Below are 72089 nucleotides of genomic sequence, written 5' to 3' on the forward strand. Positions count from 1 at the left end.
CATGTCAAGTGATAAATGTTTCATAATACAACATCATTCCTTATTCATAATGTTTCATAATTGTTCATAGATAGCGTTGGGGCTTCTGTCTGTTCCTTGAGCTTCTTGCCATCACTTTGCTCCTCGTGCACCTTGTGCTCATTGTTTCTTCTCTTCTTCTCTTGGTTGTCGGTACCTTGCGCGTCTTCTTCAAACCTACCATAGAGCTGTGCAAAACATAAAGGGTCCAAACATAAACGGTAATGAGATCGTGTCAAGTGATAGATGTACAGTAGTATTTGACCCTTGCAAGATTTACATACCTAATAGAACTCACAACAACAGAAGGTTGGTCACCATTTGGAGCCTCACTTGGATCACCATGATCACCATTTAGAGCCTCACTTGGATCACCATTTGGAGCCTCACTTGGATCATCATTTGGAGCCTCACTTGGATCACCATGATCACCATTTAGAGCCTCACTTGGATCACCATTTGGAGCCTCACTTGAATCATTATTTGGAGGATATTTTGGATCATCGTCAAAATCATGCGGCTGTTGACCATCACCATTTGGAACCTCGTCAAAATCCTCATCTGATGCAACCGGCTGTTGACCATTATTTTCATCATCTGTTGAGGCAACCGGCTGTTGACCAACATTTTCATCATCTGTTGAGGCAATCGGCTGCTGACCAACATTTTCATCGAAGCCTTCATCGAAACTCTCTCCGAACGCTGGATCTACTGTGTTATCACAATACTTACCGAAATGACCAGACCCACCACATCTTGTGCACTTACGCTTCCTCGCTCCAAGTCCAGCTCCTTCGCTGCGAGGTCTTATTCGACTCTTCCTTGGTCTACCTGCTGCTCTCTTCAGAACTGGAGCGCAAAGCTTGAATCCAGGGTCCACCATGTCCCATTGTTGTTTTCCCTCCATAGCAGGCAAGGCATAAGCATATGTGGCTTTGAACCTTGCAACAGAGTAGTAATCATGCACATACTGCTGTATGTTCCCTGCTGGACCTGGAAGAGAAGTGATGAAAAACAAGGCATGAATGCATGGCAACCCAGTTATCTGCCATTGCCTACAACTGCAAGTTCTAGCTTCTAAATCCACTGGATATCTCCATTCCCTCTTCTCTTTATCCAAATATGATATCTCTGCTGTGGTACCCGAGCAAAGCGTCATGTTCATTTCCAAGCCTATTGTCTACTGCTTCAGTTCATTCATCACGGCAGGGATGATAATGTGGCCCATGAATTTTGCCTCGGCTATTCCTGCATGATAATGAAATTTCTGCATGTATTCCATCCTTATCCTGTCAAGCAAATCCACCACATAATGACCCTTTAGTTTCCGGATCGTTGAGTTGAAAGACTCTGCTAGATTATTGTGCACATAGTCAACTTTGCTCACTTCACTGAATTGGCTTCTGGCCCATAACTTGGAGTGGTGTGTTTCCAAGTATTCTTTCACTTTGGGATTCATGTATAACTGCCTCAAGTGGTAGTCGTGCTTCTTCACACTGCATGTCAAAGATGATGGCCATAAATTGTCGGTATACACCTTTCCTTTGAATTTCTTCATGAAATTTGCAGCAAGGTGACGCATGCATTCCTTATGCTCTACTCCAGGGAACACATTGTCCACGGCCACTTCTAAACCTTTGCAGGCATCTGTATGAATGACCAACCCATTGGGATGTGCAATAGCCCGGCGGAGATTATGCAAAAACCAAGTCCAGCTCTCCTCAGACTCTGTCTCCAGCACACCATAGGCAACTGGAAATACAAAACTATGTGCATCAACTGCACAAGCTGCTACTAACTGTCCTTTAAACCTTCCTGTGAGAAAAGTGGCATCAATAGCCAAATAAGGCCTGCAGCCTGCCAAAAAACCCCGGCGACAAGCCTCAAAGCAGACAAAAACCCTTCTAAAGCATTCCTTGGTCTTTGTCACTCCCCTGAATGTGTACTCCACGGTGTGGTGATCAATATCTACAATACTACCTGGGCTTGTCCTCTCCACTTCACCTTTGAATGAATACAACAATTGAAAACTTTCCTGCCAGTTACCATAAATAGAATCCATAGCGTGTTGTTTACCATTGAACAACCTGATGTATGGTAAATCTATCTTGAACTTATCTTTGATGTTCTTCTGCAATTCCTTTGGACCCACTTGCTGGTTTTCTTTCACCCACTTTTTTACTTCTTCTGCCACCCATCTTGACTTGGCTCTACTGATTGTATCCTTCCTAAGGGTTGATTCCTGGCATGTGTGCTTAAAAGGATTCACTTTGACCTGAACATTAGTGCTATTCCGCATTTTAGCTGCAAGCAGCCTCCATGGACAACCCTCAGTCGGACAGTGCACTCTGTAACGTACTTGATCGCTCTTGTCAACTTTGAAAGTACGTTCTACCTTGATGCAGTATGTCACAAGTGCATTTCTACACTCATTCATGGATGCAAAAACTGTACCTTCTTCCATTTGAGGGTTCAAAGGGTCCCATTCAACAGCTGCAAGGTCTTCGTCCTCACCCATCGCGTCATCATCCACACGGACTGCATTGTGAGCCTCATCTTGGTTTTCAGCCCGAGGTGCCCGTCGTAAATTCTGAATAACATCAGAATATAACTTCTCTTCATCAACCCCAGAATTGTAGCCATCAGGCTCCACTTCAAGGGGGACCCTACTGCTGTTGCCCACACTTGTCGAGCCACCACGTCGCCGTGCACCAACTGAACTGTTCTGGCTAGAGATGCCATTACGACGACTTGATTCTCCCCGAGATGTTGCACCCGCCATCCTAGGTCCAAATGCCTGCTCAAGCACATCAACTTGCAGCCTCACATGAAAATTATCTTTCTCTTTATGCCTAACAAACATGGTAGCTAGCTCTTCATCATTACTAACTGTCACCCAATTCTTTTCCCCATCATAGTATTTGTATACCACTTCATCAAGCAAACCCCAAGGATATTGGCTACAAATTACCTCCCCAAATTGTCTGAAACTCCAATTACTAGCCATTGGCAACCGATAATCAAAACCTCCTTGGTATTTCTTCTTATCCTTTGCATCGAACATGTACCGGTCCCTTCTAATGTGCACCATGAAAGCAAACCGCAACTCCATCCTAACCGGCGAAAAACAGAGACGCAATCAGCACACTAATTGGGCAAACCTACTCGAATCGAGTGTTCAAATGCACAACTAAGCTCAATCTAAACAAGAGGCGAGACTTACCCCTCGGGAACCCAGTCGTGGACGCGGCGGATCTCCGGCCCGATGCCTGCCTCGCCAAATACTCCGGGGTCGCCGCTGCTCACCATTTCGCCCTAGGGTTCTTCCTCCTAGTTCAAATAGCTCCAGCAGCCCCCCACCTTTGAGCGCTCCGGCCGGGCGCACGGAAGGAGGCCGCGCCGCGAATCGAGCAGGTGGCGGGCGCCCCACCCGTGGCGTCGCAGGAAGGTGGTGGGCGTCACAATGAGCCGTGGAGCGTAGGCGCAGGGAGGTAGCTGCGGAGCAGGCCGTGCAACTGGTGGCGGGGCAGGTGCTGGCCGCGGCGCAGGTGGCGGCGGCGGCGGCGCAGGACAGCCGGCCGGGCGGATGGGTGTGAGCTAGAATGATTTGGGGATTTAGTTGCAGGGGCCTACATGTCAGCTCCGGACCCACGTCCACGCGGTCCCACGTGTAAGCTCCGGACCCACAACTACTAACGCCGGCGGACGGAATGGACTCAAATATGGCCGTTTGGCCTCGTCGTAGTTGCTATGCTCGGACTAGGGGCAACTGAGGACAATTCGCATCTGAGGGCAAAACTGAGCACATGGACACCACTGAGGGCAAAAGGATAATTAACCCAAAATTTTTATCCTTATATATACTATACTTCATTCACTTCACGATGTCAATACGTGTCTGCTACTTGTAGCTTCCAGTTAGTTGTGTTCTTGTGTATTCTAAGAATATATGATATTTACTTCTCTTTTTTGTCCAGTTAGTTTTTGAAATAATATACAGAAACATGTACTATTAGGTTATGAAAGTAATTTAAATATTTGCTCAAAGTATTTATTGTACATTTTCTCAATTGTTAATCTCTCTGCACAAGCTATGTGCATCAATAGGCTTACTAGTTTATTGGCACCAAAAAAGCGGAAGGAGATGGGGCAGCCAACAACTAGCCGAGAGAAGGCGCTAATGAGGGGCTCAACAAACGGACAAGGTTCTGCACGATATGTCACCAGCAGGGGCATAAGAGGACAACCTGGCCGGACCGGGGCCATATCCCGAAGCCTGTTCGTAAACCGGCCAGGTGCACAAACTGTGGCACTGAAGGTCACAGGTGAAACAACTGCAAAAGAGTAGGCGATTTGCGGATAAACAACATGTGAGGACCGACCACAATGTCCCTGACTAAGCTATCTGTTTGATCGTTTCTTTACTGTAGACCATTGTGTTGTGTAGCCAAGTGTGTGCGGCGAGAATGTGTTGGATTCCCTGTAAAATCTGTCTTGTTTGCATGCTTGTTGAATGTATTGTTGTGCTGATGGACGTGTTAATGACTCGTTTCTGAATAAAAATGAAACTCCTCTGCGTGTATGTTCAAACTGATACCAGCTTAGAATGGATGGTGTCTGTTTCTGATTTTTTTTGTCAGCATGGGCATGCATTCTGAATTTTTTGACAGTATGCTGATGTATTCTGAATTTTTTGACAGTATGATCACATATTCTGTTTTTTTGTCAGTATGGGCGTGCATACTGAATGTTTGATTGAATGCTTGTGCAAACAGAGTGGCGAGCATATTCTTGTTTGAGCTGACTTATATATTCAAACAACTGTATTGCAAGCATGGTTCCTGTTACCTGAATTTTAAAACTGAGGTAATCCAGCTATGTTTGACTGCTGGAATGGGGCACGGGATTGAAAGCTCGACACGTAGCAGTGTGCAGCTGTGACAAATGCATGCATCTGTGAGGTCGCGCGCCCAGTGCTCTGTGGATCCTATTCGAAATTCAAACTGCATGAGCGTTAGTCCAGAATCTGCAAGCTGACGGCCCACCCCGTTACAGATCGGCTGAGCCGAAGCCCATTTGGTTGACGTCGTAGCAGTTACGACGTTTGGCAGAAGTGGGCCAGTAGAACTGTTCGTCAATGATATACGGGAGAAATACTTGGGCCTGTTCGGGTCAGCTCGTGGATCACGAGGACGACGGACGGGAGGGATACCACGAGCAGGTGTGCTCGTGCTCAGAAGATCACTTTCGTCATCATTGACTGTTTTTCAGTCCGGAGGCGCTCTTGCTCCCTGCTCCATCCACGGCGAGCACGGTGGTTCTTTTCCCCTCCGTTCATGCATCGCCGGCCGGAGGGTTGCAGAGCCCTGGTTTTTTGGTCCGGTGCATAGTTAGGGGTAGGGATTGGTTCGTCGGCACCACTGAGGCGGTGATGGCCCGTCCTGGCAGGAAATAAGCCCTTTCAGCTTTGTTCCTACTCCATCAAGAACGACTTTTGGCACTGGTAGAGAGCTCGAGATTTCGCGCACCGGTCCAGACCTGCTCTTGTGATTTTTACTCATTACACTTTCAGAATGACGAGTCTACATTTGGAAATTGCTAATAGAGCTTGAGCTCCATGGAGCCTTAAATTTGAAAAAGTCAAAATGTTTATGTGTCAAAAAGTTCTGAAAAAACTACAGACATACCTATGGATGTATACTACTTGTCTCCATAGTTTCATTGTGAAATAGAGTTTATGCAAGCTACACAGAACAAAATCATGTATTTCTAGCACACGTACTATCTATCTATTATATTTTATTTTATTATATACTAAAAGGAAAATACGGAGGAGAATTAGAGATATTGACTAGAAAATCTCACATTAATCAGAAAATAACGACACTTCAACTTGTGGACAACGTGTTGTAACCATTCAATCTTCGCAACAAGATTTTATGTCAGCAAATGTATTAGAGACACTAGCTAGAAAATCTCTGGCGACGGCAGGGGAGATCAAGGGTGGAAGGGGAAGATAGAGCGGCCGCGGCACGGGAGTCACCCGTTGGGACAGCGTGGGGCCTGGCGAGTTGGTGTTGATTGAAGTGTTAACTCATTCTTTTCTCTCCAACTAAATTAGGCAGAACAGTGGTGAATCTTCAAGCAAGGAGACTGGCTCAATTTGCATCTTCAAAATAATACTCCAGTCATCTTTAGTTTGGCCAGTCCAATCATGTACTCACAACGCTCCAAGATACACGTGGAGTGAGGTTGGCATATGCATCAAGTTGTTAATATAAAGTCTTTGCTAGAAAGAAGAAAGAAAGAGGACTTCTAGTTGTGTTCTTTCAAAGCAAGTACGTTTGGGGTCAAAACGCCGCAAAAAACAAAACAAACATCATAGAATTCCGTGCAACTGGACACTATATCAGTCGCCGGTAGGTGCGCCGTATGTGCTGGTCGAAACTTACCAAATTTGACTCCAGTCAGTGGGTCACTGGTTGTTATTAGGAGAAACTGAAAGCCAGAACAATACGCTACGTACGTTCAAGTGAGCAGCTAGCTAGCCAGCACAACTAGGTTTCGGCCACCATGCAGTATGCAAGTTGTATGCTTTGGAAGGATCGTCACATCTTCTCCGGCAAACGTGCATCCGACGCCGGTTCTGTTAACTGCCGATCGACGTCCTCCATCGCGGTTAGTTAGTATGCATCAGATGAAACACCGACGACCACTCACAGTCCATTGTCGCAGTGCAGTGAAAGTGAAACAGTAATCCCAGATTGCTTAGGCTGTTCATTTATTTAATATCAGTGATTCCTTCGGCCATCAAACATGAAAATTTGTTAAAATCATCCTGAGCTAGCTCGCCTATGTGCTATCTTGCTGTTTATTCTACGGATGTTGAAGACTCTAGCATCAGCTTTGTTACTATGGTCGATGAATGTATTAAGTGCAGGTCTGATTGTCCTAGGTGTTATTCAGTGGACGCTTCGTTGTTGCTTGCCTGCTCCAGCCAAAACTTGATTATTTGTTAAGCAATTTGGTTTATGAAGGTTCAGCTCCTTGGCTACTTCAGAAACCAGCTCCAAAGCATTAGCTTCAGCCTGTATGACTGAACAAGTCGTTGAGGCCGCTGCAATGGAAATAGCTTGGTGTTTCCGTCCTGCTGACGAAGACGCCCCTACAATGCGTGGTTACTATAATTGGCCATTGAAAAACGAGAGGCAGTTTTGTAACTACAAGTTTGCCTTTCTTTATTCCTTCTCCACCGCATTACAATTTAAAATTGTTGAAACAAAGATTAGTAACATCCGATGTAAAATATTCATAAATTACATTGAAGTTGTATCAGAGTGTTCTGTTATAGCTGCAAGTAGTCTTGGCATTGGGGGCATATCAATCTCCTGTAGGCCCTCAAGAACACGTACCACTTCATCCATTGCCGGCCGATCAAACTCATTATCTTGAATGCACCAACATGCAACTTTGCAGACCCTTTCAACTTGTACCGTATTGAAGTCACCATGTAACTGTGGATCCACCAAACTCCCCACATCGCCTTTATGAAGCCTGTTGACGACTTGTACAGGGAAATATTCAACATGATAACTGTTGCTAGTGTATTCTTCACCTGAATTTCTCCTTCCCGATATGATTTCCAACAATACCATGCCAAAGCTATAAACATCAATTTTTGGTGTAACAGCAACTCCACTAAGCCACTCTGGGGCAAGATAACCTACAGTTCCCCTGAATGTAGTCAGAATTCGACTAAAATTTCTTCCCAGAAACGTTGCCAACCCAAAGTCTGCAACTTTAGGAGCAAATGATGCATCGAGGAGTATGTTTTCTGGCTTAATATCACAGTGTATGATGCACTTGTGGCAACTCTGATGCAAGTAGAACAATCCTCTAGCAACTCCTAGGGCTATTTGATACCTGGTCCTCCAACTTAACACACCAAAATTGCTCTTAAATAGATGACCATCAAGAGATCCATTTAGCATATGTTCATAGACAAGCAACCTATTATGTCCTTCACAGCAGAAACCAATCAATTTGACTAGATTGATATGTTGGATCAGTCCAAGTGAGCTCACCTCAGCCCTAAATTGCTTCTCTCCCTGGCGAGCACCATCAAGCCTTTTCACCGCTATCGGAGTCGATCCACTTAAAACTCCCTTATAAACAGAGCCAAAACCACCTCCTCCCAGCTTTTCAGAGAAGTTTTTTGTAGCATGAACTAAATCGGTGTATCTGAAGGCAATAATCCCACCACAACCTTGGTTATCGTATAATGGAGAACAACACCACTTGAATTTGTTCCTCTGAACCACTAAGAACATCACGAGCATTATTAACACAAAGCTAATAATGCTTGCAGCAATAACAACTCCAACACTTAGTTTTCTTTTGTTTTTGCTCAGACTTGGAAAATCATTGGCCGCAAGGCGAAGGTAAAGAACATCTTCAGCAAAAACTTCAATGCCATCATTCAGATTTACACTAAGCAATTCCCCATGCCAGACAGAGCACATGTTATTGTTATAGGAATAAGCAGTGCAGGAGCAGGAACCTCGACAAGCTTCTTCACATTTGCTCTGAGTGGTAATATTTTGTATGCTTTTTGGATTGTAGGGCAATGTAACATGAGCAATAGGGTGGAACATGTCTGTTGAACTTGTCTTGTTGCTAGGGCAATGTAATGGTGTATTTCTGATGCATCCTCCTGTCCGATCATCAAGGTACCAATCCGTTGGTGACTTCTGAGAGAAGCTCTCCATACAATCACAGAATGGACGTGCAGTACCGCGTGCAGTGCCATTGCAGACCGTGAAAGGTCCGCAGGTTGCCGTCGGAGTGCAGGGATCAATAGGTTTGGATTGTACTGTTTGCCACGACTGTTCGGCTTCCGACCATATATTCAGCTTGATCTGGCCAGAGATGTCTAGTGATAATGTGGAAGCTGATTCATCAGGTGAAGTGTACATGTAGTACTCCTCTTCGTTGTTATCAACGTATGTTACGTTAATCAAACCTTTGGTCCGCGAATCCGAATTTAGAACCATCATAATTACTGGCAAAAGTTTGGACATTTGTGATGTTCCATATTCCCAATTCCAGTACACTACTGAGGGATTTCGGCGTTTCATGATAATCCCACTGGTGGCTAGTTCAAGGGTGTATGAGCCAAGACCTGGATCAATCAGGCTCTTCTTTGAGATGCCCAGTCTAGTCAAACCGGTGAGCTTGTTCCGGCCTCCCTTGGCACCAGGAAGCAGAACATCTGTTGGGTGGTCGAAACTCTGCCACAACGGCAGACTAGATGATGGGCCTTCTGTGAGTACAAGGTTTCCGCTGTTCAAGAGAACGGTGGTACTACTGGTGTTTATGTTGGTTTGTCTTCTATTGCTGATGTGAGTGGACCAGAGTACAGACTCGGTACCGGCATGGTTCACGATGGCAAGATTGCCATCGCTAGAGATTTTGAGCTGTGTTAGGTGGAGCTCAGGGCCGGATATTGGCTTCTCTCTATTAGCAACCCACACTGTAGTGAAAACCGGAATCTTATTGAACCATATGCCAAGGTACCAGTTGGGGGAGGTGGTGGTGTCGGACTTACTGATGGTGGTGCGTGCTGCAGGCTGGAAGAAGCCGAGCGCGAACTTGCCGTTGCTTGAGACGAGCTTGTCGCCAACGGCAAGCGTCTGGGCAGCCGTGAGAGTATCATGTGAAGTTGTAGAGGAACATGGAGGAGCGTGCAAGGAGACGAGGAGAAGTAGGAGTAATGTGTAGAGGGCAGGCATGGATAAGAGTGTCCAAGGACTTGACAAGTGAGGAGATGAGCATGAGTAATGTGTTACGCTGGAGGGATGTTGTGCTGTTCGGAGAAGGCAGAACAAGTGTTTTTATAGAATAAAAATGGCGGAGCGTATCATAAACGTTCATATGATTGAAGGAGAAGAAGGGCCCACTTGGAGAAGAATGGCTACATGTTTATCAAAAAGAGACGAATGGCTACATAGTATATACCCACATGGGCAGCCACTTGGACTAGTTATACGTGTACTCCCACGTCCTATACGTGTCAACAAAAAAGCGGTCAAGAATGTCCAGCTGAAGGAGGACGTACGGTCCACTTGGAGTCAAGTAGATTAGCATGTTCAGCTGAGTGAGGGAAGCTTCCATGGCCCTTTCCCTTGCTCCAGCCAACTCACGAGTCATCCACGAACCTGCTGCTGGAACGCTTCGGTATAACCCCAATCCCCCCCCCCCCCCCCACCCCCTCCCCAGTACTCCGGAAAAAACATTGCGCTCGCCCAGCCATCACCCCCAGGCAAAACCCTATTGCCCATTGTCATTCCTGCTACCGCCTTCATCAGAGACTGGCGGGGAATTTTGTTTCGCCGGCATCACCGCCCTTACGCCCTGACCGCCGCCAACCCCGAATCTTCACGCCGTCACAAGCGCCGTCGTCGTCGTCGCCCCGATGCCGTCATCACTACCCTCACGTCCTGGTCGCCCTCACACCTTTGTCACCGGCCAACTGTCCTCTCCGACGGCGGCTACGAGGTAGGCGAGCCTTGGTCACCATGAACGTTCTGTAGGAATTTTGTTTGCATTTTTTTTGAACTTTACATTATATCATCATTGAAATGAGCTGAAAACAATTAGGTATTATAGTTTAGTGCATCAATTCGTGTGACCTACTGTTAAGCAATTGATTGAGAAACTGATTATATTTGCGATGATGTTATGTGCTGTTCGGATTGATCTAAAACTTTATTTAAACGTGTATAGATGGAGCAAGAGGCCGGTTATGATGGCGACGATGGAGGTAGCGAGGATGGATCATTGTCATTAAATGTAGACCAACATGTCGAGGAGAACTATATGAGTTTGGATGAATCTTACAGTGGCAACGTAAGTGTCGTGAACGTTGACAAAAACATGAAATGAAAACAACCTCATTGACACTTACATGTATTTCTTTGATTTTGTACAGGTAGATGGGGATGATGGCAATGAGGATATGGATATAGATGATTCATACACTAGTAGAAAAGGGGGCAATGGTCCTGGCCGGTCCAGCCCATTAGTCCTGGTTCAATCCAGAACCGGGACCAATGGGGGCATTGGACCCGGTTCTTGAGCCTCGGGGGCCGGCCGGGCCACGTTGGCCATTGGTCCCGGTTCGTCTGGACCTTTTGGTCCCGGTTGGTGGGTCGAACCGGGACCAATGGGCCTCGCTCCTGGCCCACCACCATTGGTCCCGGTTGGTGGCACGAACCGGGACCAAAGGTGGTGCCTATATATACCCCCTGCTCACGAGCAGAGCACTCCCAGTGCTCTGTTTTTTGTGGCCGGCGAGGGGAGAGCTTTATGGTGCTCTAGCTCACCTCCTATGCACACGAGGTGTTCGATGGAATGCCCGAGCCACACTACTTAAGCTTTCTCCCCTCCACACGATGTACAGGTAGATGAGGATGATGGCAATGAGGATATGGATATAGATGATTCATATGCTGAAAGCGCTGGCCAAGTAAGTTTAAAATTAAGCAGGGCAGGGAATGACATAACAACCGCATTAACACTCACATGTCTTATTTCAAATGTGGGCAGATGGATGTGGATGGGTACTATGAGCGGAATATAGTCAATGATGACAATGACCAAAGCAATGTCGATGCATCTTATGATGAGAGCTCGAGCAAATTAAGTTTTGAAAAGAGGTTATATATGAGAGTTGCCATATAACAACTGGCTGACATGCATGGTTCTATGCCTTTTTCCAGGGACGCATTGGTGGCCCTAGCGGGAACGATGAGCATGCCGATGGTGATGAATGTAATTTTGTCATTGGCTACGATGAATATCAGCAAGACTCACTGGACATGCATTGGAAGGTGATGGCCACGACGTTCAGGTCAGAAGAGGATGCATACAATTTCTATAACCAGTACGCGAAGGAACGTGGGTTCAACATTAGGAGGGACTTGCTGAAACGGGGGATGGGTGCTGAGGAAACTATGCTCTTGAGGAGGTATCTGTATTTGAGGGCTGGAAAATGATAGGCCAAGTTTTTTTCCATGGAAGGGTGGACTCGCAGGCTCAGACCGGAGAGTCGATGCTTGTGCGAACCCCACTTAACAGTGAAGCTTGATAAAGAGCGTGCAATTTGGTACGTCAGCAATTTCAGCGGTGATCATAGTCACGTTCTTGCTAGACCGGACGAAGTTACATTTCTCTGGTCTCATAATCAGATCAAGGAATACAGAAGGCTTGAGATCTTAACTATGGCAGGAGCTAGGAGCTGGGATCGGAAAACACATTATTTTTGACAACTTTGTCAGCAGGTACGGGTCGTATGCTAAGACTGATTTCGGGAGGGAAAGCTTTATAATATGTGCTACAGAGAGAAGATGAAACTACTTGCAAAGGGTGATGCTAACACTGCCATTGGGATCATGATGACCAGAAAGGACAGGGATCCAGATTTTTTTTTCTTATAGCACATTGTTGACTCTAAAGGCAGGCTCAAAAACCTGCTTTGGTGTGATTCCCAATCACGTCGGGATTATCTTGACTTTGGTGACGTAACCATATTTAACAACACATATAAGGGGGTGTTTGTTTACAGGGACTTATTGGTGTAGGGACTTAAAAAGTCTCTTTTAGTCCCATCTAAACCAAACAGGAGGGACTTATAGGGACTTAAAATGGACATTTGGGACTTATGAAAGAAGACCCCGAGGGAGAGTCTTTTTAGGACTTTTAGTTGTAACATGGTCTTTTAGTCCATGTTTAGTCCGAGGAACCAAACAAGTAGGGATTTTTTAGGGACTAGCGACTTTTTAGTTGGGACTAAAAAAAGTTCTAGGACCTATGAACCAAAGAGGGCCTAAGATAAATAGGTATGGAATACCATTCATACCTTTCGTCGGTCTGAACAATCATTGTTGCACCACAGTGTTCGGTCGTGCTATTGTGTTCGACGAGACCGAAGGTACGCATGTTTGGCTGAATGAAATATATGGTTTTGATCAACCCTAGCATTTTTTCCTCTGAATGTACAGATTAAAGTAAAAAATATATACAAATAACATCAATATTTTTTCCTGAATAAAACACTCATCGCAAACATTTCAGATTGAACATCCATATGCAAAGCGAGAGCTAGATTCCTTCGCTGCTAAGCCAAGGGAAAATGTGGCACGCTAATTTTGTGCATCTCTTCATCACAAACGATTTGGCACGCATGTGGCCTTATCATTTGTTGTTATTGAGCGCTTGTCTAAATAGAAGATGTTAGTAGATGACTTGTTGATGCTAACCTCGTTGAAGCCTGCATTGTCTTGGAGGGCACAATACCTCAAATTGTCCAATACATGGTATCCTCGGTACATGGCCTCTAAGAGCATCTTGAGGTGCATCATCATCCCGGAGTAGATTGTGTATCACGTGTCCGCCTCCTCAACGATGGTTCCAGCTCTCATCCGGAGATGCTGGAGTAAATTGCAGGAAACCACCATTTTGAAGGCTGGGTTAGCAGAAAACACTATGTTAAATTTTTTGGTACAAAACACCACGTCTTGTGTAATCTTTTTGTAAATAACATTGATAGGCGGATCTGGCTCATTTAAGTGTGTTTATGACAGATGAGTCCCACTTTTCATTGACATGGCATAATGTTTTATCGAAGACAGCGCTAGATGGGTAAAAAAGCAAAAACATCCCCAACACTTTTCCCCTATGCCGCCCAGGCCCTTCCCCAGTCCAGCCAACACAGTCAGCCGCCGTCGCGCTCCTGCCTCTGCTAGCCCGCGCCCACCGCCATGCCAGCCACGCCACCGCCGCCATGCTCCGCCCGCACCGGCCGCTCTGCCAACCGCGCCACCACCTCCCTACTCCACCCGCGCCATCGCCGCATTGCTTCCCCTGTGCCGCCCAGGCCCTTCCCCTTCCCCCGTCTCCCTGGATCAATCTCGAGCTTGGGAGGTCGACGACCGTTGCAGGAATACGGGGGGGGGGGGGGGTGCAGGAGCTCCGCCGCAGCTCCTTACTCCAGTGCGCACCCCACCTTCCTCCCTACTCGCGCCCGTGCGTGGTGGCCGTTGTGCTCGCGCCTGTGCACCTCATGTTGCTCTAGTGCGCGCGCACCTCCCTGCTCGCGCCTGTGTGTGGCAGCCGCCAGCGGTGCTCGCGCCCGTGCACATGTGCGGCACAAGCTGATCGGGAGGGAGGTTCAAGGGTGAGGTAGGCGGCTGCAGGCCCTCGCCGGCCGGGGAAAGAGAGAGGAGGGAGGAAGGAGATGGGAGGAAGGGGGCAATGTGGAGCTGATTTTTTTCTTTTTGATTCGGGGTGTCTGTGTAAAATCTATTGACTAGTTTGTTAATTTAGATTAAAATTCATCTGGCACAAAATGTTACGGCACGTAGGTAAAAAGGGGCCCATCTGCCATAATCTCACTTAACAGAGCCAGATCTGCAAATCAGTGGTTTTTGCAAAATGATTAAACAAGGCGTGATGTTTTCTGCAAAAGAATTATAACGTAGTATTTTCTACAAACCTAGCATTTAAAGTGGTAGTTTTCTATAATTTACTCGGAGGTGTTGCAACCTCTGCACCACCTTCTCGTCTGATCGGGCACGGTTCAAGGAGTTGTACTTGTTCTTCAGGAAGGAGATGAAATGGTTCACAAGTTCACCTGCAACTGCAGATATGGCAGTCGTAGGCTACTGGTTGGTCTCTGGACAAATTTAACTTGGCTGGCTCTGCCAGGTCTTGTAGAGATTCTTGGCAAAATAGAAAAGTCTCCGTGGATGACTGACTTAACTACAGATGGGGGATACATGGATGCTTGTCTAAATGTCCAAACATGTGACCAGGAAAACATTTTCTTAACCAGTATTTCTAATATTCACACTAGGTTCAAATTGATTATTGTCAAAGAGCGAAATGTATATTTTATTTCTTCGCATTTGTTTTCCATTGGATTCCTTTTACATTTTACATACGAGGCAACGTGATCCCTCATGTGCAGCCTGCTATTGCAACGTTTCACCATGGAAATTGTTCGGGTTTTCCTAGATGAACTTCAGTGGAGAAGCAGCGCTACAGCTTGTTGACACTGAAATGGTACGCGCCCTTTTATCTCTGTCAATGATGAGAATCACAACACTATACATTGGTTTCAGAGCACATGTAATTAGTTTGTCGGAATACTATCAATCTCTCTGTGCCTTATTTGTGTTAGTTCAGTTTTAATTGAGAATTGCTATACCCTGTGCATTCTTTAGAGTTCAGGCTTGATGCGTGTCCCTCGCTGAGCTCCCCTATGGGATCAACGATTCATTTGAGCATCTCAGCCACCGAGCATGAGGGCCGTCGAAAAATGATGAGGGTAGGCCTATCGCTCTCCATATCCGCCTACGCCAGAGCAGGTAGCTCTGTTAGAATGTATATATATACGTAGCCTCTGTATATCTGTATTGTAACATTGTATTGTATTCCTTGGATACCTTTATATAATGAGATAGCCACACCCCGGGTTAGGGGTGTCGAGCAGTTTTCAAATCATATGTCTTACATGGTATCAAATTAGGTTATGACGTCTTCCGCTGCCGCCGCCACCGCCGCCGTCGCGCCGACCTCGGTTCCTCCCGCCGCCGCCGCGGTGCCGGCCCTCGCCACTGCCTCACAGCCCCTCGCGATGGCCTACGGTGCCTTGTCGTCGCCTCGCTCCCCGATCGGATTGGGAGACTGCGGCGCCACCCCGACTGGTGCTCCCTCTGGTGCTACTCCTTCTGCGGGCAGCTTCCCATGATCCATGGTGGGCCGCCGCTGCCGTTGTCTTGGCCAGCGCCGCCCCAACCCTATGGCGCGCCGCCCCTACAGCAGCCCTATGGCGCCCCGCCACCTCATCACTACTACGGCGCGCCGCCGCCGCTGCCCTACTCGGCGCCCGCACCGCCTCAACCCTACCCGGCGTCCTCCCCGCACCCGCATGGAGCTGCGGCTGCCTCGCCGCACGTGGCTTCGACCGTGGCAAACCACGGTGCCCCCGCGGCACCCTACCACGATGCCCCCGCGGCACCCTACGGCGCCCCCGCGACACACTATGGTGCCCCAGGGGCGGTTTCCCCCGGATCCTACCCGCCCTACTCGGTGTATCCCGTAATCCTGGGGCGGCCTCGTCGATGGGCATGTATGCATCGCCGCATGCCCATGTTAATTCGGCCACGGTGCCTGCGCCGTTCTACTTCTCGCATCTGCTACCGGTGAAGCTTGCGCCGGACAACTACCTGTCCTGGCGTGCCCAGGTGTTCCCTCTTCTACGGAGTCGCTATCTGGAGGGCTACGTTGACGGATCCATCCCGTGTCCGCCCCCTCACCACCTGGCGTTCCACACCTGGGTGGCTTAGGATCAGGCCATCCTCTCCGCCATCCAGTCCTCGCTCACCCCGAGCGTCTCATCACTGGTCATCTTCGCCGCTACGTCCCGGGAGGCGTGGGCGGCGCTTCACACCAGTTTTGCCTCTCAGTCCCAGGCGCGTGCTCACTCTATACACACCGAGCTGGGTGAGACGAAGCTTGGTGACCTCAGCATCACCGACTACTTCAACAAGATGCGGGGTCTTGCCGATACGTTGGCCTCAGTTGGTCAGTCGCTGCAGGATGAGGAGTTCACCACCTTCGTGCTTAATGGGCTTGATGATGATTATGACAATCTCATTGAGAATGTTCATGGCCGCGATGACCCGCTTCCACATCGTGAGCTCTATGCACGTCTGCTTGGCCGTGAGCAGCGCATTAAGGCGCGCCGGGTCTCCCCCAGTTTCGCCTCCGCCAATGCCGCAACTCGTGGCAAGCCCCAGCAGTCATCATCTTCAGGAGGCAGACCGGCGCCGCCTTCACAACCGGCCTCGCGGGGCAGTGCTCCGACCATCACGGGTGGTAACCGGCCGGTGGCGTGTTGTTCTTCTTGTGGTGCCCAACAGGCCTGCCAGTTGTGTGGCCTTGAGCGCCACATTGCCTCTTGCTGCCATCGTCGCTACAAGCAAGATTTTCTGGGCCTCGGCAACAATGGCAAAGGGAACGACAAGCAGGTCGCCACCGCCGTGACGAGTCATGATCATGACCGTACTCCGTCTTACTCCGTTGATCCTGCATGGTACATGGACACTGGAGCTACCAACCACCTCACCGGTGAGATGGGTAAGCTCTCTACTCAGGAGCCATATCATGGTCATGATCAGGTGCACACCGCCAGTGGAGCAGGTATGCGCATCTCCCATGTTGGTCAGGCCTCTCTCCTTGCTCACAATTTTCACACATTGCATCTATCTAATGTCCTTCGTGTTTCTTATGCTACGCGTAGTTTGTTGTCCATTCCTCAACTTATTCGTGATAATAATGTCCTTACTGAGTTTCACCCTTTTCGTTTCTTTATCAAGGATCGGGACACGAGGGCCGTTCTACTTAGCGGTCGTCTTCGCCATGGACTGTATGCACTTGATGCGCCGCGCCCACCTTCCATGCCGTCCTCTCCTTAGGTGTTCAGTGGTGTTCGTGTGTCGCCTACACACTGGCATGCGTGCCTTGGTCACCCGGCGGCTCCCATAGTTCGACATGTTTTGCATCGTCATGATCTACCAGTTGTGTCGAATAAAACTGCTGAAACTATTTGTGATGCCTGTCAGCAGGGCAAGAGTCATCAACTTGCTTTTTCAGAGTCTAGTCGTGTTGTGAAACATCCTCTTGAGCTTGTGTTTTCTGATGTATGGGGTCATGCCCAGACATCTCTTAGCGGTCACAATTATTATGTCAGTTTGATTGATGCTTACAGCCGTTTTACTTGGTTATATCTTATTAAGCATAAGTCTGATGTGTTCGATGTCTTCATTCAGTTTCAAGCACATGTTGAGCGTCTTCTTAAGCAGAAAATCATCCATGTCCAATCCGACTGGGGGGGGGGGGTGAATACCACAACCTCAACTCGTTTTTTTAACAAACTTGGGATTTCACACCACGTGTCATGTCCTCATACACATCAGCAGAATGGTACTGCCGAGCGTAAGCATCGTCACCTTGTTGAAGCTGGCCTAACCTTGCTAGCTCATGCCTCCATCCCGTTTTGGTTCTGGAGTGATGCTTTCTCTACAGCTTGTTTTCTCATAAATAGGCTTCCCTCGAGACTTCTGAAAATGCAAACCCCTCTTGAACTTCTGCTTAATGAGAATCCAGACTACACATTCTTCAAAGTGTTCGGGTGTGCATGTTGGCCTCACTTACGTCCATACAACAAGCGCAAGCTAGAGTTTCGGTCTAAGAAGTGCGTTTTTCTCGGGTATAGTTCTCTTCGCAAAGGGTACAAGTGCTTGCATGTTCCTACCAACCGCGTCTACATCTCTCGTGACGTTGTGTTTGATGAAAATGTTTTCCCTTTTCGTGCACTTCCGACTAACTTTACCACTTCTACACCACCGGTGCCTGTGTCCACACCTACGCCTGATCAATTTGTGGATGTTGCATATGCCCCTGCATTGCTTCCTAATCATGCTGCAGGTATTGGACGTGGTGCCCGGCTCGAGCTACTTGATGAACAGGTCACTGATGAGCGTCCTGATCGGGACATGCATGCGCCATGCATGACGGGCGGCACCCACCAACCCATCCCCGTCTCGCCTGTGGAGGCTTCCTTGACTGCCTCGCGGGCGCCGGGCCAGCCTGGCTCCACGCTTGCCCTGTCCGGCCTCACGCTGGCCCCGCGGGCGCTGGGCTAGCCAGCGCCAGCCTCACCTAGCTTGCTGGCCTCGTCAGCACCAGCGGCCTCGCCAGCGCCAGCTTCGCCCGGCTCGCAGGCCTCACCAGCGCCTGCCTTGCGTGGCTCGCCCGAGCCACTGGCGGGTCTCTCGCCCGGGCTGGCTGCTGCTGCCACTGGCCCGGAGGCCCCGTCACCTGCTCCGGCCGGGTCTGCCTTGGCGCTAGGGTCGCCAACCAGACCTGCTCGGTCACCGGTGAGCCCGACTCACCTGACTCGGTGCCGGCCTCGTCAACATCCTCTGCTACACCGACTTTGCCAGTAGAACCTGCTGTCACTCTTCGTCCTCGCACACGGAGCCAGTCCGGTGTCTTCTGTCCGAACGAGCGTACGGATGGGACGGTTGCGTGGCTTGATGCGTGCAAGGCTCACACTGCTGTCGATCCCACTGCAGAGCCTCATCACTTTCAGGCTGCACTGAGTATTCCTCATTGGCGTGATGCAATGGAACAAGAGTTTCAGGCCCTCCAAAAGAATGATACTTGGCGTCTTGTTCCTCCAGTGTGTGGCGTCAACGTCATTGATTCCAAGTGGGTTTTCAAAGTCAAGAGACATGCTGATGGCTCCATTGAACGCTACAAGGCACGGTTAGTTGCCAAGGGCTTCAAACAGAGGTATGGTCTTGATTATGAAGACACTTTCACTCCAGTCATCAAGCCTACTACCATTCGATTACTACTGTCTCTTGCGGTTACTGGCGGATGGTTCCTTCGTCAGCTTGATCTGCAGAACGCTTTTCTACATGGCATTCTGGAGGAGGAGGTTTATATGCGTCAGCCACCTGGTTTTGTTGATCCGACACGACCTCATCATCTCTGTCGTCTGGTTAAGGCACTGTATGGACTCAAACAGGCTCCTTGTGCATGGCATGCTCACCTTGGATCTGTTCTTCGGGCTCTTGGGTTTACTCCATCCACTGCTGATACGTCACTGTTTCTCCTCCAGCGCCCTGAGGTTACGATGTATCTCTTGGTTTATGTTGATGATATCATCCTCATCAGTTCCTCTGCTGCTGCTGCTGATCGCCTTGTGATTGCTCTCTGTGATGATTTTGCTGTCAAGGATTTGGGTGCTCTTCATTTTTTTCCTTGGTCTTGAGGTTTCACGGTCCTCTGCTGGTTTGACTCTCACTCAGAAAAAGTACTCCTTGGACTTGTTGCATCGTACTGGAATGCTCAAATGCAAACATGTTAACACTCCGATGTCTGCCACTGATCGGTTGTCTGCTCTTGATGGTGACTCTCTCTTGTCTGATGATGCTACTGAGTATCGCAGTCTCGTTGGTGGTCTGCAATACCTTACTATTACCAGGCCTGATATCTCCTATGCATTCAACCGTGTCTGTCAGTTTCTGCATGCACCCAGGACGTCTCACTGGTCAGCTGTGAAACGTATTTTGCTCTATGTCAGTCTTACTGCCTCCTATGGTTTGCTTCTTCAGTCTGCACCATCGTATGAGCTCTCGACTTTCTCTGATGCAGATTGGGCTGGTAGTCCGGATGACAGGCGATCCACGGGGGGTTATGCGGTATTTCTGGGTCCTAACTTGATCGCCTGGAATGCTCGCAAGCAAGCAACAGTGTCTCACACTAGTACTGAGGCTGAGTACAAAGTTGTTGCTGATGCGACTACTGAGATCATATGGGTATAGTCTCTGTTGAGAGAGCTGTGTATTCCTCAAGCTCATCCTCCAGTCCCGTGGTGTGACAATATTGGTGCTACATATCTTTCTTCTAACCCGGTGTTTCATGCTAGGACAAAACACATTGAGGTGGATTATCACTTTGTTCGGGACGTGTTGCACAGAAGCTACTCTGTATCAAGTTCATCTCGTCAAAGGATCAACTTGCTGACATCTTCACGAAGGCTCTTCCACAACCACAGTTTGTAGGCTGTAGGCGCAATCTTATCTTGCTTTGTACTTCAGGACATAGTTAAGATTGAGAGAGGGTGTTAGACTGTATATATGTAGCCTCGTTATATCTGTATTGTAACATTGTATTGTACCCCTTGGGTACCTCTATATAATGAGGTAGCCACACCCCGGGTTAGGGGTGTCGAGCAGTTCCCAAATCATATGTCTTACAAGCTCGTCTCCATCAGAAGCACACACAACTGTACAGTAATAATACAAATGAAAACAAGAGCAGCCATCAAACATAACCTTTTGTTACGTCCACACGTACTATATAGTCAAACCAACGTAAATGCAATGAAAAAATACTGTTTACATTGTGTATCGTAACTGTTTATTACATTTGCACGTATAGCCAAACCAACATGAAAGCAAACAAAGACCAACTAGATGCAAACTGCAATAGCAAGATAGTATTAACCATGAGATGTATAAGAAGGGTGCACGCCCCGTCCGATTGAGCTAGGAACCTTGAGAGCCAGCTATATGCATGCATGCATATATATAAGAAACAGCCTGTGTCGACCGATGTAACCATCCCAAAAGTCATGCATGCGGCTCACTGAAAGATCTAGCTTTCATCTGACATAAATGCCTGCTGGTCAGAGCTACTGGTGTCGATGTGTTGATGTCCTGAGGCTGAGGGTACCGAAGTGTTCACCCGGTAGTTAAGGTCAGGCAACGACTCATCACGTTCCAGGACCTCCATTGCTTTCCGAACGGTAGGCCTCTTGGCACCATCAGGAAGAGAACACCAGAGTCCGAGGACAGCCACGCTCTTCATTTGCCTCCTGTCCAAATCGTCGCCGCCATGAAGCCTTCCATCTGTAGCCTCCATGACCTTGCCTCTAATGTACAACTCCCAGACTCGCTCCCTGGACTTCCCTGTGCATACAATGTCTAGCAGAACGATTCCAAAGCTGTAGACATCGGATTTAGGGTAGAACTTGACTTTCCCATCTTTCCTACATTCTGGATCAATATACCCTTCCGTCCCTATCGCGGTTGTCATCAAAGTCATGTTATCCTGGTTGCCGATCCTCGACAACCCGAAGTCAGCAAGCTTGGCATTGAATTTGTTGTCTAGGAGTATGTTGCCTGGTTTGATATCTCTGTGCAGAATGTAAGGTTCGCACTCGTGGTGGAGGTAAACAAGGGCCGAGCCTATGTCTTTCACAATTTGGTACCTAAAAAATAGGCAGACCAACAAATTATTGAATGAGTGGAATGTTAATAACGGTATGTTCCGTAATTTTGTCTACAATATATTTATTTGATTCGCCGCCACATCAGTTTTTTTTATAAGAAAATATAGCCAAAATGTGTATCTTCAGAAAAACATGGTTAACATTTCATAGAAATATTTCCGTCATTTGTATAAAAAAATAGGTATAAGTTTGGATGCCTGACCATGAAAGACCAAAAAGTCTAGTGTCTTTGTCCCTACATGCCTACCAGTATGGTTTGGTACTAATTTTTAGCCTCTATTAACCTGCATCCAAAACTTAGGAAGGAGACATGGACCGTCATTGCATTGGTTGCTTGGATGTTGTGCAAGCACAGGAACGATGTAGTGTTCAATGGAGCGGCAACTTCCACAAGTGATCTCCTCAAGAAGATTGATCTAGAAGGGCAAGACTGGAGGGCGGCAGGGCTGCTATGAGAGGTTGGATCGCTCCCGATTAGAGTAGACCAGTGGGCTAGTACTGAGTCATCAGCATGCCGAACATTGGCTTTCATAGAAGTGGCTAAGTTGTAAAACTGTCTGCCTTTCTAGGCATTTTCTATCTATGATCTTGATACGTCAATCTCTGATGTATCTTGAAAAAAAATTAGCTTCCACTATTCCACATTTTCTCACCCCCGCCACCACCCCCTCAACATTTATATTTGCACCCAATATACTTTTAGGATTTCCCCTAGTATTCCAACATCCAGCCAAATGTTATTGAACTTATTCTTGTCACTGCATTATCATTTATATAACATACAAATGATACAAAAAGATGACGGTGATAAGATTGGCAAGAATTCTACGTTCATTGTTTGGTTGTTTGGTGAAAACATTGGCGAGAATTGTACTTTCATTATTTCATTGTTTGCGAACACATCTATGTGCTAAAGATCAACATTCTAGAAACACAACAGGACTGGAAATACGGGTTTTCTGAATATCTCTCTTCCGGAGAAGTAAGTTTGTTCGAGATCAAAAGAGTGCACATTATTACCTAGAAAGACAACATGTCTGGACATTAGCAACAGCCTGGAAAAGAGATATTCGGACGATTCCATCGGGCCATGCTATGCGCTACTACAGTACCATCACGTGCTACCTCCGTCTTAAAATATAAGGTGCGCTACTCTTTGTTTAACTTGAACTTCTCTAAATTTGATCAAGTTTATAGAGATAACTATTAATATCTACAATATCAAATCAATATCATTAGCTTCATCAAGAAATTATTATCATAGTTTATTTATTTGGTATAGTACTTTGCTATAAACTTGGTCAAAAATAAAATAATTTGACTTTTGAAAAAAATACACCTTATATTTCAAAACCGAGTGAGTACATATGTAACATCTTTTCTTTACGTTAATGTGTCATACTTCTCAGGATAACAGTTGCTCGCATTATTATTATTGTATGTAACTTCTATACATTTATTTGATCTTTTTTTAGGGGAAACACATTTATTTAATCTTAACCATATTATCTAAATCGACAGATTATATATTTTAAGTTTATGTGGTGTGGTTTCTCAGTCTCTTGTTTTAATAATAACTAGCACATATGCCCGTGCATTGCAACGGGAGATAAAATAGTATGCATTTAAAGTTAGAGAGAATTATATGTGCAAGCAAAATCCTGTGTGCACACGAAAAACGAATATTTAGCTTCTTGGTTTCGCCGTGTGTGAAGGATTCAGTCAGCTATTTTTCCATTAATTGATCGAGGGCATCTAAGAGTTTTGTTACGTCACCGTATGCCAGAGAAGTCCCATGAGTTATTCAATCTCCTCTTCCCTTCAATCCTTTCAATCAGGGGATTTTATGGTCTGAAGTTTCTGAATATTCTTGAAAACATGACATTTTTTTAAATCTTGAACTGTTATTAAAAAATTATGTACACTTTCGAAAAATGCGAACAAATATGAAAGGGGACATCTTTTAAAATTTACAAATATTTTCTGAAAACATCAAATTTTTTTATAAAAATATGAACATTTGAATTTGTGACCATTTTTTTAAAACAGGAACATGTGTTGAAAATTCATAAGATTTTTAGAAAATCTGTATCTTTTATACACTAACAATATTTTAAATTTTTAACATTTTACTAAAACATAAATGTTTTTCAAATTTGGAGCATCTTTTGAAATGCCTTTTTTTCTTTTTAGAAATCTTGAACAATTTTTAAAAACAATATTTAGAAAAAATGGCAATTTTTGCAAGTTCCGAATATTTTTCTAAATAGCAACATAATTTTTGAATTCTAAACATTTTTTGAGAATTTCTACTTCACAAAATAAATTCTAAAACAAAAATAAACTTGGATGGGAAAAAAGAGATAGGGAAAGGAGAGTAAATACAGAAGTAAAATAAAGAAAAAAAAGAAAAATGGGCCAGCTCATTATTGGTTGTTCTATGTGAAACTCTGACTATTTGTCGCCCTGTGAGGAAAATAGAAATTTCCCACCTACATGGGCAGAAAAATAAATGGGCTGGCTTCGCTGAGCCATAGCGCGCGGCCCATGTATGAAAATTCTTTTTCTAGTAGACAAGCGCATAATAATTTAGTTCCACCTTGAGTAGAATAAAATAATTTTGGACCATGAACGGATGAATTTTTTTTCGAAACGCACTTTGCTTTATTAGTATAAAAAAAGTAAGTATAGAAAAGATCCTTGCGAAAATATATAATACCAAGACAAAAAAATGCATGATAGATGGTACCTTGTTGGCCATGCTATTACTTGCTCACTCTCGCTTAGGTGGTAGTACAGATTACCGTTCGGCACGAGTTCATAGACCAGGAAGAGCTCGGCATCCTTCTTCTCCCTGCAGCACCAACACATGAAATCGAGCAAGTTCCGATTGTTTTCCCTGCAGCACCAACCTTTCAGTTTCACGAGATTCTTGTGCTTGGCTTCACTAATGGTGTTCATCTCGGCCAAGAAGTCTCCTCCCTTTGTCCCATTCTTGATCTTCTTTACAGCCACCTCGATGTCATCTGCGGATTCCTTCGAGCTCGAGTTTGAAGACGCACAAGATTCCGTGGAGGACGGACCATCGGATTCTCTCGAGGGCGCACCTGATGATGGTACCTTGAAGAAGGTGCCCCTGTAGACTACTCCAAAGGCACCTTGCCCAATAACCCGCTCCTCAGAGAAGTCATCCGTTGCAGCAGCCAGAACACGGTACTCGAGCTGTCTGGCTCCTCCACTTGGAGCCAGAAAGTTTTGACTTGTGCTCCTTGTCCACTTGAAATACGAGATGATGCACCACAACACAAGCAACGCCATAGCTCCTCCAATCAACCATCCAACAACCGCTGCCTTCTTGTCATGATCTGCATGCATGCACCAAAATGACACTGGTGATTATAAAACTAATTAATTCATCGTGTCCATGCCATTATCTCAAGAAATAAAGGTACTCATCCATATTACATGTCGCTCAAACAGATGTACCTAGATGTATTTTAATGCTACATACATCGGTTCGAGCGATAAATAATATTGATTGGAGGGAGTATTATGGTTGATAAATCAGAAAGGAGGGAGTAACACCTTTCCGGGGCGGAGCAAGCGTGGAGTTGAATGACCACGAGAGTAACTGATGCAGCTCCATGCCCGAGCCGGTGGCTGCAGAAAACCCTACGGCAACTTGATCCGGGAGCAAGGTGGTGACCGGATGGGGTAACTGCGTGCTAACCTGAACGGGACGATAGTTATCATTGTCATCAAACCGCAGGTCGGCGATCAGCATCCGGCTAGTGTTGTCAAAGGTGACGGTGGCGGTCATGGAACCGTTGAGGCTGAAGTTGGGCAATCTTGTTGTGTTCACCGAATCCATGACAGAGTTGATGTCGATGCCGATGTGGTCGAAGGTGGTGCTGGGGTCGTAGGAGTTGTTGTAGGTGTCGAACTCCACAGCGATGAACTGGTCTTTGCCGAAGGTGGTCCTCTTGCCGTCGACTTGGGACATGAGGCCGAGGTTGCCCCCACCAGAGGTCGCCGGCATGGTTGATGGGTAATAGGCGAGGAAGAAAGCCATGCCATCACCCTTGTAGTTCATGGTATTGTTGTCCAACATGATGACGAAGGTGAAGCGCGTTTGGAAGCTGGCTACCTCGCCGGTGAGGTTGTCGTAGAACGGCACTCGGTGCGCGTACGACACCCGTCCCACGCAATCTTTCGAGTCCTTCCCGAACGAGTTGCAGGTGAGGTCGACCAGGTTGCCGTGCACAGTTGCGTTGCCCTCGAACTTGAGGTCATCTTGGCGGTAGCTGGATGTGTTGGTGAAGTCGAAGCTGAACGAGAATGGCGGCGGAGCAACTGCGGCAGCAAGAGGACAGTGTAAGCAAGCGAGGAGGAGGAGGAGGAGCTGCGCGGTGCCCATAGCCATTTTACTAGCAAGAGGAAAAGAGAATGAAGATAAATAGTACTTCTAGCTCGACGCTACGCCAACTGACGCCATGTTCGGCCGATCAAGTGGGTCGCATCGCTCTTGCTAAGTCAAAGTCTTCGCTTCAAAAAGTTCGATCGAAAAAAAATGAGAAGGTCATCGCTTATGGGGGTCGTCGCCTCACACCCGGTCAGCTGGTCTGGTGCCCTCTCGCTGTCTCTCTCCCTCCGTAGTACTGATCTAAGGGCATTTCTAACCGATTTATCGGGTTGACTAATTTTTTAGTGGAGTATTTGTACGATCACTGAGTTTTGGCCGGACCTAGCTAATCTGTCCTTTAAATATAATTTTGTATACAACAACAACAACAACAAAGCCTTTATTCCCAAACAAGTTGGTGTAGGCTAGAGGTGAAACCCATAAGGTCTCGCAACCAACTCACGGCTCTGGCACATAGATAGCAAGCTTCCACGCACCCCTGTCCACGCACCTCTAAACTTTGTATACTAGTATAAATTGCAACTACATATTAGCACACATGTAGAAACAAAACATGAATTTGAATGTTCAACAAAATCACGAATATAGTTTACAAACCGAATTATTCAAATTCAAACACGCCGAATGGTTGAAATGTAGCAAATAGCATGTGATAGAATAGCTAGGGCTCGCTAAGACATTGCCAGTGATGCTCAACAAGATCTTGTTGGAGTTGAGCACGAACTTGATGGTTCTTGATCTTGCAATGCTCCTCAAGGAATGCCAAGATCATGTTCGTATCATGCTCTGGCTCAACCAGAGTCCTGTTTGTGACGTGCCGAAAGTTCTCAGGCATATCCCTCTCATCTTCAATGATTATTTTATGCAATATGATGCAACAAGTCATGATCCTTCATAGGACCTTGGAGTTGCAGTACTCGGCAAGGCCAGGAACAATTGTAAAGCGCTTCTGAAGCACACCGAAGGCTCTCTCAACATCTTTCCTAGCAGCTTCTTGACATTGGGCAAAGTGAATGTTTTTGTGACCTTTTGTACTCGGTATTGTTTTGACCAGGTGGCCCATGGTGGATAGATTCCATCCGCCAGGTAGTAACCCATCATGTAGATGTGCCCGTTGACCGAGTAGTTGCAAGCAGGAGCATCGCCTATAATAAGCCTAGAAAACAGCGGTGTCTCGCCGACACATTTAAGTCAATGTGAGAGCCAAGCAAACCAAAGAATAAATGCCATATCCAAAGATCCTTCGATGCAACTACCTCAAGAATGATCGTTGAATCATTGTAGTGGCCTTTGTACTGACCCTTGTACCCTGGAGGACAATTCTTCCATGTCCACTGCATACAGTCAATTGATCAAAGCATTCCTTGCCATCCTCTTGCTTCACTCTTAGTCATCAGCCTCTGGGTGTCTTCCTCGGTTGCTCCTCTCAAGTACTCCAGGCCAAAGACAGTGATCACTGCTTTAGTGAACCTTCAAACAGCCTCCAAGATTGTGTCTTCACCAATTCGAACATAGTCATCGATTGTATCAACCGAACACACATATGCCAAGACTCGCACAGCCGCAATGCGCTTCATCAGAGGGCTTGCACTTATCTCTCCACATGCATTTCTCCAGAGCTTGAACTAGTCATCATATCTCTCAACGGCTTTTGCAGTAGTCAGAAAAAGACTTGTGTGCATCCAAAAGCGCCGGCGAAAGTACTTCTCCGGATGGTTGGCTTTGTGTCAAAAGTAGTCTCTCATGATCTTGGCATGACCCTCCCCTCTATCAAGGTTGATGTGTATGCAGCCACACTGTGATCCTCTCCTCGGCCGCCGAACATCATCATTGAAAATCATGCCTAAAACGGTCTCAAAGTCATCGTCTTCTTCTTCCTCTTCGGATGACGACGAGTCCTCCAAGGCCATCTCCCTCAACCTTTTCATCTACATTTCAAATGGCCAGGTTCAACCCAAACGGCTCTGTTCACGAAGAAATGACCAAAAAAATCACCTAGGCAATTCGTCAAACACTTGCGGTGCGGTGGTGGTGCGCCGGTCGGCCGGTGTCATTCAGAGAAAACAGGCCGGCGGCGATGAGAGAAAATGACCTGCAGCGGTGTGCAAGCAAGGTGAGATGCGGCGCCCGACGAAGAAGCAACGAAGCAATCCAGCGAATCAACAATAGCGACAGCGGCGGCTTATCACCTTGATTCCGGTGACGGTGACGGTGGCCGAACAGGCTCGACGTCGGGCAGAAATGCGGCGGGGGGGGGGGGGGGGGGGCAAGGGAGGCAACGAGGTAGCGATGGACCGGCGAGCGGTCACCGGAGTCACGAGATGTAAAATTGAAAACTTCTTGATGCAAATTTACAGGACGAGATAAAACTGATGTAAAAATTGCGCCCGCCCGCCAAACGACCAACCGCCAGTTCATTCCTCTTCGGCCTCGTGACCCGCCCCGACGCCGCCCCGCCGTAGATCCACCCCCGCCGCCAATTCCACCGCGCCTGGGCCGCCGCATGCTGCCGCGCCGCCCCATCACGTCCGCCTCCACCCCGCCCCGACCCCGTCCTCCTCCTCTCTGGCCGCCTCAGCCTCCGGTCCGTCCTCTGCCCAGCCCCGCTCCGGCCGCCTCCGCCTCCGGTCCGTCCGCCGCCCCGCTCCATCCGCCTCCGCCCCGCGCCGCACGCCGCCGCCGCCCGCTCCCTGGTGGCACCGAAGAAAACGCCGAAGGGCAAGTCCGTTTTCTTCGGCGTGAGGGAGAAGCCCTACGAAAAGTTCGGAGTGGAGTTCTCCGACGCCAAGCGGTGTTGGTGTCTCGGCACGCACCGCGGATGAGGCCTCACGTGACTACGATGTGGCGGTGTGGCGTGCCGGATGGCCGAAGTCAGACCTCAACATCTTGGAAGTCGAGACCCAGACGGTGGCGGAGTGGCTCATGCCGCAGGGCATCCGGATGGAGGAGATGCCGGTGAAGAAGGCGAAGAAGAGACCGGGGGTTTTCGTCGCTCCCGGCGAGAGTGACGAGGCGGCGATGGCTCGGTTTGCGCGAGAGCATCCACAGTACGTCCAGGCCGAGCTTGAGCACTACTGGAAGCGCGACGTCGAGACGAAAAAGAAGGGGGTGAAGAAGGAGGACGAGGCCGGCCCCTCGACTATGATCCATATCGAGTCGTCGGATGAGGACTGGGGTGACTCTGAGGAGGAGGACGAGGGGTGCGATGACCCGGCCAAGGACGAGTTTTGAGAGCAGTTCCGCAGCTCCGACGACGAGGAGTAGTTTCATCTGGTAGTTCGAATAGGTAGTAGTTTAATTTATGTATGAAACTATGTTGAATTTCATGTTTGAACTATGTTGAGATGAAGTAGTAGTTGGTCGTTTTAATCTTTGTTTTGGACCATCTGTTGGAGTTGCTCTTTTATTTACATCTCCATTTTGGATCATGTTGGAGTTGAGCCTTTTTCGGAGATGTTAAAAGCATTTTTTGGTACTCCAAATTTGGACCATCACCGGTTTGGAGCACCAAAATATACATCGTCTATTGAAGATGCTCGAACTGACAGTCCAATGCTTGATGATATTTTCTGCGGCCGCCTTGGACAGGAGCTGCACCGAGCCATCGTCACCGAGGATGGACGCCGGCGGCAGCGTCGGTCTAGGGGATACTGGCGATGTTCGCTATGGTGGGGAGAGGACACGGCGGGGCGAGGCCGTGGCGGGGCGGGGCGAGGTCGAAGCGGGGCAGGGCGAGGCCGTGACGGCTGGCGGGGAGAGGAAGCGGCGGAGGGACGCCGTGGTGGGGAGAACCAACTTGGTGAGCGGCTGCTGTGCGGTGAGGGGAAGTGACTGATGCACCTATGCGGTGAGAAGAGTGGCTGATTTTATTTTTTTGAACAGACAGGGGTGGTTATTTTTTTTCAGGAATCTCAGGGGTGGTTACTGTGCGGTGAGAAGACTGGCTTATTTCTTTTTTTTTCCTCTCAAACAGTCCTAAATATGCCCAGCATGTGATCTAGCCGTGTGCCGTGAGTCTACGTACATAGGGGACCGCATGTTTCGTTGCGCCAATCTTCTCTCGAGAATAAGCGCACTCTCTCTCTCTCTAGCTGGCTGTTGGTTACCACGGTGTCGAGTTGACGGCGGAGGAAGACTCGGCATGAAGGCCAACCAGATTTGGCCACCTTGTTTTCGGGCTTTGGGGTTGTTCGTGGAGGCGGTTGACTTATTTTTCCTTCGCTAGGATTGTCTTGGCTCCTTCAAAGAGATGCGGGAAATGTCTAGTACGCTTACATAGTATTTCCCATGCATGTTTAGAGAAATATAGTAAGTGTGATTTTTTGCGGGGTATATAATTAGTGTGATTTATGAGGTCGTATGTTATAGAGAGTTTGGATGTGTGCATATTGAGAGAGATTATAAGAGTATCTCCAGCCGCGCCCCAACAAGGCCTTCCAGACGACTTTTCGGCCGCCGGTGCCAAAAAATCGGCCCAGACGCGCCCTAGGGGCCCATTTTTCGCCGGCTCGAGCCGAAATTGACGCCGGCGGACCCAACCCGAAACCAGCGCGCTGGGGGGCGCTCGGGGGCGTCGGGCGAATCGTTTTGGGGGCCAGCCGCGTCAGTGACACCGCCCGCCTCATCTTCTCCCGACGCCTCGGTTTCCCACGGGGAATCAATGGCAAGGCTGTCGCCGGTCAGCTTTGCCATTGATTCCTCACGGGCGGCGCGTCACGGGGCGGCGCGCCGACGGCTCCCCTCCCTCGGACGCGTACACACGGACGCGGCGTGGCTATATATGGCCTCGCTCGCCTCTGATGAGCGCTACTTCTCTCGATCGCCGTCGCCGAGCTCTTCTCCCCCAGCCCTCCCTCTCCCGTGTGCCGCTGCCCAGCCCCTCCATCTCCCTCCCCTTTCCCGATGGTCGAGCGTTTCCCCGGAGATGAGGCGGCGGCCAACGGCTTCGGCCGCCGTTCGCTCTGCGAACAGGAGTCGTGGCTCTTGTTCCAGGCAAACATCTCGGCGCTGCCGGACATGCGCGCCGGGCCGACGGGCTGGAGGCTCAGCAACAGGGGAGTGCCCATTCCCCCATTGGCCGACGCCGTGGCCAAACCCTCCTACTTCGCCGAGGAGGTCGAGATCGTGCGCACCTCCGTCATCATCGCCGAGCTCTCCCTCCCCCCCCAGTACGCCTCCGACAAGCACGCGGCTTGGGCGGCGTACTTCGAGTGCCGCCAGCAGCAGCGGCTGGCGTCCACCAACGATGCGCCGGTGGTCAGCGGCCCGAAGAACAGCAAGGGGCGCCACCTGTGGTGGGGCGCCCCCGGCCGCACACTTGAGGGCGGCAACAACCCGCCGTTGGCGTATCCCCGGCGAGGGTGGCCGCCCCGGCGCACCGCCGACGCGACGGGCAATGGGCGCCAAGGAGGTTCGGCTCCTCCTCCTCTTCTTCCTTGTCGCGGTCTTCCTCCCAATCCTCTGGCACTCCGACGCTGCTCGGCGTCAAGGCCGAGCCCGCGGCGGAGACGCCGCTCGGCCGGCGCACTCGCAACGCCGGCATCATCATCAGCGAGGGCGGCCGGCGCCCCTCCTCGTCGGCTCCTCCTCCGCGCTTCGTCAAGCCGAAGACGGAGCTGGGGCTGGCGCTGGTGAAGACGGAGCAGGGGCTGGCGCCGGTGAAGACGGAGCACGGCGAGGTCGAGCTCGACGACGACGCGGCCCTTGAATGGGCACGCCAGGACTCCCTGAAGATGTCGAGGGAGCGCCAGTGCGCCACCCTGCGGCGCTTCGCGCAGCGCCGCCGAGGCCGCGAGGAAGGAGTAGTCGTCATCATCGACGACAGCGACGACGACGACGACGCGCCGCCGCCGCCACCAGCCGGGGAGGGGTCCAGCAGGGGCGCCCGAGTCAAGGAGGAGAAGGCCGACGATGGCGGCGATGACGGCAACTACTCGACATTTAGCCAGTTTTTTATTAGTTTATATATTTGCTATTACTAAACAGTATAACGCAGCTAGCTACGGACTTCCTCAGCAATTTCACGTTTTTTGCCGTTGGATCACGGTACTGGACGTTCCAGATCACAGTAGCCGGGCCGCTGCTCCGCGCGGTGACCTAGGGGTCCTCTCGTTAATTGGGCCGTTTAACCATGTTATCCGCAGAAGGGCCCAAAAGGAGAACCGTTCAGGCGTGGATTCCCTGCCTCCCTCCCATTGCTCACGAAACCGTGTTCCTCTCCGCCGCCGTCGCCGTTGTTGTACGCCGGAGAAGGAAACCAGGCTTGTGGGGGCACAAGGAGAGGTGTGAGTTCGTTCGCTCTCTTCGCGGCCTGAGGCTTCAACGAAACTCCCACGCATGGAGCTCCTCCTCGACCCCTCCCTGCTGGTACAGTGGTACCATCTCCCCCGCCACGAACCACTATCTTCCCCATCTTCCGTTCGACTCTCCCTCCTCGTGGGAGATTCTTTCCCATGCCATCGTGGATAGCATATGCATCGTCGTTGAATTGATTGATACGCAAACACACCATCTTCTAACTAACTGGTTGGTCCATTAGTTTGATTAGGAGTTGATAATAGTTTGGATTTGAGATTACTCCACCCCTTCTAAAAAACCTAATTTTCCTAATGTTTATGCATCATCAAGTGGGTAAGTTGGCGTGGATTTGACCTGGGTTGCGAGTTAATCTGCATATCACAAAAAAAAAAAAATCAAAGGTGCAGGAAAGATTACACAATGCACCATGTGGGATCAGTGATCACATCAAGTTATAAACAGACAAGATTTTCCTTTTAGATATTAGATAGTGGAGGAATTGTGGACACCGGCAGCAGCAGCATTCTCCATATATTTTAGACAGTGTTAATGATGTCCATGTGCTCTATAGCTGACCATGTATTTAGTTGTTAATTTATGTAGCATATAGATTGTGATGGCAAGTTTGCAGTGCAGTTTCTAAATTCCATGTGGCACATAAAAATGATAATTTACAATCTGCAAAGGCTGAAACAAGGTATACTTTCCTATCACATGTCTTTCTTCTTTGCAGAGGCTGGGGGCTTTCCTCCTTTTCAATAAAAAAAATATATCTTTCTTCTCACAAAAATCATGTGCTCTCTTCTACACTAAGTTGCACTTGCCATCATCGGAAAATCATTATACACTTCAGCCATAAATCATCTGACGTTGAAAGCGATAATAGCTTATTGACTGGATCTGCCATTTATGGACTTGCCTTCTACCAAATGTGATTATGTTGCCGCACTTTGTAAATCATTTGTGTCCTTGTGAATTCCTTTATTTGTAGGTGAATACAGCAGCTATAGCTGGTGAGCTCCTGCACATGGGTTCTGACACTCCTCAACCCCCTTCCTGCCTGGTTGCTTCGGGATGAAAGGATTATTATAGTCACGACTTAATAGACCGCAGCAGCGAGAATACCTTCTGATCTTAAAGTTCTAGAACTTTGTTTTGAATTTGAACGTGTGGAATGGGCCGAAAAAATGGTATAAGAATGTACTTTATCAAATTCTATGGCAACTTCACTGAGGGAAAAAAAGCTTATGAACTTATAACTTTTTTATTGAGCTGGTGTAGTTAGATGTTCTATGGGATAATAGCACCGTGTTAATAATCAGTATAATATATACTATTGCTTTCATTGTTATTACATTGTTGTCTATATTTATGAAAACTATCAAAGTACATGCTTTTTATTTCAAAGTGGATCTGATCACCACAATCGGGTCCCAAACTTTGCTGATTTTGTGTCAATCATTCAGAAATTTGTTGATAGAGCTATGTTCTACACATGTGTATCTTTGGTTTGGAAAAATGATTAGAATTCCCGATTTTATTGCTGACAAATTTATACCAGTAAGTTTGTAAAGTTTAATTATTATGTTATGCGTCTTCATTTGTTAATGGAAATTCCAATCTCCCTGTGTAAAGAAATATAAGACCGTTTAGATCATGATCTAAACAATTATATATTTCTTTACAGAGGGAGAATTTATTAACGGTAATTGCCGTCTATTTTTCATACAAATGGGAGGGCGCGACAACGTGCGCTTTCATGATCTAGTGTATGTAATGAGATGGCGACTACTCGACTAAATCCGCGAATATATGCCCAAGTTTGCCGAAATTTGTCATGTTTCAGCCGAACTTTGCCTCAATCTGCTATACAATTTTTTTAACGCGCCTGGGGCGGCCCTGGGGGCGGCGGCTGGGGACCAACTCGCCCCAGGCCCATTTTTTGCGCCGGGTCACCCCCAGGCGGCTATTTTAGGCGCCCCCGGGGGGCCAACGTTGGAGATGCTCTAAATAACATTTTCCATGCTTGTCAAGAGAAATAATTAATGGAATAATAATGTGACATATGCAGTGAGGTGGCATGTGTACATGTTCAGAGAATTGAGATAGTGGAGATCAACTATTAAGGTATATAAGGTACATGATATGAGAATTAATGTACGTTCAATAAAAAATTAAATGACCGTGGCCGTGGCAATGCACGGACATTCTACTAGATTTGCGTTGGGTACCTCCTTCGCACCGAGTGAGAAAGTTGAGTCCTCCAAAAAAGCGACAAAAGTGAGTGGTGCTGCAGCCTTAGATGAACATTGCAGGGTTGATATGCTCTGTCTAAGTCAGCAAATGACTTGCTACTCAACACCAGCCGATCTGAGCCGGGAACGGAGTCACAAGCGAGAGGGCTGGGCGATCGCGTGTGGATTTTGTTCTCTGACTCACTTGATTAATGGTATTGAACCTTTCTCAGTGTCTTGCACCGAGAAGGAAAGATACCACTATTTCAAGGAAACTAGCGATATAAAGACAGTACACAGTTGTCACTATATCAAATAAAATGTCAACGTTCATAGTATAATTGTCACAAATTGCATAAGTAACCATCAAAGAAAGCTACGGATGTAGTATAATTTTCAAACAAACCAACTAATTGACAGTCCAATGCTTGGTGATATTTTCTTTCATAATTAACGTTATCCTTTCGTCCAGGGCTTGATAATACTTTTATAATTAAAGTGATCCTACCGTCTAAAGAATGAAACTCTTTATAATTAACGTGATCCTTTCGTCCAACACTCGATGATACTTTTAATAAATTAATTACTATCTAATTAACTGCATGGCAAATTAGTTACATGTTGTTGTGTCTGAGGCAGAGATTGGGCAAGATATAGCTGCAATGATTTCTCCGTATTGATGGCTACGTGCAAAACTTAAGAAACGACTACAGAGTCCCCTTTAATAATAGTATCTCTACTCCTAAAAGGGACTTGGTGCTTCCTCTACATGGATTTTTTTGCCTCACCTCCCATCACCATCTATTTTGTCTGAGTCATTTTTGCCCCACCTCCCATTACCATCTACCTCGGGGATTTTTTTACAGCACCTCGCACAAAACGAGAAAAAGACCTACACCGTGGCTCCTCTCGGTCCACCTTACCCCCTCGATCCTGAAGCACGCCGCCACCGCCAACATCTACCCTCCACTGACCACCGAGATCGCGGACCTCAGGTCACTGTGGGACCACGCCGCCACCACCTGCGCAGAACCCCAGGGCGGGGCGCTAGGAAACCCAGGGCAGGGCGGGTAGCACGAGCGACCACCGCCATCTGATCTCATGACGTCGCCTCACCAGACGCGGCCTCCCCGGGTCCTAGCCTCCTCCCTTGCAAATCTTCAATGGTCGTCGCCCGCGATGCCCACTGACGCATTGCCGGCTGCAGCCTCCCCGGTCCTCTCTATGCTCTGCAGCATGTGGTTGTGCAGATCGTGTAGCCACCCCTCTTACAAGAACTCTTTGCCACTATCCCAATTGGATCACACCGCCACTGCCCATTGGTTCAGTACGAAGGAGGTTGCATGACAAGTACAAGATTTGGATCCATTACGACAAAGTTTACTATGGAAGAGAGCTAGCATCGATGAGGCAATTTGGAAATTGGGATGATTCATTTGACTAGCTATATGCTTGGAAAGCTGAAGTTGAAAATAGATCCCCTGGAATCATAGTGGCCATTGATCACATGGAGTACAAAGGAAAAAAGAGGTATGTGAAGATGTTTGTTGCATTCAAGCCTTTGTGTGATGGACTTTTGGCCGGTTTCCGACCCTACTTGGCAATTGATGGTACTCATTTGATTGGGAAGTATAGAGGTCAGCTAGCAACTGCTTGTGTTGTTGATGGGTACCATGTTGCTTATGCAATTATTGACTCAGAAACAACAGAAAGTTGGGATTGGTTCATGGAGAAGCTTCATCAAGCTATTGGTTGTCCACCTAGATTTGCAATATGTTCGCATGCAGGAAAATCGATTGACAGTGCAAAGAGGTGTATAAGTATGCTGAACATAGGGAATGCATGCGCCACTTGCTTGTCAACTTTAAGAAACAATTCATGGTAAAGTATTTGATAACCATATGTGGCTAGCGGCTTAGTCATGGACTCCAGAAGCTTTCGAAGCCCACATGGCAGCCATACATGAGAAAAACCTAAAGCAATAGAGTACTTGATAAGATACCATAGTAGGCTATGGTCTAGGAGCAAATTTTCCACTTCCTCGAAGGTAGATTATGTGACAAACAATTTGGCCCAGTGCTTCAACAATTGGATCAAAAAGCACAAAGGCATGATGTTGTTTCAGTTGGTGGACAAAATTAGAAGGAAGATACTAGTCAAGATGGAGAAGGGGAGGAGGATTGCTAAAAAATTTGGAAGGCCACCGTATACTACCTAGTGTCATGGAGGAGTTGAATGCAAAGAGTAGAGAGTTGGACATAGAGTATGAGAGGATTTGTTTGTTGTACTGGACATTGGTCTCTCCATTTTGCATTTCAATTTCTTGTACTAGATTATGGGTACCATGTCTATTTGGAGACCTGTTTACCATCTTCATTATGTGTTATGATGAAAATATATTGTTTTCATGCTTACAATTGCTTGATCCTGAAATTACATGCAAGGGGTTGTCAATCTTTTTAGAAAAATATGTTATCTTAATATATGATATTGTCATGCAAGCCAGCTCCAGCAAGTTGCTACCTTTTATCCTTGTTATGTGTTCTGATGAAAATATTATATTGTTCTCATATATTGTTTGATCTAAAATTACAAGCAAGGCGCTACCAATTTTTTTATAGAAATATGTAATCTCAATATGTTATGATAATTCATCAGAAGTGGTTCAACATGGTTAAAAGGAACAATTGGCAAGGTTGCTCATTTGCCATTGAGGGAAAAATCATCATTTTGCTTATGTTAATAGAAGTAGTCCACACCAAGTTAGATGGCAAATTAGCAATGAAACAAGCTTGTAAGCGGTACAAGAGCAACGTTAGTTTGTTCGATGCCAAATGAGCAATGGCCGAGCTTGTCAGGTAAATAAGCAATAGATCGACTCGGTCTAGATCAATCCATGCCGGCGAATTGGTAGATCACGGACGCCGGAGGTGTCCGTGCCTCACGGCTCACGCCCTGACCAAAGATCACGGGTGGATGGCGGGATGACGTTGCGGCTTTTTTGCAGCCAGATTAAACAAATACCTCAGGAACATACTTTATTACAAATATAGTTATGGTATGTATGCCTTTGCAATCATGAATATTTTGATATGAATGTATAATAGCATCGGTATTATTATAGTGCAATACATCAGTTCCAACATACCGAGACAAGAAATCATCGCCTACTCTATTGCACAAACCAGACAAAATGTATTTCAGTGCTCACTCCACTTTTGCAGTTGCAACCGGCAAAATCAATGCTACCTTCATCAGAATGAATACTAGAGGAAAAATAACCTAGATGCTAGAGAAGGAAAATAACCTTACTAAAAACGTCGAACTATGAATCGATTCAGTCTGGATCAATCCATGTCAGCGAGCGTCGGATGGTGCATCGCACGCAGCTCGCGGGTGCCGAAGGTGCCTGTGTCAGTGCATCATGGCTCACACTAATTGCTTGTTTACCATAGACAACCTCTGCTATTTATCATTTGCCATCGAACAAACCAACTTTGCTCTTGTACTGCTTACAAGCTCGTTTTGTTCCCAATTTTCCATTGTCGTTACTCTGCCGTTTGATTAAATAACCCCCGTCAGTTCATGTAAAAATACCAGTACTACCATCATCTATCACTCTCTCATTTTCTTGTAAAAAGGGAAAAACATAAGGTAAAAAAACCTATTCTTTCCCCCCGCACAACTCTCCCGGTTCCAACCCTAGCTTGGCCGCGGCGTGGCCATGGCGGAATGGCCGCCGCTGCCCCTCCCGCGTAGTTTCCGCCAGCCAAAGATCCTTCACTCGTGGTCGTCTCTCCATCCGTCACCCCTGCCGCCCCAGCCCACTAGTTGTTACTCCCGCCATCGACCCTGTAGCTGGGGATCCTGCCACCGCCGACCCTGCAGCATCGGATCTCACCACCGCTGGCCCTGCAGTTGCGGATCCTATCATCGCGGCCCATGCAGGTGTTTCTCCAGCCGCCAGCAATGTAGGTGCTGCTCCAGCCATCCGCCACCCTTGCACCGTCTGTTCCCGCCTTGTCCCCTCTAGCCGGTGACCCTATTGGAGGTGGACAATGTTACTATCCTTTTCCACACCTGTGCTTCAAAGTAGCACCATGTTCTTCATATAGAGAGTCTCATATGTTGTCATTTTCATATACTAGTGGGAATTTTTCATTACAGAACTTGGCTTGTATATTCCAACGATGGGCTTCCTCAAATGCCCTAGGTCTTCGTGAGCAAGCAAGTTGGATGCAGACCCACTTAGTTTCTTTTGTTGAGCTTTCATACATTTATAGCTCTATGCATCCGTTGCATGGCAATCCCTACTCCTTGCATTGACATCAATTTATGGGCATCTCCCTAGCCCGTTGATTAGCCGCGTCGATGTGAGACCTTCTCCTTTTTTGTCTTCTCCACACAATCCCCATCATCATATTCTATTCCATCCATAGTGCTATATCCATGACTCACGCTCATGTATTGCGTGAAAGTTGATTTTCTTTTTGAGATTACTAAAGTATAAAACAATTGCTTGGCTTGTCATTAGAGTTGTGCAAGATAAGAGCATTCTTGTGTGACGAAAATGGAGCATGACCAAACTATATGATTTTGTAGGGATGACCTTTCTTTAGCCATGTTATTTTGAGAAGACATGATTGCGTTGTTAGTATGCTTGAAGTATTATTACTTTTATGTCAATATGAACTTTTATTTTGAATCACTTGGATCTGAACAATCATGCCACAATAAAGAAAATTACATTAAGAAATATGCTAGGTAGCATTCCACATCAAAAATTCTGTTTTTATCATTTACCTACTCGAGGACGAGCAGGAATTAAGCTTGGAGATGCTTGATACGTCTCCAACGTATCTATAACTTTTTATTGTTCCATGCTATTATATTACATGTTTTGGATGTTTATGGGCTTTACTTTACATTTTTATATCATTTTTGGGACTAACCTACTAACCGGAGGCCCAGCCAGAATTGTTGTTTTTTTGCCTATTTCAGTATATCGAAGAAAATGAATATCAAATGGAGTCCAAACAGAATGAAACCTTCGGGAGCGATCTTTTTGGAACAAACGCAATCCAGGAGACTTGGAGTGGACGTCAAGAAGCAGCTGAGGCGGCCACGAGGGTGGCCGGCGCGCCCTAAGGGGGTGGGCGCACCCCTGCCTCGTGGGCCCCTCGTGGCTCTACCGACGTACTTCTTCTTCCTATATATATCTACGTACCCGAAAACATCCAGGAGCACCGCAAAGAACAATTTCCACCGTCGCAGCCTTCTGTATCCGCGAGATCCCATCTTGGAGCCTTCGTCGGCGCTCCGCTGGAGGAGGGATCGACCACATAGTGCCTCTACATCATCTCCATGGCCTCTCCGATGAGTTGTGAGTAGTTTACCACAGACCTTAGGGTCCATAGTTGTTAGCTAGATAGCTTCTTCTCTCTCTTTGAATCTCAATACAATGTTCTCTTTGATCTTCTTGGAGATCTATTCGATGTAACTCTTTTTGCGGTGTGTTTGTTGAGATCCGATGAATTGTGGGTTTATGATCAAGTTTATCTATGAGAAATAATTGAATCTTCTCCGAATTCTTTTATGTCTGATTTGTTATCTTTGCAAGTCTCTTCGAATTATTAGTTTGGTTTGTCCTACTAGATTGATCCTTCTTGCAATAGGAGAAGTGCTTAGCTTTGGATTCAATCTTGCGGTGTCCTTTCCCAGTGACAGCAGTGGCAGCAAGGCACGTATTGTATTGTTGCCATCGAGGATAAAAGGATGGGGTTATATCATATTGCATGAGTTTATCCCTCTACATCATGTCATCTTTCTTAATTGTTACCCTGTTCTTATGAACTTAATACTCTATATGCAGGCAGGAGTCGGTCGATGTGTGGAGTAATAGTAGTAGATGCAGAATCGTTTCGATCTACTTGTTACGGACGTGATGCCTATATACATGATCATGCCTAGATAATCTCATAACTATGCACTTTTCTATCAGTTGCTCGACAGTAATTTATTCACCCACCGTAATACTTATGCTATCTTGAGAGAATCCACTAGTGAAACCTATGGCCCCCGAGTCTATCTTTTATCATATAAGTTTTCAATCTACTTTTATTTGCATCTTTTACTTTCTAATCTATATCATAAAAATACCAAAAATATTTATCTTATCTTATTATCTCTATCAGATCTCACTTTTGCAAGTTACCATGAAGGGATTGACAACTCCTTTATCGCGTTAGTTGCGAGGTTCTTGTTTGTTTGTGTAGGTACGAGGGAGTTTTGAGGAGCCTCCTACTGGATTGATACCTTGGTTCTCAAAAACTGAGGGAAATACTTACGCTACTTTGCTGCATCACCCTTTCCTCTTCAAGGGAAAAACCAACGCATGCTCAGGAGGTAGCAGGTGCCTAGGTCATGTCTACATAGTTCTCAAACTCATAGGGTCCGCACACTTAACGTTCGATGACGATAGGTATTATATCAGTTATGTATTTTGGTGACCGAAGGTTGTTCAGAGTCCCGGATGAGATGACGGACATGACGAGGAGTCTCAAAATTATTGAGAGGTGAAGACTGATATATTGGAAGGTTATATTTGGTCACCGGAATGGTTTCGGAAAGGTTCAAATATTTTTTGGAGTACCGGGAGGTTACCGGAACCCCTCAGGGAATTGTTGTGCCTACATGGGCCATAGGAGAGAGGGGAGGCAGCCCACAAGGGGTGGCCGTGCACCCCTCCAATGGGGAGTCCAAATTGGACAAGGGGAGGGGGTGCACCCCCCTTTCCTTCTCCTCTTCCCTCTCCCTTCCCCCTTTTCCCCCTCCAGAAGAAGGTAAAAGAGGGGTGGGGGCGAATCCTACTAGGAGTGGAGTCCTTGTAGGACTCCCACATCCTTGGCGCGCCCCTTGTGGCCGGCCTCCTCCCCCTCCTTTATATACGGGGGTAGGGGGCACCCCAAAGCACATAAATTGTTTAGCCGTGTGCAGTGCCCCCCTCCACCGTTTACTCCTCCGGTCATATTGTCGTAGTGCTTAGGCGAAGCCTTGCGCGGATCACTTCACCAACACCATCATCACGTCGTCGTGCTGACGGAACTCATCGACTCCTTCGTGCCTCTACTGGATCAAGAGTTCGAGGGACGTCATCGAGCTGAACGTGTGTAGAAGTCGGAGGTTCGTACGTTCGGTACTTGATTGGTTGATTCGAGAAGACATTCGACTATATCAACTGCGTTAAGTTAACGCTTCCGCTTTCAGTCTACGGGGGTACGTGGATACTCTCTCCCCTCTCGTTGCTATGCATCTCCTAGATAGATCTTGCGTGAGCGTAGGAATTTTTCTGAAATTGCATGCTACGTTTCCTAACAAAAACTGGCAGGAATCTAGAGATACGGCCGAGCCTCCCACATGGCAACAAAAAATACCAAGGATCCAAGTAGATCCCATAATCCATCCAAAGGAATCCTACCATATCCAACCTTGATCAGCTAATACATCCAAAAAAACATTAGCCAGATCAGAGCAACTAGCACATCTAACAAACTACTGGAGCCGCACATAACAACCAATCCACATATATTAGACTGCTAGACAAGAAGGAGGAACAGAAGCGTTGCAACCTCTCAATAGAACAACAGTCGGCAAGCAAGCCAAATCCCCGACGAACGGAACAAACAATGGCTCTTCAGAACCTAAAACGAAATCCCCTGTGAGACCCCTTACCAAATCCAAAACAACCGAGCAAATCAACCACGACAACCAAACAACCACCTCACCCAGGGGCGGCGGCGGAGTCGGCTCCAACCGCCCCTCCTCCATCGTGACCAGAGCAGTGCGGCCACCTCGGCCTCCGTGAGCGCGAGCAGGCATCCATTCATAGAGGGAACGGTGCCGGCGAGCTCCTGGCCGCTATATGCACGGCGACCGCCGTGACCTCCTTCTGTCGGCGGCGGAGGCAGAGCGTGACCCAGAGCAGCGCGGTCGCTTTGGCCTCCGTGAGCGCGAGCATGCCGAGGAGGAAGCCCACCAGGAACCCCGCGACAGCCATCCCGGTCAAGCTCCCGGCGGCGAAGGAGATGACGGCGGCGGGGTAGGGAGGTGTGTGTAGGGTAGGGTTTGGAGGGAGAGAGAGGGGTGAGGAGGGAGGAAGCGGGAGTGCGGGTGGAGGCGGCGGCTAGGTCATCTCCGGGGGAGCCGCTTTGATTTATATCCTTGTGTGTGAAATGACAGAAATGCCCTCGAAAGGGCAGCGTAATTACGCGCGGTGGCACGCTGTGATGAAACTATTCATTGCTTCAGCTCTCCTCTTCGATCCGACGGACGAGATCGTCCATGCCTCCTAGATAAGAGGGTCGGTTGGAATTTACGTTTCACATACCTCCTAGATAAAAATATCTATGTCAATTTGATGAGCATAATTTTTCATAAACACAAAATGCAAGAAATAGTTTTAAAAGAGAATATACCACCTCCGAATAATAAACCGGACGAGGGCCGACGGGGACCGATATCAAGACCATGCCACTATGTATAACAAACAACGCACGAGTAAGAAAATTATACAAGTAACTATATATCTAAATTACACAAACATGTTTTTTATAGAAAATATAAGAACAAGAGGCTCACCACGGTGGTGCTGGCGACGGGACGGTGCGGGCGATCGACGGTGGTTAGGACGGAGACGGGAAGACCCTAAGTAAACCACACCTACATATGGAAACTAAGAGTTAATTTGAGTTCAAATTGCATATAAATCAAATAAACTACCACGTATAATTACTCCCAAAGTAAAACCCACAAATCACTATACTTATAGAGCATTGCAAGAGCTAATCTAGCAATGAGAGATAAAAGGACAAAGTTGCTAACCTTTGTGATCACTTGGATGGATGGGGGGCCTTCAAATCATGACAATTTTTGAGCAAAATGAAGGATGAGCTCGAGCTTTGGGGAATAACGGAGAGGAGGGGAAAGGGGAAGAACAGAGTGAGCTCGATCGCGGGCTGGACGAAGGGTTTATATAGGAAAACCTTTAGTCCCGGTTCAGGACACAAACCGGGACTAAATGTGAGCTTCTAGTATAGTTTCGTGCCACGAACTGGGACTAAGGAACTGGTGGGGCCCCAGACTGGCACGAGCCTGCCACCACCCCTTTAGTCCCAGTTTGTGCCACGAACCGGTACTATAGGTTCAACATGAACCGGGACTAATGATACCCTCCCGCCTAGCCGTTGGAACTGGCACTAATGGTCACATTAGTGCTGGTTCATTTACGAACCGGAACTAATGTCACGTAAAGTAGTTTTTCTATTAATACCCTTACTATATGGGAAACTGTCGAGTTTGGAACTCAACAAACAGATTACCCAGTTCTTCAGTTCTTCTGAATAAAGAACTTGGCAGATATTTTGTACTGGGCAATGAGTGCCGGCACGTAGATAATTTCTACTGGCCCAAAGTTATCGAGTTTTGTGTGGCGAAACTCGGCAAAGTGGGGTGCCACGTGGCACTTCCGTTAACGGCACTTCCCGTCTAATGGTTTGGTTCACTGAGTTTTTTTATTACAAAAACTCGGCAAACATTTTTTAAATATTCATTGAGTTCGTGATAGAAAGAACTTGACAGTATTAATGATTGTCGGGTCCCATCCAGCAGAGTGCGCTGCGTCGAGTTTGGCACTCGGCGAAGATTTGGCCAATTCTAATAGTGACTACAAATAAGACAGTGGGCATGACGGTGTTATAAGGACTGAACAGAATACGTTTTAGATAGATTGGATAAATAAACATATAAGTATGAACCTTACTAAAATCCTCAAACATCCCTATAGAACGTCATCGGGAGCAATATCAAAGCATCGTCCTTTCTCATCAATATAGGTTACAACTTACAATAGTCTCTGTTACATATATTACACATTTAACAGTTTCTATGTTGACCATGACCTGTTCAACCTATTTCGATGCACCCAAGATTGGGAAGTGCTTGAGAATCCCGTGAAAACATACGGGGGAAAAGAAGATAACAATGTAGACAAAGTATGATTGAAGTATAATTGGGAGGATCGAGGATAACAATGTAGACAAAGTATGATTGAAGTATAATTGGGAGGATCGAGGTAGCAAGTCTCACCCATATGAAGATTCCGAGTCTCTTGTGCAACGTATATGTGCAGATAAGGATTCGGCCGACTTCCCTATTTCTGAAGAGTAGCGTACCCGAAGTGAGAATACAAACACCAACGGCAGTGGTACCAGCTACGGGCGCCAGCACGAGGTATACCCCCAGCGCGAAGGCGGCCAGCAAGCTTCTGCTGGAATTCCACATCCAGCCTAAGGAGTCATTGAAGTAATTGTTTCTGATCTTCCAGTCAACCGTGGCCATACCTGAGTACATGAGACTGAACGTGGCAAGCATGGAGCAGATGAATGCTACCGCGACAGCATACATGAACGCGTCAAAAGCATAAGAACCAGCGAGCGTCGGCGTGCCACCATTTTTATGCTCACTGGCTATATAACCTCCAGGCATGGTGAAAGCTGCAGCAAATGCCATGGTTGCAACTAGTACAGAGCCAATACCAGTCATCTGGGCCGCCTCTGTCATTTTCTTCGACTCTTTGCTCTCATCTAGCTTAAGAATGTGCTTTTCCTGGAAGTGATCGCGCCTGTCATTGCCGTTGCGAGCATTGGCTTTTACCAGGGACCAAAGTATCCACATCCGAGCATTCTGAAGAAACCAATATGAACAAAGAGTAAAGTCATTAATAAGCTACAAGAACGTTTCTATATTTAGGTACAGAGGTAGTAGCTTGTAACTTGAGAGAAAGAGATAGATAGCATCATAGCAACACAAAATCAAGCTAAAATTTTTTGGTTACCGTCTTGTAGTAAAGCCCTGCTGGAATAGTGCTCCTTGAGAGGTCAGCTGGAGTTTGGCCCTTGTCGTTTGCCATATTCAAGGATACATGCCTATTCCGTAACAGATCACGGAATATCCTTAGCACCCCAACCTGGACAGCTAGGTGCAGCGCTGTGTTGCCGCCGTTGTCCTGCATATTCAGGATAGACTCGAACCTTTGGTCCTTAGTGGCGTAGTCCACTATGTTTTCCCTCCTCATGTTGATGGCGACATGGAGAAACGTTCGCCCACGGGCGTCACGCAGACCGGCGCACTCTGGGCACTTGTCAAGAATGAGAGCCACAACCCCAAGTTTTCCCATCGACGCGGCAATGTGTATAGGGTACTGCCCCCTATTGTCTGGCCGGCATGCTGAACACTGGTCAGCATCAAGTAGCAGATGTATCGGCGTAGGATTGTCCACGGGCCGCCGAAATAGGAATCGAGTGACGAAACTGCTCGCTTCTTCCATCTCCCTGCCTTCCGCCGAGGCAGCAAAATGGAGCGGTGTGCTCCCAGATTCGTCTGCATGTCCAATGATCGCATTGTTTCCCTCCTTGTTGCTCCATTCCAGTATCTTCTGTGTCATTTCTACAAGTACAGAGCACAGACGTTATCGGATATTGTGGTCTGATGGTCAGTTCTCTAGAATTCCGGATACACACATTTTGTGCCATCGGCACATCCTTTTCCTGCCTCCCAAGTTGTTGCTGCTTATTTAGACCACATGTACTTTTTTTACGGTTTTCCCCAATCGTTGATTCCTGGTAGCGACACGTGTTTAGAGTTGACGCTATCATAACTACATCAAAAAATATCTTTATGGTTTGTATCTAAACCACATAAGATCTTAACAATTTTACTTAGACATATCGTAACACATAATATTCAATAGATGCCTCTTAACTTGATCTAGCCATTTATGTTGGTTAAATGAAAACAATATCATTTTATTGCCATGAAAATCATCTCATAATTTCGTCACAATTAATTTTAATTCCTAACATATCCATCTGAAATTGCATCCTCAAACCCCACAAAATATTACAGATTTTGTGGAATACAAATATGAGTTCACCATATACCCCGGAAAAAAAATTATGCATGCATGCTAACATGAGTAATTACGGATTGAATGACCAAGTACATGTCATATTGTTTTAATGATTGATGAGGTAACTCATTTGTGTTTTTGAGTAGGAATAGTTCAAACTTAATTTTAAGTTTTGATATATTGATGGATACCATTGTTTCCTGTTAGACGTAATAGAACAAAACAAGCATTATATATTGGAAACACTTAAAATATATAAGTAACTAAACTCTAAAATACTAGGCCATGAAATGAAATGAATATGTTGCACTACGTGGATATGTACACACCGATCTAACATTTGGAAATATATATATATGAAATTCAATTGTTTATTTTTAGGTTGCTCACCAACATATGCTATGCCGTATACACCTTCTATAAAATACTAAAGTATCACTATATACTACTCACCGTTCCATATTATAGTGAGTATAGATATATTTTTAAGCCAAGCTTCCTAAACTTTGACTAATTAGTTTGTAGAGAAAAGTATATGTACATATACAGTACCAAATAAACATCATTAGATAGATCATGATATGCATTTTTTATTATTTGTTTGGTATTGTTGATGTTGATTATTTCTGATAAATTTATTTGTACCCTTAAAGGTTTGATTTCTGGGAAAACAAATTTATAAATGTATGCTGCATTACGGAACGGAGACAGAGCCTCGCAAATTACTTGGGAAAAAAATGTGAAGAGTAACTGTACATTTGTCTACTCTCTCTGGTCCGAATTAATTGTCGCGGCTCTAATACAAGTACTAAAGTAGTACTAGTTGTAGTTGGATCAAAGGGAGTATATATTAATTTTGCCTAACTGTAAATTTCGGCTGTTGATTTTGAAAAACAATTTGCTAAAATCGGAAAAAAGTTGACGGGGACCATGATGTTAGTAAAACAAAATTCTCATGTCCGTGTTGTGAGTAAATGTGACCATGCCGTAGCATGCCAATTTTAATTTTTAAATGCATCGGTTCCACCCGCGCCTAGACAGGCGATATTTAAATATACACGGTTGCAACACTTGCAAGTTGAATACTCCTATGTGACATCCAAGGGGCAAAGACGTGTTTGCTGGTGCACGCACTATGTATCCTGGCATGGAGTTGACTTTGGCATACGCGCGTGTCGATCGAGGCCAGCAATGCGTCAGAGGTTAGCATGTGGATTTATCCGAAAAATAATGGATTTCACTCTGCGCTCTAAATTTTGTACGCTAGAGCACTGACAAAAAGGGAGAAAGCAAACCATATTTGAGGACAGGTTCGAGGATAAAATTATCTGAAATGGTTTTCAGTTTGATTTTGATGGGGTTCTCTTCACAGACAGAAGTTGCAAAAACAGGCCACAAGAGTAGCTAATTACCTCCATACTTGTGCGTGGGAGATCTAGCGCACATACCTCTGCCATGTAGAGAAGCCGCATGCAGGGCATTTTGCCGCGCAGGTCCTGAATAAGACAGCTCCGGGTCCTTGGAGTGCAGCAGGTCCACAATGCGGTCGTGTCCCAACGAGATGGCCAGGTACAACGCCGAGGTGCCGTCCCCGGGGAACCGGGCCAGCAACGGGCATGTTGACATCAACTCGCAAACGAGCTCCTCGTCGGCAATCCTGACGGCGTCATGCAACACCGTCTCCCGGCGTCCGTTGAGTCTCGTCAGGACGTCCTTGGCCCTCTCGTCTCCGCCTTGCTCATGGCCTGCCAGAGCAATCAGACGAGAGACGACCGCTCCGTGCCCTGCCCTGGCAGCACAATGCAGCGGCGTGTCTCCATTGTTGTTGGGGCCGTCCAGGAGGTGCTTGGCCTCCTGGTAGATCAAGCCCGCGCACTTCACGAAAGCCGGGCCATCCCCGGAGGCAGCGACCACATGCAGAGCGGAGTCCCCCTGAAAGGTCACTCCGCCGGCTAGGAGGGGCGGCGACGACGAGGGCAGAGGCTGATCTGCCACCGCCACCGCCACCGCCCTAGTGGACTGCGGCAGCAAAGCCGGTGTGCCACTTGCAGGCGCACTGTCACGAACCTCGACAACGATCTGTTCTCCCGTCGCCGCCACAGCTCCATTTTCTCGGTGCAGAAGAATCTTCAGCCCCTCATAGTCTCCGCGGCGCGCGGCTCTGAGCAGCTCGGGGTGAATCACCACCGTGGGCCGGGAAGCTACGATGCCCTCAACTGGGGCGGAAGTGGGATCCCGAGGATGATCTGAGCTCGACGCCATGACTCTTATGGTCTTATCGCAATTATGTGCGTGGCTACCTAGCAGCTAGCCCAATTACTGCTAGTACTACTTGTATAGATGATGCGACCACGGCGCAAATATAAGCCACTCCACCCCTTGGTACTCCGCCAACCGTTTACTATTGTTTTCACCATTCCCCTTGTCTTGGCAGACTAAAATTACTAGCAACACCCACTGCCCTCCCCTTCTGTCCCTCCTTGAGGGGCACGGACATCTAGCCAAGATGAAAACAGAGCGAAAACGAACGAAACTGCATGCTATCACATTTGTTTTCATATTATTATTATTTTTAAAGAGAAAACAAATAAAGAAACCCCCGAAACAAATATGGAAACAAATACTACAGGTAACGAAAATAGAGCAAACATGACACGAACCCGGAGGCAGAAGCGGAGCATTCACCGGAACTAAAAACCCTTGAACCATAGACAAAAAACCAAGGAAACCAACAAAGTTGTTCAGTTGATATGGTGATTACAAAATATGAAGATATATTATTGCTAAGTTATCAAACATATCAGCAGTGGCGGCGTGCTTGATTAGGGATTAGGGATTAGGGATTTTGCTTGCGTGCAGAAGTTGGGACATATGGACCATTCTGCTCATTGTGTGTAGGGCCTAATTGTTTGTCCGTTGTGCTAGAAAACAACCATGTGCTCATATTAAAAATGTTAAGTTCTGTATTAACGGCCGTTTCTATTTCTGCTTCCGCACAAAAGATATTCTATTTTCATTTTCGTTTTCCGAACTTTGGTTTTCCCTCTCTGTTTTGGTTATTCTGTCGGAAAAGCGGAAACTTTCTGCTCTGCTGGGTGACAAAGTTGTGTGGGCCTTCTCTCTTTTAAGATAGGCCGACACAGTTTCTGTGCTTGTTACGAGCTACGATGCACATCCGCCTCCATGATCCAACTCAGCCTCATCCGTCAAGATGGCCTTCGGATGCCAGCTCCGTATGTGCCTACATAGCCATCGAAGCTGATGGAGCTCATGTGTTACCGCGATCTGGTGTCAGTTGACACTAGCGCGGTTAGGCATTTAAACTTTAAACTAATCCATTAACAAAAATTGTCTTCAACCCCAATGATAGAAAAATCTCTAGAAAAGAAAACTTGCAACACTAACACACTGCCACATGGCCCAATGTATATCGATAAAGTATTTTTTATTCAGTTCTAATCCTTTATTTCTCAATAATTACAATTAACAAGATATTTTTTCTATCCACGTCCATCATACTATTTTCAGCAAGTCGTGCATGTTAATCGTAGGTTATATATTTTTAGTAATCTATTGATGCAACTATGCTACATCAGCAAGTCATGCATATAAGTCATAACTTCCAGTTTTGGAATTAGTTTTTTTATTGCCATCAACACGGTGTCGTGCTGGACGCTCGGAGCATACTATGTAGTTTAGGCTTCACATCTTTATTAGAAAATGGCATTTTGTTAGCTTCAGTCCTATTTTTGTATACATCATTTGTTACATGTTTATATGTGTTACTATTTTTAAAATGTACATGAGAACAATCTTACATTGTTCTTTAAATTAGTTTATATAATTTTCAGCACTCTATTTATGCATTTCTTTTAACAAAAATTCGACAACAACAGACAAAATATATCATCTAGTTCCCATAGGTAGCAGCATGGGCACACATTGCAAGTCCCCCAAAAATGTCTTCTTGGAGGACTACACAGCAACGAACCAACAACAATATTAGTTTGATTTTGTGATGGAGGCCGGCCAGCAGCCATCGCATAATCTTTAGCCCGTCAAGTAAGGCCGCCCTCTTTGGGTCTTTGCAAGTTGTACTCCCTCCATAAAGAAACATAAGAGTGTTTAGATCACTAAACTAGTGATCTACACGCTCTTATATTTGAGGTAGTACACATTTTTCATTGATGTTACTGTAGAGGGGCAATGACTACCTGTCGAAAAAAATGGACAATGACTAATTCAACAAGGAATGTCTTTCTCACAGAATTGACTTTTAGATTTTCATCATTGTCACAACTTTCCGTGCAGCACAAATTATAAAGTTTAATTATACAAGTATGTTTAGTAAAATTTGTACTCTACTATCATTGTTACAACTTGGAGCGGATTCATTTATGAATATGAATTGGTCAAGTCTTGTTAGTAAAATCATTACTATATAATATTTTTTTATAACTTGGATTGGGAACGTTTTAAAAAAAATCTGAAGTAGTCAAGTCTAGTTAGTAAAATAATTACTATATATACAATCATTATTACAACTTGCAGTGGAAACATTTTGTAAATCTGAATTAGTCAACTCTTGCTAGTAAAATAATTACTATATATACAATCATTATTACAACTTACAGTGGAAACATTTTGTAAATCTGAATTAGTCAAGTCTAGCTTGTTAGTAAACTTTTGTCTGTCAACCAATACCTCAGCTGAACTAAGCATCTCGATATATGAAACGGGTAGCTAGATGGCATCTTTGCAACTGGCTGGCAAGTTGAGTTAAAACATACTGTAGGAAAATACAAAGAAATTATGTCATGCATGCTGGCCGGCGGTAGTTCGGCCGTCTCCATCGTTGCCACCAAATATTAAAGTTGACTCGCTACTCTTTGCTTGTTTCTTTTGTCCATCACATCCGAGCAACCGTTGTATTTTCTTGAATTTTTTTTCAAAACTATGACGTATTTTATAGCAATTTCGGAAACTATAGCACAGAATGAAAAAAATGCAAAACTATGACCCTGTCGGCCACGTGCAGGCCGAAAAGGTAGTTTTCGGCCAACTGTTGGCCGAAGTAGGGTTTTCGGCCTTGCCATAGCCGAAAAGTGGTTGAGCTGGCCGAAATGGCTGTTTTCGGCTGCTGTTTGGCCGAAAAGGTCTTTTTGATCAAATGTAGGCCGAAAAGTATTTTTTGGTCTACTCTAGGCCGAAAAGTAGTTTTTGGTCAAGTGTAGGCCGAAAAGTCCCTTGGGCCCACCTTTTCGTTATCTGTTGGCCAATATATTTTCCCGGCAACCCCTTCCCGCCAACTCTTTCCAGCCAACCCTTTCCTGCCACCCGTTTCCCGCCAACCCCTTCCCGCCATACCGTAGTCGTTCTTTCCCGCCATTTTCTCCTCTGTACCTATAAAAACCCCTTCAGGCGGAAGTGGATAAGCATTCCATTTTATTGTAGTCGAGATGTCCCATTATCCATTCGATCGTAGTTTTCACCCTGGGATGAGCATGACTCTTCTGATTCTAATTACCGATTTCAGGATGGACAATAGGATAGTTCCATGGGATAAACTCACCGGTAGTGACACCATAATGAATGAGTTGGCTCACCAATTACGTAGGTCTGGGTGACCTGAAAGGACCTATGAGGAGGTACGTAAAGAACTTCTTAGGTTGCATGAAAGGTGAAAGAAGGTGGTGGTGCCGAAGAGTGAAACTTTTAGAAGGCTTTCAGCAAATAATCCATTTTTATGGATTGAGGAGAGAGAGGACGAAGATGATATCTTCATGCCACCGCTCCCGGGTTCTACATCGTCCAAGGGCAAGAGTTCTTCATCGTCCAAGGGCAAGAGTTCTGCATCCTCGAAGGGCAATAGTTCTGCATCGACGGATGGCAAAAGGACCGCATCGTCGAAGGGCAAGAGGGCTGCATCAACGGAGGATGACGATGATGACTTCATGTAGTATGTAAGATGTATTCCAGTTGTACCGTTTCATTCAGATGTACTTGCATTATTAGTTTGTAATGTATTATTGTAGGGCATTATGTTCTATCTGAATTTCATTTTGTAGCATGTAAGATGTATTGCACTAGTTCAGCCGCACCGTTTAATTCAGATGTACTTGTATCTTAATTATCGGTTGTAGTCTCTTTGGAAATGTAACTGGAATAAGAATGCGAATTAATTGTAATATGTCTCTCGCATACTCAAACAATATATGTCTCCTGATACATGAACATGAAGAATGTCTCATACATAAATACTGACTCACAGTTGCAAATAGTCTGAAAGTAACATAGATAATGACTCATAAGTAGATAACCATATCACTGCGGGGGACGACGACGAGTCTGGGTCTTCTCGGGCGAGGACCAGAAGGCGATAAGCGTTGTGGCGGTGGACGAGGCTCGCGATAACCACAACCATAGTTAACCTCGTCTGTCACGGTTTGTGTCTCTTGCGTCGGTGGTGGTGGTGGAGTGTGAAACACTATCTGCGAGAAGTCATAAATGTTTGCAGCTTGGTTATCATCCTCGCCATCGCCCTCAAAGTGCGAAGCACCACCACTAAGCATCGATGACTGCACTGAATGCATGAACGGTTGCGACTGGTTGCCGCCTGCGGTAAAGTAAAACATGTAAAACTGATACAAATGCATGAACGAAGCACCACCACTAAGTCATAAATGTAGTGAGTAGTGTTACCTAGTTCCATCTGCTGATGCCAGTAAGCGTTCCCTAGCTGTGAAGGAGGTGGTTGATGCCAGGAAGAGCTCCCTGGCTGTGAAGGAGGTGGCTAATGGCAGGAAGAGCTCCCTGGCTGTGAAGGATGAGGTTCTGCACGATGCACAGAGGGTCGTGGTTCTGAATGCTGCACAGAGGGTCGTGGTACTGAATGTTGTACAGAGGGACATGGCGGACGATGTGCTGGAGGAGGAAGTGCAACATCCGAAGACCGTCTACACGTAACAGTTGCGTAAATCCCGCGTAGTTTATTCATGTCGGGACAATATTTCATCCTATGCCCATAAGCCGCGCATAACAAACATTGTCTAGTTGCTCCACCAGCTTCAGATTGGTCCATGTCGTTTCGGATGCGACGGGCCTTTCGTCTGCCCCTACTTGTTCGCCGAAGGTCTGGATGCGGGATGAATACTCTATCACCGTCGTTTACCTTGTTGAAATTACCGACGACTCTAAACCCTGTCATCTGACCTGTCCATGTGTTGAGCACTGCCTCTTTTAAATAGTATGGGGACACGAAGGAGATAGCATCCAACTTAATCCGGCCACATGCAGCCAACACATGAGAGCAAGGTAGGTGCAACAACTTCGGTTTGTTGCATGTACACTCACACGTTGGGTAAAATTCCGTTCCAATTTTTACCTCGTGTGTCTTCACCTCATGTCCAGAACCAAAACCATCGGTAGGAAGCTGAACCTCATACCTCCTTTCTTGATTCCCTATGAGTCTGACAATGTGCTTCTTTGCTTTCTCTATCTTCTTTGCCATGTATTCCATGACACGGCTACAATAAGGTCTGTTGGGATTATCTTCAATATGATTCTTTGCTAACTCGTGCCTTTCTCTAAAATACCTCAAAGTGCCATGGAATACAACCTCCACAATAGCTGTGAGTGGCAATGCTCTATTCCCTCTCAGCACAAAGTTATACACCTCTGCAAGATTGGTTGTCATGTGGCCATACCTAGCTCCATGGGTGTCATGCAGCAAAGACCAATTCATTGGAGGCAATTTCTCTATCCACTCAGAAAAATTCTTTATTGCCCTTCCCTTCTTTCTCTTAGTATTAGGAGGGTCAATTCCTGGCAAGTCACAAAGACCTACTGGCTCCTCTAGCTCCGCGATGAGTGCTGCTAATTTAACCTGATCTTCTTCCATTTTCTTCCTCGCACGAACCTCCTTCTTAGTGAACTCATCTAGTTTTGACCAAATAAATCCGTATTTGCGCTGCTGGCTCTGCTTGCACAATTTTTTGAACAAGTTCATCAACCGCTTGTTCTTGAACTATGAGAAAAAATTAGCCCCTAGATGGCGCATGCATCACCGGCTCTGCAAGTCCCTCCAAGGTGTTGGTTCGTCAACTGTTGGATTACGTAGTGTCTTCATGGCCTTCAATATACCAGCATGTCTGTCATGAATGACACACACGTTTGCTCGCTCCTTCACGATGGCAATTTTCACTTGCTGGAAGAACCATACCCAGCTGGGAAAGTTCTCACCCTCCACAAATGCCATGGCAAGTGGGATGATTTGATTGTTCCCGTCCACACCAATAGCAGTCAGGATTTGCCCTCTATACTGACTGGTCAGGAATGTACCCTCCACAAACATAACAGGAGGACAATGCTGGAAAGCTTCCATGCACATAGAGAAAGAGAAGAACACTCGTTTCAACACCTTGAAATCTGGTATACTCAGCAACCTCATGTGATGTACCTTCACATAAGTGTCGGGATTCCTTTCCTTCAGGCAGCCAAGGAGACGGACAACATTATCATATGAGTCGAAAAAGGTCCCAAACCTTTCCTCCATAGCCTTATGTTTAGCCCTCCAAGCCTTCCCATAAGGAATGACATAATTCCATCTGACCTTCACTGTTGTGTGGATGTGTTTTGCTTCCATATCTTTCTACTCTACTATCTCAGTATACATGAGTTGCGCAATGAGAGTTGAAGTTAGGTTCGGATGCTTCACCAGCAGGTTCTTCCTCACACAAGTATGTGGGACGACATTGGTGACAACCCAGTGGATGTCATACTTCGGCACGTGCCCGTGCACCTTCCCAGGACAACCTGTTTCAACACATTTCACGGTATAGTTTGTTGGACTTGATATGTGTGTCCGGAAAACCCTCTGCGTACACATAGCCCACTTTATCACCGCGTACTTAAATTTTTTCTTTGTATCAAACATAGACCCTATCTGTACTTGGTTCAGATTATACTGCCATGGAGTCTCATGGCCATCGTTGACCGTAAGGCCGGTGGATATGTCCTGATCCCATGAAGAAGGAATCGGTACCTCCACTTCATCCTTAGAATTTTCAGAATCCAGTTCCTCCGTCAATCCATCCTCGTCCTCCTCCTCCATCACCCTCTGCACTTCATCCCCTTCCTCATCCCCATCAGCAAAACCAGAACCAGCTAATATTATCAGCTGGCTACTCTGCCCAGTATCAGGACCACAAACATTGTGTGGCATGTACCCAGACTCTTTCTCGGGTTGGCTAGCATCCACATCTTCTGGTTGTGACCCAGATAAAACAATCTCATTAGCCACTTCACTACCTTGGCTGGGTTTATACCCCCTGTGGAGTTCTACGGTATTCTCCTCCTTCGGCACAGGTTGCACAAGTGCATATGGGTGTGGATTCTTCGGTCTTGGCAGCGCCTTAACAGGGACAACCAATGCTGGCCCCTATCTACCGGCATCAACTCCCACTTGACATTTTTACAGGATTTGGTCCACAATGCCTGAATACTGATGGAACATACTTCGGGATTCAGCCCGAAACTAGTTGTCAACCAGTACTTCAACTGTCAAATGTCCACTCTGTCCGGGTCTGCTAGTGTCATGACGCCATTTTTAAACTCGCTAAGATCAACCCCAAACTCATTATATCGAACATTACCAGCGCTGTAGTAAACAGTCAGATTTACTGATTCAGACATTTTCACCTGTCAGACATTGTCATCTTCTCATTAATCACAACGAACACTAATATTACCCGCTACACGAACTATGCACTAAAATGCCGACACAAATATATTAACACTATAATTCGCAATATGACTTATATACACTAATATTACCCGCTACACGAACTATGCGCTAAAATGCCAACACAAATATATTAACACTAAAATTAGCAATATGATTACATGGTTATACCTTCGAAGCGTGTGTCCTCTCTTCGACTCAGCGGCACCGGCCACCTCGCGGAGTACTTGCACCACCGGACAACGACACTGCCGCCCCCTCGACGACTGGAGGTTCAACTTCGGTGACCCCCCCAAGCAGCACCTCCTCCTCCATAGCTGCTGCTCCTCGTCACCACCACCTACTGCCCAACCCCACGTCCTCCTCCCCACCATGGCTCCTCCTCCCCACCATGGCTACTTCTCCCAAAATGCATCAAAAACTATCCCATAGTAAAAAAACACCATAGGCCGTCGGAGTTTGCTACGATCTACCGATTATGTGGCTTGGATGTGAAAATGGGTGGCAAATGGAGGAGATCAGAGTGGGGTGGCGACATATAGAGAAGAACGAGAGAGAGAAAGGAGAGAAAGAAGAACAGCAACGACAGGAGGAAGAAGTCGGGCGCTCGGTCTTATCCAGCCATTTCGGCCTACAGGTGGCCGAAGTACTCTTCGGCCTGGGCTTGGCCGAAAACGGCCCTTTTCGGCCACCAGCTGGCCGAAGCTACTATTTTCGGCCGGGCCACCACCGACAGCAAGTGTTCGGCCCACCACAGCCCGTTTTCGGTCAACCGCAGCCGGACGTCCTCTCTTCGGCCAAAGGCTGGCTGAAAAGTCCCTTTTCAGCCCAAACGAGGCCGACATGGTTATACTTCTGACTTTTTTCAATTCTCTCCTGTAGTTTCCGAATTTGCTTCAAAAATGTGATAGTTTTGAAAAAAAATCTATTTTCTTTTGCTGCAGTTGTATATGGATAAGTACGTGTTTTCATGCACAAGTCTTCCTTGTGATTGTTTGATTGCTCTAATAATTAATTTCATGTAAATACATTGTATAGTTGCTCATAATTGTGCAAGTACATGTGATTAAATTACATGGAAAGTTGGAAACTGTTAAGAATACGCCTCCGCTATCTATGCTTGTTTGGCTGGTAGAGCTATATACTAGATCGGAAACGCAGCTTGGCGCGAGGGTGTCGGTCACAACAATATGGCCAAGCAGGTAATACCCAATTTAGTATAAAGCCAAGTCTAGCATATGTATTCAAACAGGTTAACAAAGTAAAAGGAAGAAGAAACATTCACACATAATAGGAGCAAAACATCATCGAGTTCAACATCAACATGAGAATATACAAGGTAGCATTCAGTTTAGAGTGTTCATGACACCACGAAAGGTAACCACTTGACATTAAGTTCGATATTAAGAGCTTGAACATGGGAGACGAAGTACCAAGAGCAGGAACAAAATAAAAAGGGAAAAACTACATAGCCATAGCTATTAGGCTTACTAATAAGTTTCTTCATTCGGACACCTTGTCGATAAACTTCATAGCCGACATGTCACATTAACCTGATGCAAGAAATCCATTAGATAATACATGGCATGGAATGATTTATGTGTAGACATTGCACTTGCACTTTTGTACTTTGGCCTTCTAAAGCTTATGGATAGTGAGTGATGGTTTCCCCGTTTCAATTTCGAAAGCGAAGACACATACCTGATACTCTCTGGTCTAGCAGTTTTGACAAAGTCTGACTAATTGTTTGTTATCATTGGTATCTTGTCCATTCCCATCATTGCCCGGACCTGTCTCGTAACATGTAACATCTACAGTGCTGAGACTAACCATCATGGCCTCGACCAGTTCATTGAGATGGCCCTTTACATGCAGTTTTGTGAAGCAACGGGAGAAAAGTAATGCAAAAAGAAACTTGCACTGGTCACAGCTGGGTACTATGATAATCTACTTGTAAAGTACTAGGGTATTGAAGGTCCATTTCATTTTGTGTCCAGGAGTGATGAATGTCTTGTTCATCTCACAAAGATAATATTTGATGACAGGGATAGTTGAACCAATGTAAAGCTCAAGTCATTTGATCTCGCATGGGGAAATGTCTCATTTTCATGCATAGACACATTTATATCTGAAGATGTCGAAACTACCCAGTTGTGGTCCTGCATGTTTAGCATTTGATCTTTAACCCAAGGTTAGAAAAACATCTATAAACATGAGATATGGAGATGAGCATGTTACCCCGCGTCAATGTCCTGTCAACATAGACATGATCCATCACATGTGGTTTGAACCTTTCACTTCTTAGTGCAGCGGTGTTTCTTTTAAAATTTGATCATAGAAAAACAGAAAACTAACATCAGAGAAGACAAGGTGGTTACAAGAATATTCATTGGACTATGATAAAAGGTCAAGGCAGCAGCGATGAGACGCATACTTGTTGCTTTCACATTGTGGATAGCTCGAACGATTGGCTTTTTTGTAGGACGATGCTCTCCTTAAAAGTTTATCATACAAGAGTCAGACAAATCTAGCATCTCGTATATCAATTATAGGAGCATGCAAAAAGGGTCAAAGAGCTAGAAACATATACAATGCAAAATCCATGTTTCAGCACGGGACAGTAATATTTGATACAGAACATGCACTTGTGAATTGGCAGGTAATATGAAGGTGTTGTTGGAGAGTACATTGGAATTTTACCTTCGCTTTCACTGACACATATCAGATCATCTTCCCTCGACCCTTTCATGATGTGGTTGTCATCGATGCTCTAGGAAGAACAAAGTTGTGTTAATATTAATTTTCAAAAACACATATGGTGATTGGGAAAAGCAAAGGTTAAATCACATAACAGATCATGTTCAGTTAATATGGTGTCATAATCAGAAATTTTGTATACTACCATACAAACATCTTTCAAAGACCAAGGAAAAGTAATAACATCATTATCAATACTTATTTATTCACGAACACATGGTAGTAAGCAGAGCAGCTACAGATATGTCCATACACCCGATCAAGAACCGGACCATGCTGAGGTGCATTAACTTTCTTTTGCCGTGGCAATACCAACGAGCAAGTAAAAAATGTTATGGGTAAGATAAAAACATGAATAAATGAATAGCCAGGAAGAGTGCCGGGGGGGGGGGGGGTTGTGGTGTGGGTCTGCTTGGGGAAACCATATATTTGACCTTGGTCACTTTTCAAACAACGTATACATTTCCATTCCCCTTGAACTTCCAGAAGAATAGTTCCACTAACAATATCCCTCATGGTTGCTTTGCATTTGGTAATGAACTTCTATCATCTCAAATATACTGAATATGTTAAAAACAATTCAAGGAAGCTCATCTATTATATAAATGTACAGACATTTTACAAACAATTTCTTCTGCATGGTCAATATAAAATTGTAGAGCACTCGCGACCAAGAAAAACATGTAAACATGATCCAAACAATGTAAAGTAAATCTGACTTCACAAATTGATATTGCAAACAGTTCTTAACGATTCATTTAAACAATATAAACAGGTAGTTTTTGTAGCTACAAAAGCAAGCAAGGTGCTTTTTCATTGGATAAACATAAATACATCAAACCATACAGAACTAAAACCAACTGTGTCCCTTTGTACCTCTTATGGTTACCGAAAAGGCCAGAAGGGGAGACCCCATAGTTAGCATTGACTTTATACCTGCATGTAATCACAATAGTAGAGTGCTATGCTATTGATGGTGTCTTCTTTGAAAGTCCTCAACGCTGCCTGAAACAATAAAAGGAGAACAATAAATAAAGGATAAAATTTAGGAAGGACAAAAGAGAATAAAAGCAGGCCTGGAAATGAGCTTAGGTTGGAAAACTAATTATGACCTGTGATGCTTCCTAAGCTATTTTGGGGTGCCATTACAATTACAATAATAGGAAGATACAATGTATGATAAAGACCGGAAGATACAAAAGGACAACATATACTGTACCATGCATAGAGGGAAGTAGACTCACCAGTTAACGAATTAAAAAGTAGGGCTCTGTGGAGCAACATTATATTTTTTGCTTCATATTCCTGTAATTTCAGAAATATAAAAGCATAAACTTCAGTGGGAAGCAGCAAGGTAAAGCGCTACATTAGTATATCTACAAATGACTATTTCCTTATATCATATCATAGAAAATCAGTTAGAATTTCAAATCAAAATGATGTGAGGCACAGTATGCTTTTGGGTCCTGGTCAGCCAAGTAATCCACCTTTCGGCGAGAAGAAACAAAAGAAGGAACAGGATATCCACGTCCCTCAAAATATCAGGAAATTTCGGGATTCTTATCTTCTTGGCATACAAAAATAGAGTATACATTAATGCAAAAAGATGTGTACAACAGATAGTATTACACAATGCAACGGGCAGACCCCTACTATAAAGTAGACACACAGAAACATAAAACATCAAAAGAACTGCACATGTACTAAAGAAGGCGCTGACTTCCTAGAAAAATGAAATTGCTAATACAAAAACCAAAAACTTGATCCGACCTCGATCTCTAATTACAGTTGCAGCACACAGGTGACTATATTTCTACCTAGAATTATCTTTGTTTTGCATATATAATATAAAGAAATTGTACACTTGGAATGTATCGATAGGTCATCATCTATTTTTTATGCCAGTACATCGGTTCTAAATCCATTTGACAGCAACAAACAATACCCAAAATGCATCAAATCTAGGTAAACGAAATTAGAGGAGGAGGTAAAATCAGCTACCTGAACAACGAAGAAACCTGCAGCCAACCAAACCACTATCTGCTAGAAAGGCAAGGCAGCAATCCACACCAAGATATGTACCTGGAAAGCAAACTATAGGCAACACAAAAACAAAATAGTGTCGATTGAGTGAAGAGAAAGGAAGGAAAAAAGATGGGAGAAGAAAAGGAAAAGACATTAGTTCTGGATGGGGGTGTAGTGCTTGCACTCTTCATAATCAAGCAAACTGAGATCTGCCACCATGTTTATTAGCCCACCATGAAAATTTATCAAGCACCTATCATGAAATACCTTCATGTTCAACCATGAGGTGGCGCATCAGTGGTAAGAATCATGGTTGTAAGCTATGTGGCAGGCTGCTCAGAGATCTCGTCCAGCTCCACAAGGTGGCCACCTGCAAGGCCAGACAATGAGAGAGAGAGAGAGAGAGAGAGAGAGAGAGACGCATATTGGAACATGCACTTGTGAATTAGTAGATGATATGAAGTGCTGCAGGAGGGTATATTGGGATTTTACCTTCACTGTCATTGACGCATATTGGATTGTCGTCTGTCAACCCTTTCATGATGTGCTTACTGCCAGTGCTCTAGGAAGAACAAACCTGTGTTAATAGTAATTTCCAAAAACACATGTTGATAGGGAAAGGAAAAGTTTAAATCACATAAAAGATCAGGTTCCGAATATGGCCCCGCATTAGTTCCGGTAACAACATCAAGTTGTAGGAAATAATAGAGTCAGTAAGAAAACCTACAACTTGATACTAAACTATAAGTTAATCTCTCTAACAACATAATTGTTGCAAGTTTCAGGTTTGATAGTGGATTAATAAATTTATCCATCTCGCTCGGTAAAACCAACTTGCTTTGTAAACCTTGTTAACAATTCTGAATCAAGAAACCAACCATAGATAAATCCTGATACACTTTGCTCTTCACCTTTCTTAAGCCATTTAGATAGTTGTTGATAAAAATTAAGTAAAAAATTAACTCTTTGATTGTGATTTTGAGCTAATTCGAACAGATAACCTACTTTGTCATTTCAAAATAAAGAAATGGAAAATCAAATATAGTTGGCTAGAAATATTGGCTAAATTTTCAGCCAAAGGGAGTTAAGTAAATGAATCTGGGAGCCAACAGAATGGACATGATCAACTATAATGTGTGATCTGTTAATTTAAACTACCACCGCGTGGAAAACTCTGGTCAAACAAGCGATATTTATATACTACTACAAGAATACATGGTGAGAAAATAATTATTATAAAATTTTAGGAATCTAGTAATTATAACAGTGCCACCCCCTGTCAAAATTGAATTGGTACTCATAGACATGTATTTGTCAGGAATGTCTTGCATTTTCTATAAGGAAATAAGAGACTATGTAGATAGGGAACATGAAGAATAAAACTACACATAAGCAACATGTATGGAGCCAAAGAGAATGATGAATTGCCTTCGGCACAACATTACAAATTTTAGCTTAACTACTTAACCAGATTCTGCATTGCAATACTAATCAACAGAAGCTGCGAGATATACTATTTTGCTGACGCAAAAGACAAAAGACAAGTTGCAAAAGACAATACCACGACAGTAATAACACATTTCAAAATGCCCCTGCTGAGGCATACACCTGCCATAGAGAATAGTAAAGCAAAATGAGCTAGATAATAGCATATAGGGGACCCTCACGAGGTCATGCCTCAATCAGAATGCAACAACAAAGAGCAGGTGGAAATAATAATCAATATTCAAGAACTAAATTAATTCCTATTTATTAGTCAGCAGCATGAGGCGTACAATAACCAACAAAGAAGAATAACAACCCACCCTATATCTACAATAATCGTGGACCATCAAAACTGTCATGCCGATGCCCCTAATTGAGAATAGAGGAAATGTAGCTGGACATATGTAGTCATAGCAAGTCCATTTCTACAAACATCATATTGCTCAAAAGGACCTGACAATCGAGTGGTTGTTGCCACAAGCCTAATAGCCAAGCAAGCAAGTGTTTTATACGCTAACATACATTCATGATTGTAATTTGTAACTACAAACCCATAGACCCCTTGCAAGAACATAACTATCTGGATTACATTCGGTTAACAGGAGTGCAACCACAATAAGCATAGATCTTTTGTGCTCTTTCCTAATCAACCATGTGACCTATCAGTTCTTGTGATTACATTGCTAATCAAGGACCAAATGAATCTAGCACGTGAGAACAACACCCTGATCCAAACAACTGGAAGCACAACATGAATAGACCCCCCATCTTCTTAACCAACCATGCAACTTTTCTTAGCCCTGAGGCAAACAATTAAGCAGGGACTAACCAACACAAATGGACAATGGTAGCATCTAAATAACACAAGGAGACATAATCCAACAACAGCCTGCCCCTTTCTGTCTCTTTTGCAAGCCCCAATCATATAGTAACAAATCCAAACCCTAATGGTACACCATTCACACAACCAACATGCGAGATGTCTGACCCAAAAGACAAACGACTTGGCACAGCATGAATCAATCAATCAACACAACCCATCTCACCCCCTTTACCTAACAGATTCCAATCAAGCACCTAAGAGGGGTTCCTAAATCCACTAAACCGCAACCACTACAGGCACAACCCCGACAATTAACCAACAATGTGATTCATGCAACTAATCCTCAAGCCAAAGGACAAATCAGGTACTAATCCAAATGGCTACAAACATATATCACATTTGAGCCTAACATAATTAGCTACTAATCCAAATGGCCATTACCTTGTGTCACATTTGAGCCTAACATAATACATAACCCAAAAACTATGCCTCAAGACAAAACATAAAACTGGGACTAATCCAAACCTTTAGTCAAACCGACTAAAGATTTTAAACAAACGAAGCCAACAACAGCAATCCACGCCAAACCCATAAGCAGCAAACAAATTCAGAAAGGCACAAAAAACGGAAGGAAATATGCCCTAGAGGCAATAATAAAATTGTTATTTTATATTTCCTTATATCATGATAAATGTTTATTATTCATTCTAGAATTGTATTAACCGGAAACTTGATATGTGTGTCAATACATAGACAAAACACCATATCCCTAGTATGCCTCTACTTGACTAGCTTGTTGATCAAAGATGGTTAAGTTTCCTAGCCATGGACATGTGTTGTCATTTGATGAACGGGATCACATCATTAGGAGAATGATGTGATGGACAAGACCCATCCATTAGCTTAGCATAAGGATCGTTCAGTTTTATTGCTACTGCTTTCTTCATGTCAAATACATATTCCTCCGACTATGAGATTATGCAACTCCCAGACACCGTAGGAATGCCTTATGTGATATAAAACGTCACAACATAACTGGGTGATTATAAAGATGCTCCACGGGTATCTCCGAAGGTGTTTGTTGGGTTGGCATAGATCGAGATTATGATTTGTCACTCCAAGCATCGGAGAGGTATCTCTGGGCCCTCTCGGTAATGCACATCATATGAAGCCTTGCAAGCAAAGTGACTAATGAGTTAGTTGCGGGATGATGGACTACGAAATGAGTAAAGAGACTTGCCAGTAACGAGATTGAACTAGGTATGAAGATATCGACGATCGAATCTCCGGTAAGTAACATACTGATTACAAAGGGAATAACTATGTTGACATTGCGGTTCGATCATTTTTCATCCAAGTGTACAATTAGGGCTGCGGTTTTGTCCCTCGTCGGCACGATTGAGGCAGTGATGGCCGTTCCGGTGGAATAAGCCCTTCCAGCTTTGTTCCTGCTCCATCCATGACAGTTTTTGGCACGGTGGGCAGCTCATGGAGATTTGCGCATTGGTCCAGACCTGCTGTTGTGATTTCTACTCGTCACTCTTCTGGAATGACAAGTTTGCATGCGGACATTGCTAATGGAGCTTGAGCTCCATGGAGCCTGATTTAAAAAAACAATTTTCTATGTTGCCAAAAAATTTGAAAACCAATACACACATGCCCGTGGATGTATACTGCTTGTCTCTATGTTTTCATGGCGAAATACATTTTTATGCGAGCTAAACTAAATAATAAAATCATGTATTTCTAGCACATGTATTATTCTCTATAAAAGTACATGATTTTGTTAGTTCTATATATCTCACATCAAAACGTATTTCATAATGAGAAATTTCTGCCTTGGGTCCAAACTGGGCTTACTTTGCAGATGTGGAAATAGCCCAGTTTGGACACATGGTTGTTGCACATGTGTCAGACTAGGCTTACTTGAGCCTATTTCTGCCTTGGGCTACCTCATTTGCACTGAGAAAGGTGAGTGGTTGTAGCACATGCTAGAAGACTGGGAGATTGCATGTGGATTTTGTTATCTGACTCACTTGATTGTGCTCTTCTTTTGCGGGTACACTTTTTTAGGGGAAATCATGCCGCTTTATTCAACCAAAGCTAGGGATCTCGTCTGAAATTACATCAAGAAATAAAGTCTGGTGGTGTGCCCACCCAAATCTCACTATGAAACTCTCCTACTCCTACCCTAGCAAGTTTATGTGCGGCTACATTGCTAGTTCGACGAATCCAAGTCACGTTAGCATCCAATAGTGAATTGAGCATCTCCTTGATGTCCTGCACCCATGATCCAACAGCGGATAAATTCCTCCCAGGTTGCTTAATCATCTGCACCAATGACTGTCTGTCCAGCTCTAGATGTATGCATCTCCAACGTATCTATCATATTTGATTGTTCCATGCTATTATATTACCCCTTTTGGATGTTTATGGGCTTTATTCTACACATTTATATCATTTTTGGGACTAACCTACTAACCGGAGGCCCAACCCATATTGCTGTTTTTTTGCCTATTTCAGTATTTCGAAGAAAAGGAATATCAAACGGAGTCCAAACGGAATGAAACCTTCCGGAGCGTTACTTTTGTAACAAATCTGATCCGGAGAGCCTGGAGTGCAAGTCAAGAAAGCTCCGAGGGCCCCACGAGATAGGAGGGCGCGCCTCCCTGTCTCGTGGGCCCCTCGGGCGTCCACCAACGTACTTCTTCCTCCTATATATATCCACGGACCCCGAATTCATCCAGGAGCACCACGAAACACAATTCCCACCGCTGTAACCTTCTGTATCCGCGAGATCCCATCTTGGAGCCTTTGTCGGCACTCTGCCGGAGGGGCAATCGATCACGGAGGGCTTCTACATCAACACCATAGCCTCTCCGATGAGTTGTGAGTAGTTTACCCAAGACCTACGGGTCCATAGTTATTAGCTAGATGGCTTCTTCTCTCTTTTTGGATCTCAATACAATGTTCTCCCCCTCTCTTGTGAAGATCTATTCGATGTAATCTCTTTTTGCGGTGTGTTTGTCGAGATCCCATGAATTGTGGGTTTATGATCAAGTTTATCTATGAATAATATTGGAATCTTCTCTGAATTCTTTTATGTATGATTGAGTTATCTTTGCAAGTCTCTTCGAATTATTGGTTTGGTTTGGCCTACTAGATTGATCTTTCTTGCCATGGGAGAAGTGCTAAGCTTTGGGTTCAGTCTTGCGGTGATCTTACCCAATGACAGAAAGGGTTGCAAGACACGTATTGTATTGTTGCCATCGAGGATAACAAGATGGGGTTTATATCATATTGCATGTGTTTATCCCTCTACATCATATCATCTGGCTTAATGTGTTGCTCTGTTCTTATGAACTTAATACTCTAGATGCATGCTGGATAGCGGTCGATGAGTGGAGTAATAGTAGTAGATGCAGGCAGGAGTCGGTCTAGTTGTTATTGATGTGATGCCTATATACATGATCATGCCTAGATAACATCATAATTATTCGCTTTTCTATCAATTGCTTGACAGTAATTTGTTCACCCACCGTAATACTTATGCTCTCGAGAAAAGCCTCTAGTGAAACCTATGGCCCCTGAGTCTATGTCTTATCATATTTGCTTTCAATCTACTTTTATTTGCATCTTTACTTTTCTGCATCTATATCACAAAATACCAAAAATATATTTATCTTATCATACTATCTCTATCAGATCTCACTTTCGTAAGTGACCATGAAGGGATTGACAACCCCTTTATTGTGTTGGTTGCGAGTTCTCAGTTTGTTTGTGTAGGTGCGTGGGACTTTTGAGGAGCCTCCTACTAGATTGATACCTTGGTTCTCAAAACTGAGGGAAATACTTACGCTGCACTTTGCTGCATCACCCTCTCCTCTTCGGGGAAAACCAACGCTAGCTCAAGACGTAGCAAGAAGGATTTCTGGCGCCGTTGCCGGGGAGGTCTTCACTCAAGTCAAGACATACCAAGTACCCATGACAAACCCATCTCCCTCGCATTTACATTATTTGCCTCTCTTTTCCCTCTCCCCCACTTCACCTTTGCCGTTTTATTCGCCCTCTCTTTCCCAATCTCCTCCTCTCTTTTCCGTTTGCCTTCCCTTTGCCATGGCCGAGTCAAAAAGAACTAAGGGTTTTCTCCCGAGCTCTAGTTCCTTGGACAACCCATCTATCCTCTCTAACCTCATGAATAATGACACTATAAGACCCACCGGGGTCTCCAATGAGAGCTTGAATAATTTTGATGAGGATGACTCTGGAATTTTTTGCTATTTACTTGATGAGTCTTTAAAAGATGCTTGGGATAGGTTATTAAGAATTCGGGCTAGCTATGTGCCACAATATCAAATTGAAGATTACATAAAGAGTTTTTATGTGGGCTTGCCTGCTTCTTTTAAACAAGTTTTAGATTCTATTTTTGAAAGAAGTTTTCTTGAAAGGGATGCTATAGATACTTATGAAAAGATGAAAACCATATTTGGGCACCCTTTGAATGATAAGGTTGAATCAACTACTCTCTTGTGCTTTTATCAAAATGAAATTATTAAAGAGATGAAGTCTGGTTTGGAGGCAAACTTCCGTAACATGCTTAATCTTACTTCTTCCATTAATGGCCATGTGCTTACTTTGAATAGAAGAATGAATGCCATAGAAAGGAGATCCCCCTCATCAAGTGCCAAAGATGGCACTAGTTAAATCTATCCTTGCTTTTATGCCTAGCTAGGGGCGTTAAACGATAGCGCTAGTTGGGAGGCAACCCAATTTTCTTGATCTTCTTTGCTTTTGTTCCTGTTTAGTAATAAATCTTGCATCTACTTTCTGTTTAGATGTGTTTTTATCTTTTAATTAGTGTTTGTGTCAAGTAGAACCTATAGGATAAGCTACGATGATAGTTGATTTGATTTTGCTGAAACACAAAAACTTTGCACTCACGAGAAAAAATTCAATAAATCACAGAAACGTGCTTTTGCATTGATTCTTTTTGTTTCTGATCAATAGACAAATTTTCCAGTACGTGCTATTTTGGTAGGAGTTTTAGAGTTCTAGAAGTTTGCGTTAGTTACAGATTGCTACAGACTGTTTTGTTTTTGACAGATTCTGTTTTTCGTGTGTTGTTTGCTTATTTCAATGCATCTATGGCTAATAAATTAGTTTATAAACCATAAGGAAGTTGGAATACAGTAGGTTTAACACCAAAATAAATAAAGAATGAGTTCATTACAGTAGCTTATGTGGTGGTTTTGTTTTCTTTCACTAACGGAGCTTATAAGATTTCCTGTTGAGTTTTGTGTTGTGAAGTTTTCAAGTTTTGGGTAAAGCCTTTATGGACTATGGAATAAAGGGTGGCAAGAGCCTAAGCTTGGGGATTCCCAAAGCACCCCAAGATATTCAAGAGTAGCCAAAATCCTAAGCTTGGGGATGCCCCGGGAAGGCATCCCCTCTTTCGTCTTCGTTCATTGGTAACTTTACTTGGAGCTATATTTTTATTCGCCACATGATATGTGTTTTGCTTGGAGCGTCGTGTATTATATTAGTATTTGCTTGTTAGTTTACCACAATCATCCTTTCTGTAACACACCTTTTGGGAGAAGCCTATTTGTTTAGAATTTGCTAGAATACTCTATGTGCTTCACTTATATCTTTTGAGCTTGATAGTTTTTGCTCTAGTGCTTCACTTATATCTTTTAGAGCACGACGGTGGTGTCTTAATTTTGAAGAAATTGCTCGTCTCTCATGCTTCACTCATATCATTTTGAGAGTCTTTTAGAACATCATGGTATTTTCTTTTGTTACAAAGTTGGTTCTAGAATGATGAGCATCCAAGTTGGGTATAATAAAAACTATCATAGGAAGTGAATTGGATGCTATGATCAACTTGATACTTGATAATTGTTTTGAGATATGGAGGTAGTAATATTGAAGTCATGCTAGTTGGGTACTTATGGTTTTAAAGAATGCTTGTGTTGAAGTTTGTGATTCCCGTAGCATGCACGTATGGTGAACCGCTTTGTGATGAAGTTGGAGCACAATTTTATTTATTGATTGTCTTCCTTATGAGTGGCAGTCGGGGACGAGCGATGGTCTTTTCCTACCAATCTATCCCCCTAGGAGCATGCCCATAGTGCTTTGATTTTTGATGACTTCTAAATTTTTGCAGCAAGTATATGAGTTCTTTTGATTAATGTTGAGTCCATGGATTATACGCACCCTTTCACCCTTCCACCATTGCTAGCCTCTTTTGTGCCGCGCAATTTTCACCGGTACCATACATCCACCATACTCCTTCCTCAAAACAGCCACCATACCTACCTATTATGGCATTTCCATAGCCATTCCGAGATATATTGCCGTGCAACTTTCCACCGTTCCGTTCATATGGCACACATTACTTTTGTCATAGTGCTCTTTGCATGATCATGTAGTTGACATCGTATTTGTGGCAAGGCCACCTTCATAATTTTCATACATGTCGCTCTTGAGTCATTGCATATCCCGGTACACCGCTAGAGGCATTCATATAGAGTCATATCTTGTTCTAGCTTTGAGTCGTAAATCCATAAAAGTGTGATGATCTTCATTATTAGAGCATTGTCCTCGTGAGGAAAGGATGATGAAGGCTATGATTCCCCCACAAATCGGGATGAGACTTCGGACTTTACAAAAAGAAAAAAAAAGAAAGGCCAAAAAAAGAGAAAAAAAGGAAAAAGGAAAAAGGCCAAAGAAAAAAAGAAAAAGAAAAAAAAGAAAAAAAGAAAAAGAGAGAAAAAGAGAGAAGGGACAATGCTACTATCTCTTTTTCCACACTTGTGCTTCAAAATAGCACGATGATCTTCATGATAGAGAGTCTCATATGTTGTCACTTTCGTGTACTAGTGGGAATTTTTCATTATAGAACTTGGCTTGTATATTCCAATGATGGGCTTCCTCAAAAGTTCCCTAGGTCTTGTGAGCAAGCAAGTTGGATGCACACCCACTAGTTTTCTTTTGTTGAGCTTTCATATATTTATAGCTCTAGTGCATTTGTTGCATGGCAATTCCTACTCACTCACATTGATATCTATTAATGGGCATCTCCATAGCCCGTTGATACGCCTAGTTGATGTGAGACTATCTTCTTCCTTGTTGTCTTCTCCACAACCACCATTCTATTCCACATATAGTGCTATGTCCATGGCTCACGCTCATGTATTGCGTGAAAGTTGAAAGAGTTTGAGATTATTAAAGTATAAAACAATTGCTTGGCTCGTCATCGGGGTTGTGCATGATTAAATACTTTGTGTGATGAAGATGAAGCATACCCAGACTATATGATTTTGTAGGGATAACTTTTTTTAGCCATGTTATTTTGAGAAGACATGATTACCTTGTTTAGTATGCTTGAAGTATTACTATTTCTTATGTCTTTATGAACTTTTATTTTGTATTATTTGGATCTGAACATCATGCCACAATGAAATAAAATTACATTATGAATTATGCTAGGTAGCATTCCACATCAAAAATTCTCTTTTTATCATTTACCTACTCGAGGACGAGCAGGAATTAAGCTTGGGGATGCTTGATACGTCTCCAACGTATCTATAATTTTTTATTGTTCCATGCTATTATATTACCCCTTTTGGATGTTTATGGGCTTTATTCTACACATTTATATCATTTTTGGGACTAACCTACTAACTGGAGGCCCAGCCCATATTGCTGTTTTTTTGCCTATTTCAGTATTTCGAAGAAAAGGAATATCAAACGGAGTCCAAACAGAATGAAACCTTTGGGAGCATTATTTTTGGAACAAATCTGATCCAGAGAGCCTGGAGTGCAAGTCAAGAAAGCTCCGAGGGCCCCACGAGATAGGAGGGCGCCCCCCCTGTAGGGTGCGCCCCCTGTCTCGTGGGCCCCTCGGGCGTCCACCGACGTACTTCTTCCTCGTATATATATCCACGGACCCCGAAAATATCCAGGAGCACCACGAAACACAATTTCCACCGCCGTAACCTTCTGTATCCGCAAGATCCCATCTTGGAGCCGTCGCCGGCACTCTGCCGGAGGGGGAATCGATCATGGAGGGCTTCTACGTCAACACCATAGCCTCTCCGATGAGTTGTGAGTAGTTTACCACAGACCTACGGGTCCATAGTTATTAGCTAGATGGATTCTTCTCTCTTTTTCGATCTCAATACAATGTTCTCCCCCTCTCTTGTGGAGATCTATTCGATGTAATCTCTTTTTGCGGTGTGTTTGTCGAGATCCGATGAATTGTGGGTTTATGATCAAGTTTATCTATGAATAATATTGGAATCTTCTCTGAATTCTTTTATGTATGATTGAGTTATCTTTGCAAGTCTCTTCATATTATCAGTTTGGTTTGGCCTACTAGATTGAT

General features: G+C 45.1%; 3 protein-coding genes across 3 annotated transcripts; all 3 read right to left on the bottom strand.

The window, feature by feature from the left end:
• Window positions 1-7185: 7185 nt before the first annotated feature.
• On the bottom strand, window positions 7186-9857 carry LOC123039952 (G-type lectin S-receptor-like serine/threonine-protein kinase At2g19130). Its single transcript, XM_044462928.1, has one exon. The coding sequence runs from the start codon at window positions 9807-9809 to the stop codon at window positions 7335-7337; it is 2475 nt and encodes an 824-aa protein (XP_044318863.1). The 5' UTR covers window positions 9810-9857; the 3' UTR covers window positions 7186-7334.
• An 11235-nt stretch (window positions 9858-21092) lies between these two features.
• Window positions 21093-26366, bottom strand: LOC123038737 (L-type lectin-domain containing receptor kinase IX.2). The gene is made up of 3 exons (XM_044462228.1): window positions 25535-26366; window positions 24699-25314; window positions 21093-21928 (listed from the first exon to the last, which is right to left on the bottom strand). The coding sequence occupies exons 1-3, from the start codon at window positions 26364-26366 to the stop codon at window positions 21313-21315; spliced, it is 2064 nt and encodes a 687-aa protein (XP_044318163.1). The 3' UTR covers window positions 21093-21312.
• An 18382-nt stretch (window positions 26367-44748) lies between these two features.
• On the bottom strand, window positions 44749-49130 carry LOC123038738 (ankyrin repeat-containing protein At5g02620). Its single transcript, XM_044462229.1, has 3 exons — window positions 48317-49130; window positions 45795-46405; window positions 44749-45643 (listed from the first exon to the last, which is right to left on the bottom strand). Exons 1-3 carry the CDS (start codon window positions 49128-49130, stop codon window positions 44864-44866), a joined length of 2205 nt encoding a protein of 734 aa, XP_044318164.1. The 3' UTR covers window positions 44749-44863.
• Between the last annotated feature and the right edge of the window lie 22959 nt (window positions 49131-72089).

This window comes from Triticum aestivum, chromosome 2B (genome assembly GCF_018294505.1).
Source record: "Triticum aestivum cultivar Chinese Spring chromosome 2B, IWGSC CS RefSeq v2.1, whole genome shotgun sequence".
In the NCBI taxonomy this organism is placed as follows: Eukaryota; Viridiplantae; Streptophyta; class Magnoliopsida; order Poales; family Poaceae; genus Triticum; species Triticum aestivum.

What these genes read in the sequence shown, in the direction of transcription:
- LOC123039952 (XM_044462928.1), bottom strand. Translation starts at nt 9,809, where the DNA reads ATGCCTGCCCTCTACACATTACTCCTACTTCTCCTCGTCTCCTTGCAC.
- LOC123038737 (XM_044462228.1), bottom strand. Translation starts at nt 26,366, where the DNA reads ATGGGCACCGCGCAGCTCCTCCTCCTCCTCCTCGCTTGCTTACACTGT. An exon ending in GCTTGCTCCGCCCCGGAAAG is followed by an intron (nt 25,315 to 25,534) that starts GTGTTACTCCCT and finishes GCATGCATGCAG; the next exon opens with ATCATGACAAGAAGGCAGCG. An exon ending in GTAATAGCATGGCCAACAAG is followed by an intron (nt 21,929 to 24,698) that starts GTACCATCTATC and finishes CCTATTTTTTAG; the next exon opens with GTACCAAATTGTGAAAGACA.
- LOC123038738 (XM_044462229.1), bottom strand. Translation starts at nt 49,130, where the DNA reads ATGGCGTCGAGCTCAGATCATCCTCGGGATCCCACTTCCGCCCCAGTT. An exon ending in GGCTTCTCTACATGGCAGAG is followed by an intron (nt 46,406 to 48,316) that starts GTATGTGCGCTA and finishes CTGTACTTGTAG; the next exon opens with AAATGACACAGAAGATACTG. An exon ending in CAGGGCTTTACTACAAGACG is followed by an intron (nt 45,644 to 45,794) that starts GTAACCAAAAAA and finishes TGGTTTCTTCAG; the next exon opens with AATGCTCGGATGTGGATACT.